At 44.8% G+C, this 67,064-nt stretch overlaps 4 protein-coding genes, 3 long non-coding RNA genes and 1 pseudogene across 7 annotated transcripts in view; 5 read left to right on the top strand and 3 right to left on the bottom strand.

The window, feature by feature from the left end:
- Nucleotides 1–12,421: 12,421 nt before the first annotated feature.
- On the bottom strand, nucleotides 12,422–16,493 carry LOC133004600 (F-actin-monooxygenase mical1-like). Its single transcript, XM_061074074.1, has 2 exons — nucleotides 16,333–16,493; nucleotides 12,422–12,618 (listed from the first exon to the last, which is right to left on the bottom strand). The coding sequence occupies exons 1-2, from the start codon at nucleotides 16,370–16,372 to the stop codon at nucleotides 12,422–12,424; spliced, it is 237 nt and encodes a 78-aa protein (XP_060930057.1). The 5' UTR covers nucleotides 16,373–16,493.
- Nucleotides 16,494–22,772: 6,279 nt separating this feature from the next.
- LOC133004599 (NLR family CARD domain-containing protein 3-like) lies at nucleotides 22,773–27,055 on the top strand. Its single transcript, XM_061074073.1, has 3 exons — nucleotides 22,773–22,893; nucleotides 24,358–26,140; nucleotides 26,901–27,055. Exons 1-3 carry the CDS (start codon nucleotides 22,773–22,775, stop codon nucleotides 26,914–26,916), a joined length of 1,920 nt encoding a protein of 639 aa, XP_060930056.1. The 3' UTR covers nucleotides 26,917–27,055.
- A 605-nt stretch (nucleotides 27,056–27,660) lies between these two features.
- LOC133005137 (uncharacterized) lies at nucleotides 27,661–31,162 on the top strand. The gene is made up of 2 exons (XR_009678358.1): nucleotides 27,661–27,940; nucleotides 30,329–31,162. It is a non-coding gene; the product is annotated as an uncharacterized LOC133005137 (long non-coding RNA).
- A 2,667-nt stretch (nucleotides 31,163–33,829) lies between these two features.
- Nucleotides 33,830–35,495, bottom strand: LOC133005129 (F-actin-monooxygenase mical1-like). The gene is made up of 3 exons (XM_061074713.1): nucleotides 35,368–35,495; nucleotides 35,032–35,105; nucleotides 33,830–34,077 (listed from the first exon to the last, which is right to left on the bottom strand). The coding sequence occupies exons 1-3, from the start codon at nucleotides 35,439–35,441 to the stop codon at nucleotides 33,881–33,883; spliced, it is 345 nt and encodes a 114-aa protein (XP_060930696.1). The 5' UTR covers nucleotides 35,442–35,495; the 3' UTR covers nucleotides 33,830–33,880.
- Nucleotides 35,496–44,341: 8,846 nt separating this feature from the next.
- LOC133005134 (uncharacterized) lies at nucleotides 44,342–45,725 on the top strand. The gene is made up of 3 exons (XR_009678355.1): nucleotides 44,342–44,544; nucleotides 44,619–44,684; nucleotides 45,540–45,725. It is a non-coding gene; the product is annotated as an uncharacterized LOC133005134 (long non-coding RNA).
- A 176-nt stretch (nucleotides 45,726–45,901) lies between these two features.
- LOC133004596 (NLR family CARD domain-containing protein 3-like) lies at nucleotides 45,902–49,447 on the top strand (annotated as a pseudogene).
- An 11,027-nt stretch (nucleotides 49,448–60,474) lies between these two features.
- LOC133005135 (uncharacterized) lies at nucleotides 60,475–61,668 on the bottom strand. The gene is made up of 2 exons (XR_009678356.1): nucleotides 61,489–61,668; nucleotides 60,475–60,667 (listed from the first exon to the last, which is right to left on the bottom strand). It is a non-coding gene; the product is annotated as an uncharacterized LOC133005135 (long non-coding RNA).
- A 3,152-nt stretch (nucleotides 61,669–64,820) lies between these two features.
- LOC133004595 (tripartite motif-containing protein 75-like) overlaps nucleotides 64,821–67,064 on the top strand; it is a 6,025-nt gene continuing 3,781 nt past the window's right edge. Inside the window, exons 1-4 of the mRNA XM_061074064.1 lie at nucleotides 64,821–65,023; nucleotides 66,099–66,114; nucleotides 66,195–66,289; nucleotides 66,390–66,509. Coding sequence (XP_060930047.1) covers nucleotides 66,246–66,289; nucleotides 66,390–66,509 — 164 coding nt within the window. The 5' untranslated portion in view covers nucleotides 64,821–65,023; nucleotides 66,099–66,114; nucleotides 66,195–66,245. The remainder of the gene's footprint in view (nucleotides 65,024–66,098; nucleotides 66,115–66,194; nucleotides 66,290–66,389; nucleotides 66,510–67,064) is intronic.

Raw genomic sequence — 67,064 nt, 5'->3', positions numbered from 1 at the left:
GAGACAGTGTGTGTCTTCAGAGACAGTGTGTGTCCTCAGAGACTGTGAGACAGTGTGTGTCCTCAGAGACAGTGAGACAGTGTGTGTCCTCAGAGACAGTGTGTGTCCTCAGAGACTGTGAGACAGTGTGTGTCCTCAGAGACAGTGAGACAGTGTGTGTCCTCAGAGACAGTGAGACAGTATGTGTCCTCAGAGACAGTGTGTGTCCTCAGAGACAGTGAGACAGTGTGTGTCCTCAGAGACAGTGAGTCAGTGTGTGTCCTCAGAGACAGTGTGTGTCCTCAGAGACAGTGAGACAGTGTATGTCCTCAGAGACAGTGAGACAGTGTGTGTCCTCAGAGACAGTGAGTCAGTGTGTGTCCTCAGAGACAGTGTGTGTCCTCAGAGACAGTGAGACAGTGTGTGTCCTCAGAGACAGTGAGTCAGTGTGTGTCCTCAGAGACAATGAGACAGTGTGTGTCCTCAGAGACAGTGAGACAGTGTGTGTCCTCAGAGACAGTGAGTCAGTGTGTATCCTCAGAGACAGTGTGTGTCCTCAGAGACAGTGAGACAGTGTGTGTCCTCAGAGACAGACAGATAGATAGATAGATAGATAACTTTATTCATCCCCGAAGGGAAATTAAGTTGTCATAGCAGCCGGTATATTTGAATACAATAAAATACAATAGAATAAAATTAAAAAATATTGAGGTAGAAAGAATAAAAAACAGAAGCACAAGATAAAATAAAATAGGAAGATAAGGTGCAGTGGCAAGATGATGGTAAAAGTACTGATGATATGATGGTAATGGTATTGTTAGACAGTATATAAGAATAGTACAGTATATAGTATATAATATAACATAATATATATCTATATGATAGTAATTATACCAATATAAAAGCAGTATATGGTTATAATGGCAGCAACAGTATATATAATAATAATAGTAATGGTGATATAATAATAGTAATTATAACATGTACACATGTATAAATATGTGTATATAGACTTATGTAAACAAGAATATACAGAGAGTATGATATGATATATAGTAGAAGTATGAATATGAATATAAGTATTTGACTATACAATAGGTAATATAATATACTATGAGTCTAAGAATATGTAGACAGAGTGTGCAAAAGACAATATTATTGTATACAATGATATATAATATCATTAGGGTTAATATGAACACATATCACATATGATGTGAAGTAAGTGTATATGGAGCGGTGGTACAGGTCCACAGTGCAGGAGACAGGTTTAGTGCAGTTCTGTGATGGAGGCTCTGACAGAGGGGGAGGAGTTTTACAGTCTTATTGCAGTTGGGAGGAACGATTTCCTGTATCGTTCCTTAGAGCAGCGGGGGGGTTAAATGAGTCTGTGGCTGAAGCTGCTCCTTACAGTGTGTGTCCTCAGAGACAGTGTGTGTCCTCAGAGACAGTGAGACAGTGAGTGTCCTCAGAGACAGTGTGTGTCCTCAGAGACAGTGAGTCATTGTGTGTCCTCAGAGACAGTGTGTGTCCTCAGAGACAGTGAGACAGTGAGTGTCCTCAGAGACAGTGTGTGTCCTCAGAGACAGTAAGTCAGTGTGTGTCCCCAGAGACAGTGTGTGTCCTCAGAGACAGTGAGACAGTGAGTGTCCTCAGAGACAGTGTGTGTCCTCAGAGACAGTGAGTCATTGTGTGTCCTCAGAGACAGTGTGTGTCCTCAGAGACAGTGAGTCAGTGTGTGTCCTCAGAGACAGTGTGTGTCCTCAGAGACAGTGTGTGTCCTCAGAGACAGTGAGACAGTGGGTGTGTGGGGGGAAGGTGTGTGTGTGTGTGGGGGGGAGGGGGGTGTGTGAGTGAGTGTGTGTCTGTTGTGTGTGTGTGGGTGGGTTTGTGTGTGTGTGTGTGTGTGGGGGGGGGGGAGGGTGTGTGTGTGTGAGTGAGTGTGTGTTTGTTGTGTGTGTGTGTGTGGGGGGGGTGCATGTCCAGGTTCCATGTTGACTTCACAACAATATGAGGTCACTGTGACCATGAACATGTTCTGTGACCTTTGACCTCTGACCTCTTGAATCTCATGAGTTCCTCTGTTAGTCTGAATGAACATGTTGTGTGACCTTGACCTTTGACCTCTGACCTGAATCTCATGAGTTCCTCTGTTAGTCTGAATGAAGCTTGAACCAAATCTGAAAGGATTCTCTTGAGGAGTTTTTAACAAAGAGGGGATTTACCAGGGTGAGGGTCACATGATCACGTTTTGTATGAATGTTGTGTTTTCTGATTTAATTCTCACAGATTTGATATTTTCTTTAATTACAGACTCAGTGGTTGTCGACTCTCAGAGACTCACTGTGAAGTCGTGGCCTCAGCTCTGAAGTCAGACCCCTCACATCTGAGAGAACTGGATCTGAGTCTCAACAACCTGTATGATTCAGGAGTGAAGCTGCTGTGTTCTGGACTGGAGAGTCCAAACTGTCGACTGGAGACTCTGAGGTCCTTAAATCCTTCTTCACTTTTCAGACTTTCTTTCTTATTGGGTCATTATTTATTTAACTTGTCTCAGTTCTGCTCTGCTCACTGTCCCTCAGTCATCTGTCCCTCACCCAGCCTGTCAGTCACGTCCACCTCATCAACTCCATTCACCTGCACTCACCTGCTCCTGATCACTGAGGAAGTGTCAGTAAATAACATGTGGACTGAGGCCGAGCACTGGTTCTCCTCAGGTTTTCAAAATAAGACACATTCTTATTGAAACACGTTGGACAGTTGATAAGTATAGAAACAAACAGGAAGTGACATCAGGAGCCGTCCCTACTTTAAACAGTGTTTAATTACACAAACCTGCTCAGTGACCAACACACAGAGAAGAAGCTGATGAATGAAACAATGGTCCAACATGTCTGATCTGATATTTATCTTCAGGTCACAGACTGGACTGAGGTCAGCAGCATGTTGAGAGTCTGTGTTGACATGATGACGATCCACAACAACAGGAGGACACATTCTAATATTCATATTTCTTTATCCAGGTTGATTCGCTGCAAACTGTCAGAGATCAGCTGTTCTTCTCTGGCTTCAGCTCTGAGGTCAAACCCCTCTCATCTGAGAGAACTGGATCTGAGTAACAACAACAACCTGCAGGCCTCAGCAGTGAAGGAGCTGCTTGATCTACAGCAGAGTCCAACCTGTCGACTGGAGACTCTGAGGTCAGTAGATGGGTGGAGTCAGTCCACGCTGCTTTCATCAGTATTTTACTAAACACAGTCAGGATCACAGATCCAGGGTCTGTGCTACCAAGCAGGATTTGTGGTTATCAGGTTCACTTCAGGTTTAGTTTTTTCAGTCCTACGAAGCTCGTCCACTTCTTAACGAGGTGAATCACCATGGTAACTTCTGATGAACGGCTAACCTGCTCCAGGTTAAGTTGGAGATCAACCCGTATCAAAGCTCCGCCCACTGACCACAGTGACTCTCCACTGTTGTGTGGTGCACACTCTCCTTAAAGGGACGGATAAGGGACGTTTAAATCAACGTCTGGTTGGTTCAGTTGATCTCTAACTCACCCAGAACATTTCAATGTCTCCAGACTCATCCTGTCCCCAAAACACCAGAGGACCTCAGTCAGCTTCCTGGAGACAGGTCCATGTGTGTGTCCTCAGAGACAGTGAGACAGTGAGTGTCCTCAGGGACAGTGTGTGTCCTCAGAGACAGTGAGACAGTGTGTGTCCTCAGAGACAGTGAGACAGTGAGTGTCCTAAGAGACAGTGAGACAGTGTGTGTCCTCAGGGACAGTGTGTGTCCTCAGAGACAGTGAGACAGTGTGTGTCCTCAGAGACAGTAAGTCAGTGTGTGTCCCCAGAGACAGTGTGTGTCCTCAGAGACGGTGAGACAGTGAGTGTCCTCAGAGACAGTGTGTGTCCTCAGAGACAGTGAGTCATTGTGTGTCCTCAGAGACAGTGTGTGTCCTCAGAGACAGTGAGTCAGTGTGTGTCCTCAGAGACAGTGTGTGTCCTCAGAGACAGTGAGACAGTGTGTGTCCTCAGAGACAGTGAGACAGTGGGTGTCCTAAGAGACAGTGAGACAGTGTGTGTCCTCAGGGACAGTGTGTGTCCTCAAAGACAGTGAGACAGTGTGTGTCCTCAGAGACAGTGTGTGTCCTCAGAGACAGTGAGACAGTGTGTGTCCTCAGAGACAGTGAGACAGTGTGTGTCCTCAGAGACAGTGAGACAGTGTGTTTCCTCAGAGCCAGTGAGACAGTGTGTGTCCTCAGAGACAGTGTGTGTCCTCAGAGACATTGAGACAGTGTGTGTCATCAGAGACAGTGAGACAGTGTGTGTCCTCAGAGACAGTGAGACAGTGTATGTCCTCAAAGACAGTGAGACAGTGTGTGTCCTCAGAGACAGTGACACAGTGTGTGTCCTCAGAGACAGTGAGACAGTGTGTGTCCTCAGAGACAGTGAGACAGTGTGTGTCCTCAGAGACAGTGACACAATGTGTGTCCTCAGAGACAGTGAGACAGTGAGTGTCCTCAGAGAAAGTGAGACAGTGTGTGTCCTCAGAGTCAGTGAGACAGTGTGTGTCCTCAGAGACAGTGAGACAGTGTGTGTCCTCAGAGACAGTGAGACAGTGTGTGACCTCAGAGACAGTGAGACAGTGTGTGTCCTCAGAGACAGTGAGACAGTGAGTGTCGTCAGAGACAGTGTGTGTCCTCAGAGACAGTGAGTCAGTGTGTGTCCTCAGAGACAGTGTGTGTCCTCAGAGACAGTGAGACAGTGTGTGTCCTCAGAGACAGTGAGACAGTGTGTGTCCTCAGATACAGTGAGACAGTGAGTGTCGTCAGAGACAGTGAGACAGTGTGTGTCCTCAGAGACAGTGAGACAGTGAGTGTCGTCAGAGACAGTGTGTGCCTCAGAGACAGTGTGTGTCCTCAGAGACAGTGAGACAGTGTGTGTCCTCAGAGACAGTGAGTCAGTGTGTGTCCTCAGAGACAGTGAGTCAGTGTGGGTCCTCAGAGACAGTGTGTGTCCTCAGAGACAGTGAGACAGTGTATGTCCTCAGAGACAGTGTGTGTCCTCAGAGACAGTGAGACAGTGTGTGTCCTCAGAGACAGTGAGTGTCCTCAGAGACAGTGAGACAGTGTGTGTCCTCTGGGACAGTGAGACAGTGTGTGTCCTCTGGGACAGTGTGTGTCCTCAGAGACAGTGAGTCAGTGAGTGTCCTCAGAGACAGTGTGTGTCCTAAGAGACAGTGGGACAGTGTGTGTCCTCAGAGACAGTGAGACAGTGTGTGTCCTCAGAGACAGTGTGTGTCCTCAGAGACAGTGAGACAGTGTGTGTCCTCAGAGACAGTGTGTGTCCTCAGAGACAGTGAGACAATGTGTTTCTTCTTGTCTTCCACTCGTCTTGTTAGTAAACAACAGATTCAGATCTGATCAGAACTGATCAGGTGGATCTTTGTCACAGCTCTGAGATCAGTGGGACTGAAGCCTCTCCTCATCACCATGGTAACCAGGAGCTCTTTCTACAGAGCAGAACCTCTGCTGAGGTCCATCCGACTGAAGTCCCTGCTGCTCTTTCTACTGGATGAGCTGCATCACTGACTCACAGCTGATGAAGTGAGTCTCTGGGACACTGATGTCTTCTTCTCTCAACAGGTGGAGGTGGTCTTCGTTGGACTGAGTGTGAAGAGGACAGTGTGTGTGGACGGAGGCTGAGCTGTGTCCTGAGGATCCAGAGGCTGAAGCAGCAGCAGCTTGTGTGTAGTCTCCAATCTACACAACCCCTAATCTGCATGTGTTTGTGAGATGAAGCCGGAGCACCTGGAGAAAACACGTGGAGAACATGCAGACTCCACACAGGAAGACCCATCTGAACCGGATTCAAATCAGCAACCTTCCTGCCCCGATTGTGTTTATTCACATGAAGAATGTGTTTATTGAAATGACACAACACAAGCAGAATATATAAACCCTCTATAAAGAGTCACATACAGTGTGTTTAAGTTTGTCTTTATTATTGTCCACCTTTGTCCCTCAGTATGTCTCCATGTGTGTAGAACCACATTCTGTGTATATGTTTGTTTATGATCTTAAAGTTCCTGGATTCACGTCACAAATTGATTTAGTTCAACACAAAGTTCAACACATTGAAATCACTTTGAGTTTAAAATCAGAGTTTTGTCTTTGACACAAAAGATCAAAACTCTGGACTTAAAAATGGGACGTTTTCATTTCTGCATCAGGTGCAGAGCGGTGGTGGCTTTTCTACTTTTGACCCACAGGTGGCGCTGCAGTATAACAGCAGCACATCCCAGTCAAAGCCTTTTAGCATGCTGGGAAATAATTGATGATGGGAGGTTCGCAGCAGAGACAAGGGACAGAACGTGTCTGACTTTAAATGTTCACGTCTCTCCGTCGTGTTGACTGTCGACATTAAATGAACCTTCCAATATAATTTGACAATCAGCTCTAAATAAAAGCTTTTGATGTAAACCTGTCTCATGTAACTTGTGTTGGTCTCTCACAAGCTCTCAAGGCTCATTGAACCCAACACACAATGAAACATGTTCTTATGATCCACGTGCACATTTTAATTACTCATCCGTCTTTCACACGTTTTCTTTGCTCTTCGTTATTATATAAATATCATAAAGAAAAGTGAAGGTGTGCAAATACAACAGATGTGAACAGCCTCCATGTTTTCAACTCTGACTTCAGAGCTCATCAACACAATAACTTCACAAAATCATTGAGACCAAATGTATTAATTAACGCATTTCCGGTTTCATGCCCAACACTACCGGCAGAAACCACCGAAGATTTAGAAGAATGAATATGGACCAAATAGAAGAGCGTTTGGCAGAAGAGATCTGACAGTATGACCACTTGTATAACCCGTCACTGACTGGAGGATTTGTCCTATGAGGAGCAGCGGTGGCGACGTAAATAAACAGTCGTCGACGACTGCCACACACAAAGAAGGCGTCTCTAAGGTCGTCTTCGACAGAAAACGTTACTCCACCTAGTGTTCTGGAGGTGAATTGCTTTGCAAACCCTGGAGAAACATAAATTAAAACAAGTCCTTTGACACAGCTGCTTGAAAAGCTGCAGCCGCAGTTGCAGAAGCATGCGCCGGCCTTAACGTATTGACATTCGAGGACGTACGTTTAGCTTTTTGTCAAATGACATTTAACAACAATAACAACAATATTAATAATAATAATGCAGTTGTACGTTTAAACCATCAATTTACAAATAAATGCCTTTTTTAATTAATACTATTATTATTCAAATTATTATTTTTTGAAACTTTAAATGACTGGATGTTGTCAGGATTCAATATTTTAGCTGGTGTGTGGGTCTGACTGAACTCTTTGCAATAAAGAAAGGAGGGGGGAAAGCATGAGCAGTTTGAGCCAGATATTATGCCTTCACACAAATGATTAATAATAATCTTTTCCTTCCTAGTGTTTAATCATTTTTGTTTAGTCTCATACCTGTGTCTTGATACAAGATCTGATAAGAGCTTCGTTTTGAAGACTGTGAAATCTGTGACATACTATACACTGTACTTTAACTTGTTCTCATATTTTGATATTAAAGCGTAATTCCCTTAGATTAATTTAACATCACATAGAGTTCAAGCAGATGTCCCAGGTTCGGAGTGACATTGTTTGGCTTCGTTGTTTCGAATGTTTACAGTCAGGACAGTGTTTTGATGAAGCAGGAACATAATATTCTTTGCTCCAATGGACAACACCACTGATTTACAATATGTCAGCTGTGTCAAGGCTGGTCAAGAGATGAACATTTTGCCTAAGCAACTAAAGGAGACTTTGCTCCTTGTCACTTCCTTATTCCAATGCCAAGAGGATGGCCTACGCCTGCGCACTTTCCAGGAGGAAGAACCAAGATCTACTGTTATAAAATAGACAAGCTGCGGCTGTTTGATGCGTTGTAATGCGACTCGAGACTTCCCCAGGGCTGCTAGAGTTCTGGGGTAGTGTGTTGGATGCCCATTGTTTTGCTGATTGATACCTTTCATTGCTTCCTAAATAAATACTTGATTGAACCAAACCAAGTTCGGCTCTTCTCATATTTAGGAGAAACGACCACGAAACAACAATATAAATTAAAAAAAAGATCTGTATACGATGAATGAAGCTCAAAACTGAGCAGAAAGAAGGAAACGACTTCATGTGTCGGATGTTTCTGTGTCCGTTTCTTGAGGTGATGAGAAGGAGAGTCCATCAGTAAATCAGGTTAATTATCCTCCTGGTGTCGGAGATCTATAATCTGTGAGGAGAGGAGGAGAGAGGAGAGGAGGAGAGGTGAGGAGAGGAGGAGAGGAGGAGAGGTGAGGAGAAGTGAGGAGAGGAGGAGAGGAGGAGAGGAGGAGAGGAGGAGAGGAGGAGAGGAGGAGAGGAGAGGAGAGCTGGAGAGGAGGAAAGGAGAGGAGGAGAGGAGGAGAGGTGAGGAGAGGAGGAGAGGAGGAGAGGAGAGGAGGAGAGGAGGAGAGGAGGAGAGGAGGAGAGGAGGAGAGGAGAGGTTTTTTGGTTTTTAAAAATCCATTTATTTTCTATTTCCAGGAACAAAAACACTTCTTACGTCAGCCACCAGCTGTAAACCCCAACCAAACAAGGTTAATAAATACTACATATGGATTATTTTTAATATATACACACACACACACGTACATAACCACTCACACATCCATACAAACTGTTGTATCTCAAATTTCAGGTTAAAATTCAGTTCCCCGTCATCCCCAAGGGTGCATAGAATCCCCCCAACAGCCCATATGCGGCTAAATGTCATCAAATTGTCCATCATCTTGTAGTAGGCGTGTTCTACTTTGAGTCTGGCTTTCAGAAATCCAACCAGCATTGGAGCCGGATGCACGCTACCAGTGTCCAGTGCCTGGTTCCTACGTGTCAGCCAAATGGCTAGCTTTGCAGAACCAGAGACAATGTTTAACAGGTTGTGTACAGCTTTTTCCTTTACAGAATATTTCGGACCATAAATGAACAAACCAAATGAAAATACCTCTCCCAGGCCCTGAAACCACCCTTTCAACACATTAAAAAGTGCTTCCAGCCGTGGACACTGAACAAATAAATGTTCCAGTGTTTCAGCTTGGGAGCACCCCTCCCCCAGCTCCGGATCAAGGTGCGCTCTGTATCTGTTTGTAGCTATCGCCCCGTGCACTACCCTCCACTGGAGGTCTGCTGTCCGTTTTTCAATGGGCAGTTTGTACAAGGCCCGCCAGCTGCCTTTCGGAGAAGCCTCTGGCTCCAACAGCCCAGTCCACCTCGACTCTCTCATCTCTTCCAGAGAGTGCAAATTGCGAACCTTTACACAGGTCTGGTAGACAGACTTTTTCCCCACAGTCTGAAAGCTGTCCAGGTGAGAAGTTGGGAAGGACAACAACCGACCACACCTCTCCTGCCACTCCCCTACCGCTGGGCTGATGAATAAGGAGGGGAAACTGTATTCCGAGTCATCACTCCACTGGTCACACAGAGCATTGTTCCTTGCAAAGACTCTCATGGTTTGCGGCAGGGCGGCACAGACCTCCTCCAACACTTTGTTTATCAGTCTGGTAGACTTGATATTGCTGTTCGCTCTCGGGGTTTCCACCGATGTTGCTGTCATCTTTATCAGATGGCCCAGTTTGGTGCATCCAGCTCGTCTGAGGTTGTCTCTGAGGCTGGCAGACTGCAGTGTTTCCGACCTCATAAAGTCATTGAAGAACAGCGGTTCATCAAACAGTCACAAACCAGGTGTTACATTGTTTTCTTGTCTGACACGAAAAATCTGCCATGCCTCTAACACCGATTTGTAAAACGGGGTCAGCCCGGTGAGATCCATGTCCTCCGATCTTAATAGGAAGAGATGTTTGTCGAAACCTAACCTTCCAGCTCTCCTCAGCAGCAGACGTGCCGCATCAACCCACCTCGGGCCACAGTTGTAAAGTAGTCTTTGTGCTGCCCGAAGTTGAAAAGCGGCAATTTTGGACTGGATATCCACCAGTCCCTGCCCTCCTTCAACCACCGACAGATAGAGGACTGCTGCCCGAACCCAGTGTTTACCAGACCAGAAGAAATCCAGTATGGCTCTTTGTAGCTCCTCAAGTAGTCCTCTTGGTGGCGTCAGTGCCGTGAGCTTGTGCCAGAGAGTCGAGACAACCAAACTGCCGGCAACCAAAGCTCTTCCCCTATAGGACAGCTGGGGTATCAACCATTTCCACTTAGACAACCGAGCACACACCTTCTCCTTCACTCCCTCCCAGTTTTTTGTTAGAAACCCGTCGCTACCCAAAAATACACCCAAAACTCTTAACCCCTCCTTCCCCCACTCAAGACCACCAGGCAGACCTGGTATTGCCTGACCTCTCCACTGTCCCACCAACAAAGCCTCACTCTTTTCCCAGTTCACCCGTGCAGAGGAAGCCTTACCATACAGTGAAAGTGCTTCTTGTAAAGTAGATACATCTTGTTGATTAGAGACCAACACATTTACATCATCTGCATAAGCCGAGACTATGAGGGAATACTCAGGATCTGGGAAACCAGGCAGCGAGAGACCACTGATCTTACCCCTCAACCTGCAAAGCAAGGGCTCGATGGCCAGACTGTATAGCTGCCCAGAGATTGGACAGCCTTGTCTTATCCCCCGCTGTACATGGATTGGTCGACTCAGCCCTGTCCCCATCTTTATCATGCATTGTGCACCATTGTATAATAGGCTGAGCCATGCTAGAAACCCATCCCCTAAACCAAAAGCTCTTAATGTCAAATAAATAAGAGTGACCTACCCTATCAAAAGCTTTCTCTTGATCTAACGAAACAATTCCACAGTCAAACTCATATTTTTTACATACATCAATAACATCTCTTATTAGAAAAATATTGTCCATGATTGTCCGATCTGGTATAAGTGAGCAGAATGTTCTTTAAATATCAGAAGTAAATGTACAAAATGAGTTTTACTGTTACTTCTGCCAAGGAGCTGATGACTCGTGTTTTTGTTTTGAGGATAATTCAGTGATTTAATGAAATATTACAGGACTGTGAGTGAACTGGTGCAGATCCAAATAAAGATCCACATCTAGTGAATTTAAAAATCTGTTGATCTGAATAATTCTTCCACCTCTGATGAGTTTCTCCTGTGTTCATGTTTTATATACTTTTAACCAGATGAACATCCGTCCTGCAGGACACACGTTATTCAACACATCCACTGTGTTCACACCTGGAAACACCGGAGAACTTCAACGTATGATCAGAGACAAGAAAAATAAGAAATCAGCAAAGTGCAGGATCTTTATTTGATATAATGTGAAGTGCTGCGGCACAAAATGGCAGCAGAGCGATAAATCCATAAGGCTTCTTCTGAACTAAAGCAAACTGCTGAGTGTCTCCATCGTTCACGAGGAGAAACACCTGCAGATGATAAACCATAGAGTTTATAAATAGATGAACCAGTTTCGTGTCCTTAACGTTCACCGACAATCCGCCTGTGTTCGTAAAACTCACTTCCACCTACAGAAAAATACAAAATAAAACAGCAATGTGTGCAAATCCATCTGTGGAACCCCCCGACTCTGACCCGAGAAGCCGGGACCTTCGACCTTTGACCCCTGAGTGTGACCTGCGATCAGGGGAGGACGTGGCAAACAGCAGGAAGTGCTACACAATTCAGACACCTTCAAAAATAAGAAACTAAAATAAGGAATAACTGGATTTTACTGCCATAATCCTAATATTTAAACTCTTATTATTATCTTTAAACTCTAATCTCGTATTTCTATTCAATATACCAAATAATAATAGAAGTATGATATGTACTTTATATTACATCTGGGTGTACAACAGTACTTATTCAAAACATCAATCTCTGTTAAACCCACAGTAACCGTGTGTTCTACAGATCAGGCTCTCAGGCGCCACAGGTTTCCCCCCCGATGTGATGTCACACGTCTGAGACACCTGAACCAGGTCCGAGGCCGGGTCAGGTGATCTGCCCCCTGGTGGTGGTTGTTCAACGGTGCAGAAGACAATAAAGATCCTGTGACTCTGCCATGTGTGTGGACTCCTCAGATCTCCAGGGTTATGTCTCCCTCTAGGGGCCGGAGTGTTCCTGTGAAGCCTGATGATTTGAGTCCTGATGATTTGAGTCCTGATGATTTGAGTCCTGATGATTTGAGTCCTGATGATTTGAGTCCTGATGAATCGAGTCCTCGCCGCCGTGGAAGCGCTCGTGGTCGGATCTGCATCGACGCTGCAGCTTCTTTGGCTTCGCAAAAAAAGTTTGAGTCTCAAGGTTTCAAGTCAGCAGATTAGAGAGCTTCTGCTTCCCTTGTACATACAGGTCCATGCTGCATGTGCACGGGTGTGTTTGTGTGTGTGTGTGTGTGTGTGTGTCAGTGTATGGGTGGGGGGAGGAGCCTTATGATGCCCAGTGAACCTGAGATCCTGCCTTGGAGTGCCGTCTGGCCTCCATGATGGAGAAGGCCTCCTGCTCCTCGCTCATCTCCTTCAGCCTCTTCTCCTCCAGGAAGGAGACCAGCGAGTCCCTCATGTCCACCACCTCGATCATCTGCTGCAGGACCCGCTCCTCCTCCACCTCCTGCTCCTGCGTCTTGTCTGCCGGACAAACACAAGGACACACACTTTGAAGCAGCTATGACCAACACATCTATAATAATCGATGATGTAAAAACAATAGGAAAGGTGTCTCCTGAATCTGTAGCTCCCCTGGTCCCCTCAGCTTTATCAGCTCCACATGTGTTTGTGTTTGTTTGTTTGTTATTTATCAGGATTACTGACAATCTGCTGCACAGAGAGTGAAAGTGAACCAGGTGGAAGGAGGTGATACGGGTCAGGAAACAACCGATTAAATGCTGGTGCTGATCCAGGAGGTTTTTTCCTCTTATCGTTACGTTGTGAGATCTCAGAGAATCAATCAACGGACATATTTATCTATGAGTTTGTTCAGTTAGAAGCAGCTTGATTGAATTTAAGGAGCCGCTAATATGAGGATAAACCAGTGAGTTAATCAAATCAAGTGGTGTTTTTTTCAGTTCCTCCAATGAGGTTTGGAACTTGATTTAATCACAATGAGGGAGTTTGGTACTTGAGAGACAGTAACTTGGAAAAACTGACTGGGTTTGGACTCAGAAGCTTCACATTAACTTTACAATTAAGGATTTTATGACCCACAAGGATCTGAATTACACACACGAGCGTCTGAATAATGTTTGAAGACGGACTTGCAAAATGTGAACCTGACAAACTATAAATAGAATCGAGGAAATGAACAATCCTCACGACGTTTAGGCTACAAACATCTGTTGGGGTAGAGTCCTGACTTAGAACAAAGAGTTGTAAAACCTTAGGCAAGGCTCGGGAAACCCCTTTCATTTAAAAATCCAGCATGGGCCCTTATCTCCATGTGGCAGCAGATCACTTCCTGGGTCCTGGGAAGGACCCCACTGCAAGCCGCTCCCTGAGATTTGATTTCTGACCTTTCCATTGGCCGCAGGCCACAATGACCCCTGACCCCTCCTCCAAGGAGGCTGGCCTCCTCCCAGGGACACAAAACCCCTGGAATCACAGAAATCTTTTTCTTCTTTTTTTTTTCCTCCGATGCTGACGTTCCCATCAGGCCCTTTCGGGTCTGTCCAGAGGTTCCAGCAACTTATGGAGGGAACTGCTTTTCTTTTAACTCTCTCTTCACTCAGATGCCCAAGCGACAACAGAACCCCTCCGGGGTTCTACTAGTTAACTCGGTATTTTTAAGAGACTCTCTTTGTCCTCTTCTTTTCCACGCTGCTCAAGTTGTTTTCTGACCTCAAGAGGTCTAACCACACGACTCAGTAACTAATGGAGGCGATAAGACGTTTGTTTTATTCATTTCAATTCATTTCATTCATTTCTTCTTTTACCTTAGTTGACGTTTTTATTTTGAAAAGGACTTTTCCTGTTTTAACTTGGAAAGACCAAAACAGGAAATTGCTCGCTGGACGATCTCAGACTGTTTCCTTATCCACACGGACTTTACTTTTATTCTTTCTCCACACGATCTACAACGGCTACAAGCAGCCGAACGTCCCTGTGAGGCAGCACGATCTCCGCTGCTGCAGAAGAAGACGAAACCTCATCTCGCCACGGAGCACAACGGATCGGCTCCGGCCCAGCTGCGGTGCTCACGAGAGCCCGTCTGAGAAACTTCAAGCGATTCACTGAACCTCCGGGGATTCGCGCCAAGTCGCATGCAACCCACGAAATCACGGTCACAGTAAGAGGCTTATGTTGTCTGGGCAGATGTTAGTTTTAATATGTAGCGTGTTGATTTAATACTTGAGTGTATTTTGTTGATGGAACTTCCGTGTTCCATTGTTTAAGCCGGCCACTACTCCGAGCCGCTACTTCCGGTTTCCGGCTTGATCGCAATGTTTTGTGTTGCAAGTAAATAGGGCTGCGAGAAGCGCCTCCGCCCGCACTGTTAACGTCTGTGTGAGTCTGCAGTGATTTCACCGATCAGAACCTCGGCCCACAACGCTCGCTTGAGGGCTGAGGGGTGAATCACTGTTAACTCATCTCAGGCGTACTTTTAAGAGCTTCTTTGAACTCTCCTTACATGTTTTCTCATGTTTTCTCTCTCTCTCTCTCTCTCTCTCTCTCTCTCTCTCTCTCTCTCTCTCTCCTTCTAAACCGACCTATACACACTTCTGACCTGTATTTATAATACAGGTCATGTCACATAGTTAAATCTATGCTTAGAGAGGCTGAACACATCTGGAAACCATTCGGCCCCAAAGCCAAGCAGAGATAAGAATTCTCTTTGTCTAAAATTTCCTTTGTGTAATTCATGTGACGACCACCAGTGTGCGCTCCGGCCACATGGTGTCATTAACATATTCTCCATTTTGGATAACGTTAAGTTAAACCCACCATTTTGAGTCTATTGGTGCCACGCCTCCGCTCTCTCTCTCTCCTCCCATCCTGGCTCTAAATTCATAACGGCTCCGCCATCTTGTTTTGTAGTCAATCCGCCATTTTGAGAGTTTTTAGGCCTTGATTCCACGAATCATGATCGGCCTCCATCTTAGATGTGATGTCACTACGCGTCATCGCCACGCCCCTTCTTTTTCTCTCTCTCTCGCACACACACACACACACACACACACACACACACACACACACACACACACACACACACACATTGATAGACACAGACAGACACACACACACAGAGACACATAGATGGACCAGAGGTTACATGCGTGTTCTAAATTGTGATAAGCTGCTGTTGTTATCTTTGAAATATGGGAGTTTGTTAAGATGATGAATCATTAAATAACACTAACTTTATTTCACACACACACACATAGACACACACACACACAGAGACACTTTGACACAGACACACACACACATAGAGACAGACATACATAGGTAGACCGCAGGTTGTCCATGTATTTTCTGAATTGTGATAAGTGCTGCTGCTGTGTTTACCTTTGAAATATCGGAGCTTGTTAAAATGATAAATCATTGAATAACATTATAACTTTATTTCCCCTTTTTAATAAATACTTTTGTAATTAAAGTATCTGTAGTCTGTGATTATTTGTGCATATGTATGTGATTGCAGCTGGATTATGATCGCCTGTGCTCGAACTTAGAAGCCTTCACTGTTTATTAAGTAATCGTTAATATTAAAATATTGACATTATTAATTTGACATTTATCATTATGAGACTGATAATTATAGCTTGACATCGTTGGCCCCTGGGAAACCAGGGTGGTGCCCCGCTTTCTCAATTATTAATATAGATAGTATTATTCTTAAATTGATAATTTTATTGTGTTGGACTAATTATTTTCATTATTCTTGGTTGATAACCTTATCATTGTTAATTGATAGCTTGTACTTTCTAATTGATAATTCCTATTTTCTCATTAGTGGTTTTATTGTTATTTGATTACTGATCATCTTCAATTAATAATTTAATTATTTTTGATAGATAATTTTTATTATTTTAATAATCATATTTCATGATTATTATTAATTAGCCAACGTCAAGTCTACTCCTATTGCACAACACATCCCATAATGCAGCACTCTCTGCAGGAGCCAGTGTTACTCAGTACTTGCTTGTTAAGAAAGGAATGTCTGATGTTGGTAATGAAATGGTTCTTGTATATTACGCCCTGGACAAAGATGATGTTATGTTCAGTGATGTTAACGTGAACAATGACAGTATTCAGCTCTGTAGCTGCAGCAGAATCAAAAGCTCTCTTCAACAGTCGTTAACAACACGTGTTTTCATGAGCGCACAGAAAAACCACACACACCATTCAGCTCCATGAACTTCCTGAGCTCCAGCTCCAACATGCTCTGCTTGTCCTCCAGCTCCAGCTGTCGAGACCTGGGACAGAAACACAAACATCGGCCGAGTCACGACAACGTGGCGACAGAAGCAAGTCATCGCAAAAGGATGAGCAGCGACTCCAGTCTGAACACACAACACAGAACAGACAACACAGTGTGTCCTGAGGCGGAAGTCAGTGTGTTTAACAGAAGCCGAAGTGCTTCCATACATGTGACTGAAATGATGCAGGAGGCTTTAAAATGTGACACAGCTTCTATAAACTACAGTCGTTGATGTCTTCTGGCTGAACAACATTCTCCTCAGAATACAAATGAAGCAGCTCTGGTGCTCGGCAGGAATAAAAGAAAAAAACACACAAATCCTCATAAAGATGCAACTCTCACAGGTGGAGAGGATCCAGCTCAGGCTGCTGCTGCTGCTGCTGCTGCATCGCTCCTCTCTGCTCACAAGCTGCAGGTTTATGAGGAGAAAGTGAAGTGGAGCATGAGGAGCGACTCCTCCACAGGAACCTGAACCTCCACGAGCCGGTGCGTGCACGTGTACGCGCCCAGCAGACTGAGCACGCTCCTCAGCACAGAGAGAAGAGCATTGACTTTTTTTTATTTTGGCTCTACACCAAATTGCACACACTCTGGAAATCACAATATTAAAGCAAGTGAATCAATAAAGAGAAGCTGGTGTTTTCCTCCAGGTCCAGAGGCGGATCCATGATGATTCAGTAAGTTTACTGTTAGCTCTATGCATTTGAGCAAAGCCACAAATCATTGGATATATCTTCAAAAGAAGCTTGGAAGAGAATCATTCACAAATTGTCATATTTCTTGATTTATTAATTTGTTTAAATTAATAAATCAAGGCCCAGGCCCTGGATCCGCCCCTGCTTGGGTCCTCCAGGAAACTAAAGGGAAATCAGTTGAGTTGTTTTTGAGTGATCCTGCAAACTAACATTCAAATGCAGGCGTAACTTATTTAATAATGAAGCAACATAAAGTCAGTATATGTACAACATTACACCCTCAAATTTCTGTGCTTTTATATTTGTACATTTGTATAATTCCATGTAGGTATATTTGTTATTTATTCTCAACCTGGAAACCCAAACTTTCTACTGAACAGATAAAATAACATATTAATGATCTATGAAGGACAAATTTAAATGATCTGTATTTTTATTACATATCATTCATACACTTGTTTCTGACAGCAAACGATTGAGGGTTCAGCATCTTGTCCAAGGGCACCAGGAAGACAGAGTTGAAGAACCCGGGGATCGAACCACCGACCTTCAGGTTAGAGGTCACACAAACTGATGTTTCCACTGCAGCTTGTCCTGTATAAACCTGCAGCAGTGAACACTGTGGTCTTCAGAGGGGACAGGTAACAGGCTTATGTATTAATCTGCATCAGGTAATCATGTCACCTGCCACATGCGCGCACACACAGACACACACACACACACACAGACACACAGACACACACAGACACACACACAGGTCACCGTGTCACAGTCGGCCTCCTCTGTTCCTGTGTTTACTGAACACAAACCAAACCTGCTTGAGCCGTGCAAAAAATATCCAGAGATATTTCAGATCCGCAGCTGCAGACTCGTCCTCAAGGCCGATAAACTCCCCCCCCCCCCGACCCAGTGAAGAACATCAGCAGTCAGACTTTCTCATCGTGTTGTCATGGTTACAGGTTCAACGGGTTGTCATGGTCATTTCCCATTTGTGGTGTAATTTTCTTTTGAGAACCAGAATGTGATGAAGTCTCTTCTCCAATCAGGAGAGCAATCACAGTGATTACAGGGATACGGCTTTTACTGGATCTATCGGTCAATGGTCCAAAATTACAAATTACAAAAAACAAATGCAGTTCTATACACATAGGATTAACTATTAACATGTTATTAGTCAGAGATATTATGAGGCTTGTCCTGTATGACACCCTCTTCTTTACCAGCTACGGTCACTCAATTCAAATTCTACTTTTGAAATTTGTTTGGTCACATGAGTTTGTGGCACTGACAGAAATAAACGCTGTTTTTCTATAAAATTCGCCGCTGATTGGACAGATGCATTGTCCACGTGTTTTGTGTTTTGTTGTTTTTCTTTTGTTCACCTATTTGCTGTTGTGTTGTCGCATCAGAGTCACTGTACATCACACAGGTGTTTAACACCAACGCAAGAAACTGCTTGAAGATTTGTAGAATTCGATCAATGACAGAAAACAAAATGGATAAAATTGTTCATCACGGTCTATTAAATTGGGATATGATTATTGGGATTCACACAGAATCAGTTGAGAAACTCTTAAAAGATCAAATAACCTGACGCACAACTTTCCTTCAACTTCTGTAAATGGACTGAACTGCGTCTGTATTGAAACACAAACACACTCTGTCGATTTATTTTTTTTGTGAACAAACAGAAAAACAAAATTTCCTCGATGGAGTTAAGAAAGTAGCAACAACACAACGTAATAATATTCCACTACAAGGTGAATAATTCATAAGTGATGTTACTGACGGTTCCACTCACTCCTTCTTCAGCTCCTCCCCCATCAGAGCTGCCTGGAGGAACATATACATATACAGTATATCTATATACTGCAGAAATACATATATACATACATTCCCAGAATTCTCTACAGCAGCATCACAGTTGATCTGTGCGACTTAATAACTTTCCATCAGGAAGAAAAGAGACGACAAGAAAACACGGGAAGAAACAGGATTGTGTTAGTTTTAGTTTGGTCAGAAGTAAAAGGTCAGAGGTTACGAGTCAGGACTGACATCAGTGATGGCCTTCTTTGCTTTCTCATCAGAGCTGCGTCTCTCCTGTATGGCCTCCTCCACCTCTCCTGTCAGCACAGACAGATCGGCCTCCATCTTCTTCTTGTGGTTCATCAGACCTGAGTTCTACAAGGAACAGGAAGCCGACATGGAATCAGTCACCGATCGATCAATCTGTGAGATAATCAGAGAGTTTATCGACAATCAGCCGGTTCCCAATGAATCTCACCTGTGTGTAGAGCATGTTCACTCTCTCTACGACCTCCAGAGCGGGTTGCTCCTTTAAGGCCGACTGGTTTCTACCATGGCTCTGGACAGCTGCTCCACGTTGGAGGCCAGGTCATCGTCCTCCAGTCTGAACTCCGTCTTCTCCTTCTCCAGTTTCTGTTTGCTTCTCTGCAGATTGTCGATCTGCCGAGTTCCGCCAGCGTGTCCGAGTTCCCTGGACTCATTGGCACACATTGATGAGAATTAAATATATTTCCTCAAGTAGGACTTCTTAGGACTTTAAGTATGTTGTTCTGGACACCTCATAGAAATGATCTATGCTGAAAAATACACAATCACAAATACAATGAGCACGAGACAACTTGTGTAGGAGGAATAAGTCCGGATCTTTTCTGAATTTGTAGACTTCATTTGTATTAGTCTCATGTTTATTAGATATTAAAAAGTGAAAACATAATCACAAGAGTTTAGAACAGAATGTCTGATCACACGTGGTTCCTCTGCTCCATGTTGATATGAGACGTTTGTGGTTTGTCTCTGTGAAGCTGTCACTTCAGTTTAATCCTCACTGTTGGCTCGGTGACGTCTTCCCGCTGGTTGTTGCTCGTGCTGACGTCACACAGCAGGAACCTTCTCACGTGTCTCCTGAGGAGCTGGCTCGCAGTCCGGAGACCAGGGGCTGACGAAGCAGGATCCGGGCAGTGACGTAGGAGGGGAAGCGTCTGGTGGAGTAGTTCTGGGGCAGCAGGTGGAGCAGACATTGTTCAAACATGACTCTCACATAAACCATCATGCAAACCCAATAATATCCATCTCAAACACACACCTACACGTGTACAGGTCCTGAAGGTCTCTTCACACTGACTCCATCTGGTGAATCAAATGACACCTGCTTGATGGAGGAGACAAGAAGTCATTACTGCTGCAGAACAAATCCTGTTGTTAGATATTATCTGCACGCGCATTTAAAAAGGGTTCCAGCATTATAGACAACGTGATAATAACACACTGCTCTGATACAGTGGGATAACATTAACAACTGCCCCCCCCCCACAATGGTCAAATGATGCATCACAATGCAGCTGTATTTCTCTAGATCTATAAACCAACACTGTGACTGGACGTGTTTGACTCCAGAGTTTCTGAGGCTCATTTAAACATCATGATGAATCACATTGTACGGCTCAGTCCCAGGAGACGCTCCCAGTCAGGACTCAGTGTGAAAGATCTGGATTCATGATCCCACACCGTCCATTAGTAACTAAATATATGATCCTACGTTTATTATCGACATCATAACATCACAATAAAACATGAACTATGAACCAATTCATCTTCATGGGTATGAACTGGACTTTGAACTGGTTTCAAGAGAGAACTGGTTCCACAGGGAGGAGGAGGAGCCTGAGAACAGGGGGGGTCAGACTCCATTTTCACCTGGACGAGCAGAAGGAAGGACAGTGAGCAGGTGAGTGTGAACACAACTTTCTGAAAGTTTTCCTGTCTCACTCTCACACCTGCGGTTAACATCCGTCTGCTGGTCACATGACTCTAAGTTTGTCAGTTCACACCTGGTGACAGACGTCATGTGATCGGATCCCAGAGACAGATGTGAACAGCTGGTCTGGATCAAAGAGCCTTCAAAGGACTAATGAACAGAGTGAACTCACAGTTTCACTTTTTATCTTCATCTGTTCATCAAGTGTTTAATAACACAACGTGTTTTCACCATCATACGTTACAGCAGTGGTCACCAACCAGTGGAGGGTCTTCACTGTGGATCCCAGTAAAGCTCGGGACTCACTGGCTGAGGCGTGAGGAGCATCGACCTGCAGAGCCAGGTACACACACACACACACACACACACACACACACACACACACACACACACACACACACACACACACACACACACACAAACACACACACACACATATAACTTCCCACTGGTTTTGTGTGAGTTTTAAAGTGAATATAAAGTTGAAGAGCTTGTGTTTGACCTTCATTTGGGCACAAAGCCATAGAACTGAGTGGAGATACAGAGTGCTGCTTCAAGCTGCTGACTGACTTGCTCTCAGTGTTACTGTCTATAAAGTTCTGTAATTCATTTCCAGCCTTTATGACGTGAACATGATACTAGATGTTGAGTTTCCTTCTCTTAGTGGCCGGGGGTTGAAGGACACATGAACTTTTACAAGCTTGTATTAATTAACTTTAATCTAGTTGATTGGTTTGAGTGTAGATTAGGAAATGCTCAAGTTGCAAAAATACTTTGTTATTCAACGTTTGTTTATGGCTCTGCAGGTTTATTGGTGGATTTAAAAAGGCCATAAACCGATATGACATGAAAAGGAACTTTATTATTGTACTTGTACACTAGTACACCTCCATACCCTTATTGACTGGTACCCTAAAACATATATTCATATGATTCATTTAATAATGTACTCTAATAATGTACTAATGGCTGAATAAATCAGGTGATTGATTGAAATATCCCAAAATAATTGAGGCTTCCTGAGGTCACCTGAGAAGAGAGAGACAACGTAAAGTCTGAGAGAGAGAGAGAGATAGAGAGAGATAGAGAGAGAGAGAAAGAGAGAGAGAGAGAGAGAGAGAGAGAGAGAGAGAGAGAGACTCTTGTTCTTCCTGAGGTTTCTGATGTGATCACTGTATTTCCTTGTATATAAGAAGTCCTGTGTACTCAAATAAATACCAGTACTACAAACTATGAAGCCCTGCATCTATTTCACAATAAAAACATTTAAAAATAAATGAATTGATTCAGTCAACAGAAACGCTGGAGTGCTTTTATTTGGAAATGGGTCGGCTACAGGAAGTGTTTAAATATTTGTGTTTGTGACGTTTTCAACAGATAAAGATTGAAACTGGTCTAAAGATCATTTCACTGAGTTCTGCTTTAAACTGAGCGCAGAACAAAAAGGAAATAGACCAGACCTTGAATATCTAGAAGAGTAGCGCGGCCTGAACCACAACTGAGCCGCAGCCAGCCCGGTGCAACATGGACGAGGACAATTCAAAGCAAGTTGGACCCTCACACAAAAAGTAAGAGACCTGCTACAAACATGTGAAGCTCCAAACTGAATCCTCACAGAATGAACCAGTGAATGATGTGTTCTGAAAGAAAACATGTTTGTGTTTGCAGAGGTCAGAACCACAGACTGAGAGCAGAGTCTCCAGGGTCCAGCTGTCTGTCTCTGAAGAGTGACCAGTCCATGGATCCTCCTTTCAACTTCAGTAAAGAACCTGGACCCTCACACACAAAGTAAGAGACCTGCTACTGTCGGCGTGGTCGTTTATCCTAAATATGAGATGATGAGCCGAACTCGGTTTTGTTCAATCAAGTATTTATTTAGAAAACAATGAAAGATATGAGCAGCAAAACAACGGGCATCCATCTCACTGACCGGAACGCTAGTAGCCCCGGACAGTCTCGAGTCGCATCAGAACACAAAACCCATCAGAACGCATCCAACAGCCGGCGTCTGTAAGATTTTATAACAGTCCCTGGTTCCTCCTCGTGCGCAGACGTAGTCCATCCTCTTGGCTTTGGAATAAGGAAGTGACAAGGAGCCACTCCCAAGGTCTTGACACAGCTGATGCTACGAGAGCCAAACTGTTGTTGGAGAAAAGATATTATGTTCCTGCTATATCGGCTGTACATTGTGTTTGTACAGACATTCAAAACAACTAAACCAAAACAAAGAAACAACATTGTGACGCACATACATTCTAATTTCAAGATTAAACACTAGGAAGGAAAAGGTTATTATTAAATCATTTGTGTGCAGGCCATTATCTGGCCCCGAACTTTATTGCATAGAGTTCATTCAGACCCACTCTAGCTACATTTTCAAACCCTAACACTACAAACATGTGAAGCTCCAAACTGAATCCTCAGAGAATGAACCAGTGAATGACGTGTTCTGAATAAAAACATGTTTGTGTTTGCAGAGGTCAGGACCACAGACTGAGAGCAGAGTCTCCAGGGTCCAGCTGTCTGTCTCTGAAGAGTGACATGTCCAGGAGACCTCCTCTTAACTTCAGTAAAGAACCTGGACCCTCACACACAGAGTAAGAGACTGTTTCTACTGTGACCTGCTCTGAAGAGGATCTAGTTTCCTCTAGTGTGGCCCCTGCATTAGGACACAGCTTCATTGAAGTTGGTGACTAATCTCTCAGAATCACTCAAAGAGCTCAGACCTCCACCAAGAACCAACACGCTCCTTATGAAACCACTTTGAAATACACTAGAGACTCATTTTGATTTGGATCTGCACCAAATTCCACACACTGGTAAACATCAGTCCTCTGAACCCCGATCTGGTTCACAAGTCACAACCTTCCACCAAGTTTAGTGGTAATCTGTTGTTTTTTTATAATCCCACTAACGAACCAACCAACACACAAACATACTGGGTGAAAACAAAACCTCCTTGACAGAAGTGATGACAACCTGTGACTGTGACATGTGAGTTATCAGGAGATGTCTTCACAGGGAGAGGAAGAGGAGTCATGTCTCTGAGGAGGAGCAGTCGTCCTGCTGTGCTTCGTGTCAGGACGTCCTGAAGGATCCAGTCTCCACCAGCTGTGGACACTGGTTCTGCAGACAGTGCATCACCTCATACTGGGACCAGTCTGGTTCTTCAGGAGACTCCTCCTGTCCCCAGTGTGGACAAAGATCCAGAACAGGAGCTGGAGCTCAGACAGCCGGTCAGAGCAGCACTGTACATGTGTCTGCTGATGTCTTCACTTCTGACAACAGCACATGTGGTTTTATTTTGTTCCTTCATACAGCATCAACATTTAACATCGTTAGAAAAGCACAAAGTTAAAAAGCTTTTATTTTCTGTAATTTTTCTGTATCTGATGAAAACAATCAGCAGATTCTCAGATTCTCTGTCTCTGACATTGTTTCTTGTCTTTCAGAAGATCGTGGTCTGCAGGAGGTTTCAAGAAAACATAAGCTCAGTGTGAAGGGAAGATGTGAACATGTGACTGAAGGAAGTAATGAAACAGGAAGTACAACCCTCCTCAACAGGATCTACACTGAGCTCTACATCACAGAGGGACAGAGTGAAGAGGTTAATACTCAACATGAGGTGAGGCAGCTGGAGACGGCTTCCAAGAAGAAGATCCTCCACGACACTCCCATCAGGTGCCACGACATCTTTAAAGCCTCCACTGACCAGCAGAGCAGCATCAGAGTCGTCCTGACCAACGGCATCGCTGGCGTTGGAAAAACCTTCTCGGTGCAGAAGTTCACTCTGGACTGGGCAGAGGGTTTAGAAAACCAGGATGTGGGTCTGCTGGCTGTGCTTTCCTTCAGGGAGCTGAACCTGGTGAAGGACCAGCAGCACAGTCTCCTCACGCTGCTCCGTGTTTTCCATCCAGCGTTACAGAAGCTCACGGCAGAGACGCTCGCTGTCTGTAAACCTTTGTTCATCTTTGACGGCCTGGATGAAAGCAGACCTTCTCTGGACTTCAACCACGGGGAGCTTGTGTCTGAGGTCACACAGAGGTCATCAGTCAACGTGCTGCTGACCAACCTCATCCGGGGGAATCTGCTTCCCTCGGCTCTCGTCTGGATAACCTCCAGACCTGCGGCGGCCAATCAGATCCCTCCTGCATGTGTTGACAGGGTCACAGAAGTACGAGGCTTCACTGACGCCCAGAAGGAGGAGTACTTCAGGAGGAGATTCGGTGATGAAGCGCTGTGCAGCAGAATCATCTCACACATCAAGACGTCCAGGAGCCTCCACATCATGTGTCAAATCCCAGTCTTCTGCTGGATCAGTGCTACAGTTCTGGAGCACATGTTGACCACAGACCAGAGAGGAGAGCTGCCCAAGACCCTGACTGACCTGTACTCACACTTCCTGCTGGTTCAGACAAAGAGGAAGAACAACAAGTACGGTGAGGGACATGAGACGACTCCACAGCAGCTGACGGAGGCTGACAGGGACGTTCTCCTGAAGCTGGGGAGGCTGGCACTTAAACATCTGGAGGAAGGAAACATCATGTTCTACCAAGAAGACCTGGAGCGGTGTGGTCTTAATGTCACAGAGGCCTCGGTGTACTCAGGAGTTTGTACTGAGATCTTCAGAAGAGAGTGTGTGATCTTCCAGAAATCAGTCTACTGCTTTGTTCATCTGAGCGTTCAGGAGTTTCTGGCTGCAGTCTACATGTTCCACTGTTACACCGAGAGGAACACAGGAGAACTCAACATCTTCTTGGGAACAGATGGGGACACAGACAGTATCTTCTCCCTGGATGACCTCCTGAAGAGAACCATGGAGAAATCCCTCCGGAGTAAAAATGGTCATCTGGACCTGTTTGTTCGCTTCCTTCACGGCCTCAGTCTGGAGTCCAACCAGAGAGTCTTAGGAGGTCTGCTGGGTCGGAGAGGGAGCAATCCAAAGATCATCCAGAGAGTCATCAACAACCTGAAGGAGATGGAGAGTTATAACATTTCTCCTGACAGAAGCATCAACATCTTCCACTGTCTGACTGAGATGAACGACCACTCAGTTCATCAGCAGATGAAACAGTTCCTGACGTCAGGGAACAGATCGAAGGAGAAACTCTCTGGGATCCACTGCTCAGCTCTGGCCTACATGCTGCAGATGTCAGAGGAGGTTCTGGATGAGTTGGACCTGGAGAAGTTCAACACATCAGTCGAGGGTCGACTGAGACTGATCCCAGCTGTGAGGAACTGCAGGAAGGCTCTGTAAGTGTGTGTGTGTGTGTGTGTGTTTGTGTGTGTGTTTGTGTTGGGGGGGGTTTGTTCATATGTGTGTGTGTGTGTGTGTGTGTGTGTGTGTGTGTGTGTGTGGGGGGGGTTTGTTCATATGTGTGTGTGTGTGTGTATGTGTGTGTGTGGGGGGGGTGGGGGGGGGTGAGTGAGTGTGTGACTGTTGTCTGTGTGGGTGGGGGTGTGTGTGTATGTATGTGTGTGTGTGTATGTGTGTGTGGGGGGGGTGAGTGTGTGTCTGTTGTGTGTGTGGGTGGGGGGGGAGGGTGTGTTGGGGGGTTGTGGGGGGGAGGGTGTTTGTGGGTTGGGGGGGGAGGGGGGGTGAGTGAGTGTGTGTCTGTTGTGTGTGTGTGGGGGGGTGTGTGTGGGTGGGGGGGTGGGGGTGTGTGTGGGGGGAGGGTGTGTGCGGGGGGAGGGGTGTGTGTGTGGGGGGGTGAGTGGGTGTGTGTGGGGTGGGGGGGGTGGGTGTGTGTGTGGGGGGGTGCATGTCCAGGTTCCATGTTGACTTCACAACAATATGAGGTCACTGTGACCATGAACATGTTCTGTGACCTTTGACCTCTGACCACCTGAATCTCATGAGTTCCTCTGTTAGTCTGAATGAACATGTTGTGTGACCTTGACCTTTGACCTCTGACCACCTGAATCTCATGAGTTCCTCTGTTAGTCTGAATGAACATGTTGTGTGACCTTGACCTTTGACCTCTGACCTGAATCTCATGAGTTCCTCTGTTAGTCTGAATGAAGCTTGAACCAAATCTGAAAGGATTCTCTTGAGGAGTTTTTAACAAAGAGGGGATTTACCAGGGTGAGGGTCACATGATCACGTTTTGTATGAATGTTGTGTTTTCTGATTTAATTCTCACAGATTTGATATTTTCTTTAATTACAGACTCAGTGGTTATCTCCTCTCAGAGACTCACTGGGAAGTCGTGGCCTCAGCTCTGAAGTCAGACCCCTCACATCTGATAGAACTGGATCTGAGCTACAACAAGCTGCAGGATTCAGCAGTGAAGCTGCTGTGTTCTGGACTGGAGAGTCCAAACTGTCGACTGGAGACTCTGAGGTCCTTAAATCCTTCTTCACTTTTCAGACTTTCTTTCTTATTGGGTCATTATTTATTTAACTTGTCTCAGTTCTGCTCTGCTCACTGTCCCTCAGTCATCTGTCCCTCACCCAGCCTGTCAGTCACGTCCACCTCATCAACTCCATTCACCTGCACTCACCTGCTCCTGATCACTAAGAAAGTGTCAGTAAATAACATGTGGACTGAGGCCGAGCACTCGTCCTCCTCAGGTTTTCAAAATAAGACACATTCTTATTGAAACAGGTTGGACAGTTGATAAGTATAGAAACAAACAGGAAGTGACATCAGGAGCCGTCCCTACTTTAAACAGTGTTTAATTACACAAACCTGCTCAGTGACCAACACACAGAGAAGAAGCTGATGAATGAGACAATGGTCCAACATGTCTGATCTGATGTTTATCTTCAGGTCACAGACTGGACTGAGGTCAGCAGCATGTTGAGAGTCTGTGTTGACATGATGACGATCCACAACAACAGGAGGACACATTCTAATATTCATATTTCTTTATCCAGGTTGTCGAGATGCAATCTGTCAGAGATCAGCTGTTCTTCTCTGGCTTCAGCTCTGAGGTCAAACCCCTCTCATCTGAGAGAACTGGATCTGAGGAACAACGACCTGCAGGACTCAGCAGTGAAGGAGCTGCTTGATCTACAGCAGAGTCCAACCTGTCGACTGGAGACTCTGAGGTCAGTAGATGGGTGGAGTCAGTCCGCGCTGCTTTCATCAGTATTTTACTAAACACAGTCAGTATCACAGATCCAGGGTCTGTGCTACCAAGCAGGATTTGTGGTTATCAGGTTAACTTCAGGTTTAGTTTTTTCAGTCCTACGAAGCTCGTCCACTTCTTAACGAGGTAAATCACCATGGTAACTTCTGATGAACGGCTCACCTGCTCCAGGTTAAGTTGGAGATCAACCCGTATAAAAGCTCCGCCCACTGACCACAGTGACTCTACACTGTTGTGTGGTGCACACTCTCCTTAAAGGGACGGATAAGGGAAGTTTAAATCAACGTCTGGTTGGTTCAGTTGATCTCTAACTCACCCAGAACATCTCAATGTCTCCAGACTCATCCTGTCCCCAAAACACCAGATGACCTCAGTCAGCTTCCTGGAGACAGGTCCATGTGTGTGTCCTCAGAGACAGTGAGACAGTGTGTGTCCTCAGAGACAGTGAGACAGTGTGTGTCCTCAGAGACAGTGTGTGTCCTCAGAGACAGTGAGACAGTGTGTGTCCTCAGAGACAGTGAGACAGTGTGTGTCCTCAGAGACAGTGAGACAGTGTGTGTCCTCAGAGACAGTGAGTCAGTGTGTGTCCTCAGAGACAGTGGGACAGTGTGTGTCCTCAGAGACAGTGAGACAGTGTGTGTCCTCAGAGACAGTGAGACAGTGTGTGTCCTCAGAGACAGTGGGACAGTGTGTGTCCTCAGAAACAGTGAGTCAGTGTGTGTCCTCAGAGACAGTGAGACAGTGTGTGTCCTCAGAGACAGTGAGACAGTGTGTGTCCTCAGAGACAGTGAGACAGTGTGTGTCCTCAGAGACAGTGAGTCAGTGTGTGTCCTCAGAGACAGTGTGTGTCCTCAGAGACAGTGAGACAGTGTGTGTCCTCAGAGACAGTGAGACAGTGTGTGTCCTCAGAGACAGTGAGACAGTGTGTGTCCTCAGAGACAGTGAGTCAGTGTGTGTCCTCAGAGACAGTGTGTGTCCTCAGAGACAGTGAGACAGTGAGTGTCCTCAGAGACAGTGAGACAGTGTGTGTCCTCAGAGACAGTGTGTGTCCTCAGAGACAGTGTGTGTCCTCAGAGACAGTGTGTGTCCTCAGAGACAGTGAGTCAATGTGTGTCCTCAGAGACAGTGTGTGTCCTCAGAGACAGTGAGACAGTGAGTGTCCTCAGAGACAGTGAGACAGTGTGTGTCCTCAGAGACAGTGAGTCAGTGTGTGTCCTCAGAGACAGTGTGTGTCCTCAGAGACAGTGTGTGTCCTCAGAGACAGTGAGACAGTGTGTGTCCTCAGAGACAGTGAGTCAGTGTATGTCCTCAGAGACAGTGAGACAGTGTGTGTCCTCAGAGACAGTGAGACAGTGAGTGTCCTCAGAGACAGTGAGACAGTGTATGTCCTCAGATTCAGTGAGACAGTGTGTGTCCTCAGAGACAGTGAGACAGTGTGTGTCCTCAGAGACAGTGACACAATGTGTGTCCTCAGAGACAGTGAGACAGTGTGTGTCCTCAGAGACAGTGAGACAGTGTGTGTCCTCAGATTCAGTGAGACAGTGTGTGTCCTCAGAGACAGTGAGACAGTGTGTGTCCTCAGAGACAGTGAGACAGTGAGTGTCCTCAGAGAAAGTGAGACAGTGTGTGTCCTCAGAGACAGTGAGACAGTGTGTGTCCTCAGAGTCAGTGAGACAGTGTGTGTCCTCAGAGACAGTGTGTGTCCTCAGAGACAGTGAGACAGTGTGTGTCCTCAGAGACAGTGAGACAGTGTGTGTCCTCAGAGACAGTGAGTCAGTGTGTGTCCTCAGAGACAGTGAGACAGTGTGTGTCCTCAGAGACAGTGAGTCAGTGAGTGTCCTCAGGGACAGTGTTTGTCCTCAGAGACAGTGAGACAGTGAGTGTCCTCAGAGACAGTGTGTGTCCTCAGAGACAGTGAGTCAGTGTGTGTCCTCAGAGACAGTGTGTGTCCTCAGAGACAGTGAGACAGTGTGTGTCCTCAGAGACAGTGAGACAGTGTGTGTCCTCAGAGACAGTGAGACAGTGAGTGCCCTCAGAGACAGTGTGTGTCCTCAGAGACAGTGAGACAGTGTGTTTCTTCTTGTCTTCCACTCGTCTTGTTAGTAAACAACAGATTCAGATCTGATCAGAACTGATCAGGTGGATCTTTGTCACAGCTCTGAGATCAGTGGGACTGAAGCCTCTCCTCATCACCATGGTAACCAGGAGCTCTTTATACAGAGCAGAACCTCTGCTGAGGTCCATCCGACTGAAGTCCCTGCTGCTCTTTCTACTGGATGAGCTGCATCACTGACTCACAGCTGATGAAGTGAGTCTCTGTGACACTGATGTCTTCTTCTCTCAACAGGTGGGGGTCTGTGTGGAGCTGAGTGTGAAGAGGACAGTGTGTGTGGACGGAGGCTGAGCTGTGTCCTGAGGATCCAGAGGCTGAAGCAGCAGCAGCTTGTGTGTAGTCTCCAATCTACACAACCCCTAATCTGCATGTGTTTGTGAGATGAAGCCGGAGCACCTGGAGAAAACACGTGGAGAACATGCAGACTCCACACAGGAAGACCCATCTGAACCGGATTCAAACCAGCAACCTTCCTGCCCCGATTGTGTTTATTCACATGAAGAATGTGTTTATTGAAATGACACAACACAAGCAGAATATATAAACCCTCTATAAAGAGTCACATACAGTGTGTTTAAGTTTGTCTTTATTATTTTCTACCTTTGTCCCTCAGTCTGTCTCCATGTGTGTAGAACCACATTCTGTGTATATGTCTGTTTATGATCTTAAAGTTCCTGGATTCACGTCACAAATTGATTTAGTTCAACACAAAGTTCAACACATTGAAATCACTTTGAGTTTAAAATCAGAGTTTTGTCTTTGACACAAAAGATCAAAACTCTGGACTTAAAAATGGGACGTTTTCATTTCTGCATCAGGTGCAGAGCGGTGGTGGCTTTTCTACTTTTGACCCACAGGTGGCGCTGCAGTGTAACAGCAGCACATCCCAGTCACAGCCTTTTAGCATGCTGGGAAATAATTGATGATGGGAGGTTCGCAGCAGAGACAAGGGACAGAACGTGTCTGACTTTAAATGTTCACGTCTCTCCGTCGTGTTGACTGTCGACATTAAATGAACCTTCCAATATAATTTGACAATCAGCTCTAAATAAAAGCTTTTGATGTAAACCTGTCTCATGTAACTTGTGTTGGTCTCTCACAAGCTCTCAAGGCTCATTGAACCCAACACACAATGAAACATGTTCTTATGATCCACGTGCACATTTTAATTACTCATCCGTCTTTCACACGTTTTCTTTGCTCTTCGTTATTATATAAATATCATAAAGCAAAGTGAAGGTGTGCAAATACAACAGATGTGAACAGCCTCCATGTTTTCAACTCTGACTTCAGAGCTCATCAACACAATAACTTCACAAAATCATTGAGACCAAATGTATTAATTAACGCATTTCCGGTTTCATGCCCAACACTACCGGCAGAAACCACCGAAGATTTAGAAGAATGAATATGGACCAAATAGAAGAGCGTTTGGCAGAAGAGATCTGACAGTATGACCACTTGTATAACCCGTCACAACAGGAAGTTTGAGGTCCGGAAATTACGTCGTAGGGAAATGATGTCGTTCGTGGACCAATCACAGCCAAGAGCTGTCCGTGGGCTCTCCGACATGAAGACGGACAGTTAGAAAAATCAGACGTGTACGAAAAGCTCTCCGAGGCGCTCGGAGAGGGCGTTCCACGACGGATAGGGCGGTCTTATCTATCCGTTTTAAAAAATACGTACAAGCATAAATTGGCCTTCACTCTTTTCCCAGTTCACCCGTGCAGAAGAAGCCTTACCATACAGTGAAAGTGCTTCTTGTAAAGTAGATACATCTTGTTGATTAGAGACCAACACATTTACATCATCTGCATAAGCCGAGACTATGAGGGAATACTCAGGATCTGGGAAACCAGGCAGCGAGAGACCACTGATCTTACCCCTCAACCTGCAAAGCAAGGGCTCGATGCCCAGACTGTATAGCTGCCCAGAGATTGGACAGCCTTGTCTTATCTCCCGCTGTACATGGATTGGTCGACTCAGCCCTGTCCCCATCTTTATCATGCATTGTGCACCATTGTATAATAGGCTAAGCCATGCTAGAAACCCATCCCCTAAACCAAAAGCTCTTAATGCGGCAAATAAATAAAGGTGATCTACCCTATCAAAAGCTTTCTCTTGATCTAACAAAACAATTCCACAGTCAAACTCATATTTTTTACATACATCAATAACATCTCTTATTAGAAAAATATTGTCCATGATTGTCCGATCTGGTATAAGTGAGCAGAATGTTCTTTAAATATCAGAAGTAAATGTACAAAATGAGTTTTACTGTTACTTCTGCCAAGGAGCTGATGACTCGTGTTTTTGTTTTGAGGATAATTCAGTGATTTAATGAAATATTACAGGACTGTGAGTGAACTGGTGCAGATCCAAATAAAGATCCACATCTAGTGAATTTAAAAATCTGTTGATCTGAATAATTCTTCAACCTCTGATGAGTTTCTCCTGTGTTCATGTTTTATATACTTTTAACCAGATGAACATCCGTCCTGCAGGACACACGTTATTCAACACATCCACTGTGTTCACACCTGGAAACACCGGAGAACTTCAACGTATGATCAGAGACAAGAAAAATAAGAAATCAGCAAAGTGCAGGATCTTTATTTGATATAATGTGAAGTGCTGCGGCACAAAATGGCAGCAGAGCGATAAATCCATAAGGCTTCTTCTGAACTAAACCAAACTGCTGAGTGTCTCCATCGTTCACGAGGAGAAACACCTGCAGATGATAAACCAGAGAATTTATAAATAGATGAACCAGTTTCGTGTCCTTAACGTTCACCGACAATCCGCCTGTGTTCGTAAAACTCACTTCCACCTACAGAAAAATACAAAATAAAACAGCAGAGTGTGCAAATCCATCTGTGGAACCCCCCGACTCTGACCCGAGAAGCCGGGACCTTCGACCTTTGACCCCTGAGTGTGACCTGCGATCAGGGGAGGACGTGGCGAACAGCAGGAAGTGCTACACAATTCAGAAACCTTCAAAAATAAGAAACTAAAATAAGGAATAACTGGATTTTACTGCAATAATTCTAATATTTAAACTCTTTTTATTATCTTTAAACTCTAATCGTATTTCTATTCAATATACCAAATAATAATAGAAGTATGATATGTACTTTATATTACATCTGGGTGTACAACATAATTATTCAAAACATCAATCTCTGTTAAACCCACAGTAACTGTGTGTGTTCTACAGATCAGGCTCTCAGGCGCCGCAGGTTTCCCCCCCGATGTGATGTCACACGTCTGAGACACCTGAACCAGGTCCGAGGCCGGGTCAGGTGATCTGCCGCCTGGTGGTGGTTGTTCAACGGTGCAGAAGACACTAAAGATCCTGTGACTCTGCCATGTGTGTGGACTCCTCAGATCTCCAGGGTTATGTCTCCCTCTAGGGGCCGGAGTGTTCCTGTGAAGCCTGATGATTTGAGTCCTGATGATTTGAGTCCTGATGATTTGAGTCCTGATGATTTGAGTCCTGATGATTTGAGTCCTGATGATTTGAGTCCTCGCCGCCGTGGAAGCGCCGGTGGTCGGATTCTGCAACGACTCTGCAGCTTCTTTGGCTTCGCAAAAAAAGTTGAGTCTCAAGGTTTCAAGTCAGCAGATTAGAGAGCGTCTGCTTCCCTTGTACATACAGGTCCATGCTGCACGAGTGTGTGTGTGTGTGTGTGTGTGTGTGTGTGCGTGTGTGTGTGTGTGTGTGTGCGTGTGTGTGTGTGTGCGTCAGTGTGTGTGTGTGTCAGTGTGTGGGGAGGGGGAGGAGTCTTATGATGCCCAGTGAACCTGAGATCCTGCCTTGGAGTGCCGTCTGGCCTCCATGATGGAGAAGGCCTCCTGCTCCTCGCTCATCTCCTTCAGCCTCTTCTCCTCCAGGAAGGAGACCAGCGAGTCCCTCATGTCCACCACCTCGATCATCTGCTGCAGGACCCGCTCCTCCTCCACCTCCTGCTCCTGCGTCTTGTCTGCCGGACAAACACAAGGACACACACTTTGAAGCAGCTATGACCAACATATCTATAATAATAGATGATGTAAAAACAATAGAAAGGTGTCTCCTGAATCTGTAGCTCCCCTGGTCCCCTCAGCTTTATCAGCTCCACATGTGTTTGTGTTTGTTTGTTTGTCTGTTATTTATCAGGATTACTGACAATCTGCTGCACAGAGAGTGAAGTGAAGCAGGTGGAAGGAGGTGATACGGGTCAGGAAACAACCGATTGAATGCTGGTTCTGATCCAGGAGGTTTTTTCCTCTATCGTCACATCGTGAGATCTCAGAGAATCAATCAACGAAACATATTTATCTATAAGTTTGTTCAGTTAGATGAAGCTTGATTGAATTTAAGGAGCCGACTAATATGAGGATAAACCAGTGAGTTAATCAAATAAAGTGGTGTTTTTTCAGTTCCTCCACTGAGGTTTGGAACTTGATTTTATCAAAATGAGGGAGTTTGGTACTTGAGAGACAGTAACTTGGAAAAACTGACTGGGTTTGGACTCAGAAGCTTCACATTAACTTTACAATTAAGGATTTTATGACCCACAAGGATCTGAATAACACACACGAGCGTCTGAATAATGTTTGAAGACGGACTTGCAAAATGTGAACCTGACAAACTATAAATAGAATCGAGGAAATGAACAATCCTCACGACGTTTAGGCTTCAAACATCCCATAATGCAGCACTCTCTGCAGGAGCCAGTGTTACTCAGTACTCGCTCGTTAAGAAAGGAATGTCTGATGTTGGTAATGAAATGGTTCTTGTATATTACGCCCAGGACAAAGATGATGTTATGTTCAGTGATGTTAACGTGAACAATGACAGTATTCAGCTCTGTAGCTGCAGCAGAATCAAAAGCTCTCTTCAACAGTCGTTAACAACTCGTGTTTTCATGAGCGCACAGAAAAACCACACACACCATTCAGCTCCATGAACTTCCTGAGCTCCAGCTCCAACATGCTCTGCTTGTCCTCCAGCTCCAGCTGTCGAGACCTGGGAGAGAAACACAAAGATCGGCCGAGTCACGACAACGTGGCGACAGAAGCAAGTCATCGCAAAAGGATGAGCAGCGACTCCAGTCTGAACACACAACACAGAACAGACAACACAGTGTGTCCTGAGGCGGAAGTCTGATGTTATGGACGCTCTTGCAGCCGTGCCACTTCTACCACGAACACAAAAGCCGTGTTGTGTTCCCTGTGTTGACGAGACAGGAGTTCACTGTGCAGCAACTGTTTACAAGTGAGTCACTCACGCCACCATGAGGTCAGACTCCTCAGAAACCAGCGCGTTCTTCTCGTGGACGAGTTGGATCCAATGCTCGATCATGTCGGGGGAGCCGCTGCTGCCTGGAGGAGGAGGAAACACACAGTTCTGTCTTCAGTGTGTTTAACAGAAGCCAAAGTGCTTTCATACATGTGACTGAAATGATGCAGGAGGCTTTAAAATGTGACACAGCTTCTATAAACTACAGTAGTTGATGTCTTCTGGCTGAAGGAAACACAACTTCTGGTTAAAATCTGTTTAAACTGTTCGGATCATAAAAGAAAACGTTTTAAAAGTCCCTTAAAAAGAAATAAACAAGGCCCTTTATCATATGAGGAATTAGAAATCCTGAATGTTTGGTTACGTGTGGTTCTTACTGGCCTCTCCTCTCAGAGTTACAGCACGTCTGTATAAATATGCAACATGTATGATATGTTGTACATGTATGTGTGTGAATGTAAACATATGTGCACGGTCACAACTTGATAGCAAATGTAAAAATGTGAGAATAAAGTATTCTCAAATAAAAATGTTTACTGCAGCTCGTTCATCATCACCGAAGGAAAAACTTTAAATTCTCCTGTTGATTCAAAGAACCTCAGCTCGTTAAATTTTAAGATTTCTGGAACAAAATCCTCATCATCTTGAATCTGAGTGAGATTTACTTACGAGCCCAACTCGTCCATGATGTCAAACACGTCCTGGATGTTCTCGGTGTTCTTCTTCCACACGTAGTCGCCCTCCTGACGGCCCATGTCTGCTGGCAGCGGGGGGGTTTCTTTCAGACGCGAGGAGAGAGAGAGAGAGAGAGAAAAAGGCACAAAAATGATGTCTGGATAATAATCCTGCAGTTTAATATCCAGACATCATCAGGGACAAAAAATCCTCAGGGATTTCGGACGAGTCGTGAGACAGCAGGCGTCTCCAGGAGGACGCAGCAGGTCTTTGTTGGAGCTCTAATCTGATCTGGACCTGACTCACAGGAGGGGGGGGGGGGCGGCGTCAGGCTCTGAAAACACTGGACAACTCTGCTGGGCATGAACACGGGGGGGAGCAAGAATACAATCTGTGCATTGGAATTTCTCTGCACTGCCAGGACCAAAATATTAAAGATTAAAAGTTCATCAGTAATAATAACACAGAGTTCTGATGTGTTATAGTTATATAATGAGCTGGTCCAGTTTGAGAACACTTATCTAATGACTGATCCCACAGAGCAGCAGGTACCCAGGAGGATTAGCACACTTTAAAACAAACAGGTTATCCACTCCAGTTTCCTGCCTTCTTTTCTCTTATATAATGGATTAGTGACTCTTCACATGGAGGCCTGACCTTGTCACGGATCTCTCTGCTGGAGGAGGAGGAGGAGGAGGAGGAGGAGGAGGAGGAAGAGGAGGAGGAGGAGCAGAGACTCGTACCTGCAACAGGTCGAGCAGGAGAAAAACCTGAACTGCCAGAGAGCGGAGGCACTTGTTGAGCATTAAAGCAAAAGTCATGAAATCTGTGGATAACAACTGGAGGGAAAAGCTGTTGTTGTTTCTGCTCCTGCATGAATCCACATGTAAACAATGTAAAACATGATATCTACATATTAAAGCCTGATTCTAACTCAGTCTCTCTCCACTCACTGATGAGCTCCGATGTCTCTGATGCTCTCACATCATCACAGAGGATCAACTACATTCTCATGGAGATTAAAGCACAAACAACACGATGCAGCGTCACAACCTGAGGCACTGATCCAGATTTCAATGCAGAGACTTTAACAGTAACTCCTCCTGTTCTTCACCCCCCTCATATCTACAGGTAAATGCACAGAGGATAATGTATAATAATAAAAACAACACCTCTCGTGCCACAAGTCGGCTGCAGCATCAGATTTCACTCTGCGGCAAAAACCCGTGGCTGGTCAGAGATTCAGCTCAGACTGGAAACCACTCAGCCAACGTCTCTGAACACAAGCAGGAATCACAACATTCTCCTCAGAATACAAATGAAGCAGCTCTGGTGCTCGGCAGGAATAAAAGAAAAAAACACACAAATCCTCAAAAAGATGCAACTCTGCAAACGGTTTCTAATTCCTCCAGATACAGGTGGTTCCTCTGAGGGAGCAGATGCTGCTGGGACATGATGGGATGGATGTGCTGGGACTCACCTGGACTCTGTGCACTGCTGCAGGAGCTCGGCTTCTCTGACTCTCCTGTGCAAAGCTCGTCCTGGTCTGCACGGATTAATGCGTCTGGGACTCGACTAACACCTGTGGTCAGGTCGGAGATTACATCCATGGAGAGGTGGGGGGGGGGTGGACACTCTCACAGGTGGAGAGGATCCAGCTCAGGCTGCTGCTGCTGCTGCATCGCTCCTCTCTGCTCACAAGCTGCAGGTTTATGAGGAGAAAGTGAAGTGGAGCAGGAGGAGCGACTCCTCCACAGGAACCTGAACCTCCACGAGCCGGTGCGTGCACGTGTACGCGCCCAGCAGACTGAGCACGCTCCTCAGCACAGAGAGAAGAGCATTGACTTTTTTTATTTTGGCTCTGCACCAAATTGCACACACTCTGGAAATCACAATATTAAAGCAAGTGAATCAATAAAGAGAAGCTGGTGTTTTCCTCCAGGTCCAGAGGCGGATCCATGATGATTCAGTAAGTTTACTGTTAGCTCTTTGCATTTGAGCAAAGCCACAAATCATTGGATATATCTTCAAAAAAAGCTTGGCAGAGAATCATTCACAAATTGTCATATTTCTTGATTTATTCATTTGTTTAAATTAATAAATCAAGGCCCAGGCCCTGGATCCGCCCCTGCTTGGGTCCTCCAGGAAACTAAAGGGAAATCAGTTGAGTTGTTTTTGAGTAATCCTGCAAACTAACATTCAAATGCAGGCGTAACTTATTTAATAATGAAGCAACATAAAGTAAGTATATGTACAACATTACACCCTCAAATTTCTGTGCTTTTATATTTGTACATTTGTATATTTCCATGTAGGTATATTTGTTATTTATTCTCAACCTGGAAACCCAAACTTTCTACTGAACAGATAAAATAACATATTAATGATCTATGAAGGACAAATTTAAATGATCTGTATTTTTATTACATATCATTCATACACTTGTTTCTGACAGCAAACGATTGAGGGTTCAGCATCTTGTCCAAGGGCACCAGGAAGACAGAGTTGAAGAACCCGGGGATCGAACCACCGACCTTCAGGTTAGAGGTCACACAAACTGATGTTTCCACCACTGCAGCTTGTCCTGTATAAACCTGCAGCAGTGAACACTGTGGTCTTCAGAGGGGACAGGTAACAGGCTTATGTATTAATCTGCATCAGGTAATCATGTCACCTGCAACATGAGCACACACACACACACACACACAGACACACACACAGACACACACAGGTCATCGTGACACAGTCGGCCTCCTCTGTTCCTGTGTTTACTGAACACAAACCAAACCTGCTTGTTCCGTGCAAAAAATATCCAGAGATATTTCAGATCCGCAGCTGCAGACTCGTCCTCAAGGCCGATAAACTCCCCCCCCCCCGACCCTGTGAAGAACATCAGCAGTCAGACTTTCTCATCGTGTTGTCATGGTTACAGGTTCAACGGGTTGTCATGGTAATTTCCCATTTGTGGTGTAATTTTCTTTTGAGAACCAGAATGTGATGAAGTCTTTTCTCCAATCAGGAGAGCAATCACAGTGATTACAGGGATACGGCTTTTACTGGATCTATCGGTCAATGGTCCAAAATTACAAATTACAAAAAACAAATGCAGTTCTATACACATAGGATTAACTATTAACATGTTATTAGTCAGAGATATTATGAGGCTTGTCCTGTATGACACCCTCTTCTTTACCAGCTACGGTCACTCAATTCAAATTCTACTATTGAAATTTGTTTGGTCACATGAGTTTGTGGCACTGACAGAAATAAACGCTGTTTTTCTATAAAATTCGCCGCTGATTGGACAGATGCATTGTCCACGTGTTTTGTGTTTTGTTGTTTTTCTTTTGTTCACCTATTTGCTGTTGTGTTGTCGCATCAGAGTCACTGTACATCACACAGGTGTTTAACACCAACGCAAGAAACGGCTTGAAGATTTGTAGAATTCGATCAATGACAGAAAACAAAATGGATAAAATTGTTCATCACGGTCTATTAAATTGGGATATGATTATTGGGATTCACACAGAATCAGTTGAGAAACTCTTAAAAGATCAAATAACCTGACGCACAACTTTCCTTCAACTTCTGTAAATGGACTGAACTGCGTCTGTATTGAAACACAAACACACTCTGTCAATTTATTTTTTGTGAACAAACAGAAAAACAAAACCTCCTCGATGGAGTTAAGAAAGTAGCAACAACACAACGTAATAATATTCCACTACAAGGTGAATAATTCATAAGTGATGTTACTGACGCTTCCACTCACTCCTTCTTCAGCTCCTCCCCCATCAGAGCTGCCTGGAGGAACATATACATATACAGTATATCTATATACTGCAGAAAAACATATATACATACATTCCCAGAATTCTCTACAGCAGCATCACAGTTGATCTGTGCGACTTAATAACTTTCCATCAGGAAGAAAAGAGACGACAAGAAAACACAGGAAGAAACAGGATTGTGTTAGTTTTAGTTTGGTCAGAAGTAAAAGGTCAGAGGTTACGAGTCAGGACTGACATCAGTGATGGCCTTCTTTGCTTTCTCATCAGAGCTGCGTCTGTCCTGTATGGCCTCCTCCACCTCTCCTGTCAGCACAGACAGATCGGCCTCCATCTTCTTCTTGTGGTTCATCAGACCTGAGTTCTACAAGGAACAGGAAGCCGACATGGAATCAGTCACCGATCGATCTGTGAGTTAATCAGAGAGTTTATCGACGATCAGCCGGTTCCCAATGAATCTCACCTGTGTGTAGAGCACGTTCACTCTCTCTACGACAGGGGTGTCAAACTCAAATAGGCAGTGGGCCGAAATCAAAAAATTGCTTCAAGTCGAGGGCCACATGGGTTCAACGTTTATTGAAAACTTATTGAAAGAACCTTAGTGCACATATTGAACCTGGAACTAACAAGGCCTATAGAGTATTGCCGATAAAAAATTAATTATGAAATAAATGAAAACAAATAATAAATAATACATAAATAAATATAAAAGTAATAAAATCAGTTTCATTAATTGCTTTCTGGCTTTATCTGCAGTATTTCCAGAGTAATTTCCACTGAAAACATTTTCTACAGGCAAACAACAGACAAAAATAATTGACTTCAAAGAAAAATCAAATGTCCTGTAGTAGCAAGAGAAAAACAAGTTTCCCTGCAGCATCTGCGTCTCCCACAGGGGCAGCTTGGTTTTAAAGCCCTCACTGTAGCGTACATGTCAGTGACGACACGGCCCCGCCCCCCCCCCGCCCCTGAAGCTGCAGGTTGAGCGCATTCGGGTGGCTCGTGATGTCACACAGACACGTTGTATTTCGGAGCTTTCAGAAAAGACTTGAACTGGCGGTGATTTAAACCTTTGGCTCTGATTAAGTTAACCGCTAATGTTATGATGCTCATCACATGTTCCTTTTAAGGCTTTGCCACACAACGACTCCTGGTGTATGATGCAGTGATAAGCTGTCAACTCACTTTTTTCCTCACTTTTTTCCTCCTTCATCTTTTCTCGGATCCACCTTTTACATCCGGGAACCTATACTCTGCCTCCTACCTGTCTTGAAAGCTCCTGTTTCCAAATGCCACCTTTCGTTTAGACATTTTTGGGAGAAGGATAGTTGAAAGTTGTCACAAGTGATATGTGATACAGACTGTGAGGTGCGCGGTCGCGGGACCGTGATTGACGTGCCGACACACGGGCAGTGCATTGTGGGATCTGTCATTCACCATTGACCCGCCCACTCGTCAGCCAATGAGAGCCTGCTATTGGTCTAGAACTGTCACGTGCCCCATCCCGATGTGTTCACTGACCCTCAGGAATTGTCAGTACTTATATTTTGTATTGAGAACTTGCAAAACACTGCCGGTGATCCAGTTTAACTGGCGACAAGATTAACTGGCGATTTGTTTACCTTTTTCCAGATGTTGATGGTGGGTTGCAGTGCTGGTCGCAGATTCGTCATTTTCACAAAGCGCATGTGTGTGAAGTGCGGTGATCTACTGAAGGTCTCGCTGAAATAAAAATCCTACAAAAACCCTTCCCGAGTACATGTGTCCGTGTCAGTATCACGTTGAGACAGCAATATATATTAAATGTTAAAAAAAAAGAAAAGAAAACAGTACAAAACTCTTGACCGGGATTCGAAACAGTGACCAGAAGCACTATCAGCTTCTGATCAGATGACGATCGCACTACGTCACCGAGCCGCTGAAATCTTCGTCGAGTGATAGATAAATGTCTCGTTCTTTGCTTTGTCAGCTGTATGTCACCAGATGTGCTTTCGGGTAACGCCCAGATCAACTGGTGATAGTCCCAACACAGACAAAACGCATGTTTACTTAATACCAGGCTTTACAATCTATTGCTCCTCTTCATGGGAGACACAGGGAGTTCTGAAGAACACACACGTGTGACCAGCTCCACGCAAAGTGCTTGTGTTTGACGCTGGTGATCATTACAACGCGCACACACCAAAGCAGTGTCAGATGTAAACATCGCCTCACAACAACAAGGCGGAAGCTCCAGCGGTGTTTTTATGAGTAAAGTTGGTGAACGTGCTTCTAATGGACGGGTGAAGCTTCACGTGTCCTCCTGTCGCTGCTGGGTAAAGTCAGCAGACGTGATTTTAAAACACAGATTATAATAGTGATAAATAATAATAATAAAACTATTTATATTTTGTTGTATTTTCACAAACAATGTGGTCTGGTGATACAAGCAATTGTGGACGCTTCATGAAACATCATCATTACAAATAAAGTGCATTTTGTGTCACTATCATCATATCTGTGGTCCACACCAACCATGATATCAACGAGCACATGAAACGCCCACTCATAGTAAGCAGGCGAACTATGAGTGATGTCATATATACGTGTGGTCGGCACACGGGCGCAGCGGTGTCCAAATGTGTCAAGTATGAATGATAACTCCGAGTTTTTGGGGAAATTGTGACTGTCAAAAGTTAACCTGGGCGTGTTCCCTGACACAATAACTCAAGGTAAGATGTGCACAGGCTTCACAGTCAGCGGATCATAAAGGTGACTCAGTTTCCATCCTCGATCAGTGGCGCAGTGGGCAGTGCCATGGGCACTACGTTCCTTTTTATGTGAATCACAGCAGATCGATTCCCGTGTTGGGAATTCTTTCACATTTATATTTAGTCTGAAGATGATGAAATATTTTTAAGGCTGATGTTTCCTGACGCTTCCTCATTTGGTTGTATCATCACACCACATTGTTTGTGAAAATACAACAAAATATAAATTGTTTTATTATTATTATTATTTATCAATATTTTAATTTGCCAGAGTTGTCATAGTTACACAGGGAACTGTATTTACTCCTTCGACTGACACAGCACCAGCATAGCACGCAGCCATCTGACAGCAGAGAAAAACACATTTGCATTACAGAAACTATGAAAAACAAACACACCCGTCCTCTGATGAGCGTTTGAGTTGTTTTCATTCTCCGATGACTGAACCTGATCACCGAGAACATCTTTTAAAACCACGTCTACTGACTTTTACCAGCAGCAACAGGAGGACATGTGAAGCTTTACACGTCCATCAGAAGCACGTTCACCAACTTTACTCATAAAAACACCGCTGGAGCTTCCTCCTTGTTGTTGTGAGGCGATGTTTACATCTGACACTTGTTCTGTGTGTGCGCGTTGTAATGATCACCAGCGTCATACACAAGCACTTTGCGTGGAGCTGGTCACACGTGTGTGTTCTTCAGAACTCCCTGTGTCTCCTATTTTTTCTTAAAAACATTTAATATATATTGCTGTCTCAACGTGATGCTGACACGGACACATGTACTCGGGAAGGGTTTTTGTAGGATTTTTATTTCAGCGAGACCTTCAGTAGATCACCGCACTTCACACACATGCGCTTTGTGAAAATGACGAATCTGCGACCAGCACTGCAACCCACCATCAACATCTGGAAAAAGGTAAACAAATCGCCAGTTAATCTTGTCGCCAGTTAAACTGGATCACCGGCGGGCCAGCTCTAATAGTAAATAGATTTTATCATGCGGGCCACATATAATTCATTCACGGGCCACATGTGGCCCGCGGGCCTTGTGTTTGACACATGTGCTCTAGATCTATAAACCAACACTGTGACTGGACGTGTTTCACACCAGAGTTTCTGAGGCTCATTTAAACATCATGATGAATCACATTGTACGGCTCAGTCCCAGGAGACGCTCCCAGTCAGGACTCAGTGTGAAAGATCTGGATCCATGATCCCACACCGTCCATTAGGAACTAAACACATGATTCTAAGTTTATTATCGACATCATAACATCACAATAAAACATGAACTATGAACCAATTCATCTTCATGGGTATGAACTGGACTTTGAACTGGTTTCAAGAGAGAACTGGTTCCACAGGGAGGAGGAGGAGCCTGAGAACAGGGAGGAAGAGGAGCCTGAGAACAGGGAGCGGTCAGACTCCATTTTCACCTGGACGAGCAGAAGGAAGGAAAGTGAGCAGGTGAGTGTGAACACAACTTTCTGAAAGTTTTACTGTCTCACTCTCACACCTGCTGTTAACATCCGTCTGCTGATCACATGACTCTAAGTTTGTCAGTTCACACCTGGTGACAGACGTCATGTGATCGGATCCCAGAGACAGATGTGAACAGCAGGTCTGGATCAAAGAGCCTTCAAAGGACTAATTAACAGAGTTAACTCACAGTTTCACTTTTTATCTTCATCTGTTCATCAAGTGTTTAATAACACAACGTGTTTTCACAATCATACGTTACAGCAGTGGTCACCAACCAGTGGAGAGTCTTCACTGTGGATCCCAGTAAAGCTCTGAGCCAGATACACACACGCACACACACAGACACACACTCACACACAGAGTCATGTGATTTCCAGTAACTGCCGAGCGGAGGAGGAGTCTCCAGTGAAAGTGAAAGTGTTCAGACTCGTTCTAACTACGAGGAGCAGACGTGAAGTCTGAGGCTGGTGAGTGTTCAGCAACATTTATATTATTCATTGTGTTTAATAACAGAACGTGTTTTCACCATCATACGTTACAGCAGTGGTCACCAACCAGTGGAGTCTTCACTGTGGATCCCAGTAAAGCTCTGGACTCACTGGCTGAGGTGTGAGTACACACACACACACACACACACACACACACACACACACACACACACACACACACACACAATCATAGAACTGAGTGGAGATACAGAGTGCTGCTTCAAGCTGCTGACTGATGTGCTCTCAGTGTTACTGTCTATAAAGTTCTGTAATTCATTTCCAGCCTTTATGACGTGAACATGATACTAGATGTTGAGTTTCCTTCTCTTAGTGGCCGGGGGTTGAAGGACACATGAACTTTTACAAGCTTGTATTAATTAACTTTAATGAAGTTGATTGGTTTGAGTGTAGATCAGGAAATGCTCAAGTTGCAAAAATACTTCGTTATTCAACGTTTGTTTATGGCTCTGCAGGTTTATTGGTGGATTTAAAAAGATATGACATGAAAAGGAAGTTTATTATTGTACTTGTACACTAGTACACCTCCATACCCTTATTGACTGGTACCCTAAAACATATATTCATATGATTCATTTAATAATGTACTCTAATAATGTACTAATGGCTGAATAAATCAGGTGATTGATTGAAATATCCCAAAATAATTGAGGCTTCCTGAGGTCACATGAGAAGAGAGAGACAATGTAAAGTCAGAGAGAGAGAGAGAGAGAGAGAGAGAGAGAGAGAGAGAGAGAGACTCTTTTCCTTCCTGAGGTTCCTTGTATATAAGAAGTCCTGTGTACTCAAATAAATACCAGTACTACAAACTATGAAGCCCTGCATCTATTTCACAATAAAAACATTTAAAAATAAATGAATTGATTCAGTCGACAGAAACGCTGGAGTGCTTTTATTTGGAAATAGGTCGGCTACAGGAAGTGTTTAAATATTTGTGTTTGTGACGTTTTCAACAGATAAAGATTGAAACTGGTGTGAAAGATCATTTCACTGTGTTCTGCTTTAAACTGAGCGCAGAACCAGAAGGAAATAGACCAGACCTTGAATATCTAGAAGAGCAGCGCGGCCTGAACCACAACTGAGCCGCAGCCGGCCCGGTGCAACATGGACGAGGACACTTCAGAGCAAGTTGGACCCTCACACACAAAGTAAGAGACCTGCTACAAACATGTGAAGCTCCAAACTGAATCCTCACAGAATGAACCAGTGAATGATGTGTTCTGAAAGAAAACATGTTTGTGTTTGCAGAGGTCAGAACCACAGACTGAGAGCAGAGTCTCCAGGGTCCAGCTGTCTGTCTCTGAAGAGTGACCGGTCCATGGATCCTCCTTTCAACTTCAGTAAAGAACCTGGACCCTCACACACAAAGTAAGAGACCTGCTACTGTCGGCGTGGTCGTTTATCCTAAATATGAGATGATGAGCCGAACTCGGTTTTGTTCAATCAAGTAGTTATTTAGAAAACAATGAAAGGTATGAGCAGCAAAACAACGGGCATCCATCTCACTGCCCGGAATGCTAGCAGCCCTGGACAGTCTCAAGACATCAGAACACAAAACCCATCAGAACGCATCCAACAGACGGCGTCTGTAAGATTTTATAACAGTCCCTGGTTCCTCCTCGTGCGCAGGCGTAGTCCATCCTCTTGGCTTTGGAATAAGGAAGTGACAAGGAGCCACTCCCAAGGCCTTGACACAGCTGCTGCTACGAGGGCCAAACTATTGTTGTTGGAGAAAAGATATTATGTTCCTGCTATATCGGCTGTACGTTGTGTTTGTACAGACATTCGAAACAACTAAACCAAAACAAAGAAACAACAATGTGACGCACATACATTCTAATTTCAAGATTAAACACTAGGAAGGAAAAGGTTATTATTAAATCATTTGTGTGCAGGCCATTATCTGGCCCAAACTGCCCCCCCCCCCGAACTTTATTGCATAGAGTTCAGTCAGACCCACACTAGCTACATTTTCAAACCCTAACACTACAAACATGTGAACCTCCAAACTGAATCCTCAGAGATTGAACCAGTGAATGATGTGTTCTGAATAAAAACATGTTTGTGTTTGCAGAGGTCAGGACCACAGACTGAGAGCAGAGTCTCCAGGGTCCAGCTGTGTGTCTCTGAAGAGTGACATGTCCAGGAGACAGCCTCTTAACTTCAGTAATGAACCTGGACCCTCACACACAGAGTAAGAGACTGTTTCTACTGTGACCTGCTCTGAAGAGGATCTTGTTTCCTCTAGTGTGGCCCCTGCATTAGGACACAGCTTCATTGAAGTTGGTGACTAATCTCTCAGAATCACTCAAAGAGCTCAGACCTTCACCAAGAACCAACACGCTTTTTATGAAACCACTTTGAAATCCAATAGAGACTCATTTTGATTTGGATCTGCACCAAATTCCACACACTGGTAAACATCAGTCCTCTGAACATGTTTGTGAAAGAGGAACCCCCCCCCCCCCCGATCTGGTTCACAGACCACAACCTTCCACCAAGTTTACTGGTAATCTGTCGTTTTTTATAATCCCACTAACGAACCAACCAACACACAAACATACTGGGTGAAAACAAAACCTCCTTGACAGAAGTGATGACAACCTGTGACTGTGACATGTGAGTTATCAGGAGATGTCTTCACAGGGAGAGGAAGAGGAGTCATGTTTCTGAGGAGGAGCAGTCGTCCTGCTGTGCTTCGTGTCAGGACGTCCTGAAGGATCCAGTGTCCACCCGGTTTGTACACCGGTTCTTCAGACTGTTGACCTCATCCTGGGACCAGTCTGGCTCTTCAGGAGACTCCTCCTGTCCCCAGTGTGGACAAAGATCCAGAACAGGAGCTGGAGGGCAGACAGCAGGTCAGAGCAGCACTGTACATTTGTCTGCTGATGTCTTCACTTCTGACATCAGCACATGTGGTTTTATTTTGTTCCTTCATACAGCATCAACATTTAACATCGTTATAAAGCACAAAGTTAAAAAGCTTTTATTTCTGTAGTTTTTCTGTATCTGATGAAAACAATCAGCAGATTCTCAGATTCTCTGTCTCTGACATTGTTTCTTGTCTTTCAGCAGATCATGGTCTGCAGGAGGTTTTAGATGAACATAAGCTCAGTCTGAGGAGGAGATGTGAACATGTGACTGAAGGAAGTGATGAAACAGGAAGTAGAACCCTCCTCAACAGGATCTACACTGAACTCTACATCACAGAGGGACAGAGTGAAGAGGTTAATACTCAACATGAGGTGAGGCAGCTTGAGACGGCTTCCAAGAAGAAGATCCTCCACGACACTCCCATCAGGTGCCACGACATCTTTAAAGCCTCCACTGACCAGCAGAGCAGCATCAGAGTCGTCCTGACCAACGGCGTCGCTGGCGTTGGAAAAACCTTCTCGGTGCAGAAGTTCACTCTGGACTGGGCAGAGGGTTCAGAAAACCAGGATGTGGGTTTGCTGACTGTGCTCTCGTTCAGGGAGCTGAACCTGGTGAAGGACCAGCAGCACAGTCTCCTCACGCTGCTCCGTGTTTTCCATCCAGCGTTACAGAAGCTCACGGCAGAGACGCTCGCTGTCTGTAAACCTTTGTTCATCTTTGACGGCCTGGATGAAAGCAGACCTTCTCTGGACTTCAACCACAGGGAGCTTGTGTCTGAGGTCACACAGAGGTCATCAGTCAACGTGCTGCTGACAAACCTCATCCGGGGGAATCTGCTTCCCTCGGCTCTCGTCTGGATAACCTCCAGACCTGCGGCGGCCAATCAGATCCCTCCTGCATGTGTTGACAGGGTCACAGAAGTACGAGGCTTCACTGACGCCCAGAAGGAGGAGTACTTCAGGAGGAGATTCAGTGATGAAGAGCTGTGCAGCAGAATCATCTCACACATCAATACGTCCAGGAGCCTCCACATCATGTGTCAAATCCCAGTCTTCTGCTGGATCAGTGCTACAGTTCTGGAGCACATGTTGACCACAGACCAGAGAGGAGAGCTGCCCAAGACCCTGACTGACCTGTACTCACACTTCCTGCTGGTTCAGACAAAGAGGAAGAACAACAAGTACGGTGAAGGACATGAGACGAGTCCACAGCAGCTGACGGAGGCTGACAGGGACGTTCTCCTGAAGCTGGGGAGGCTGGCACTTAAACATCTGGAGGAAGGAAACATCATGTTCTACCAAGAAGACCTGGAGCGGTGTGGTCTTAATGTCACAGAGGCCTTGGTGTACTCAGGAGTTTGTACTGAGATCTTCAGAAGAGAGAGTGTGATCTTCCAGAAATCAGTCTACTGCTTTGTTCATCTGAGCGTTCAGGAGTTTCTGGCTGCAGTCTACATGTTCCACTGTTACACCGAGAGGAACACAGAAGAATTCAAGAACTTCTTGGGAACATATGGGAACAGACACAGTATCTTCTCCTGGATGACCTCCTGAAGACAACCATTAACAAATCCCTCACCAGCACAAATGGTCATCTGGACCTGTTTGTTCGCTTCCTTCACGGCCTCAGTCTGGAGTCCAACCAGAGAGTCTTAGGAGGCCTGCTGGGTCGGACAGAGAACAATCCAGAGATCATCCAGAGAGTCATCAACAACCTGAAGGAGATGGAGAGTTATAAAATGTCTCCTGACAGAAGCATCAACATCTTCCACTGTTTGACTGAGATGAACGACCACTCAGTTCATCAGCAGATGCAACAGTTCCTGACGTCAGAGAACAGATCAGAGGAGAAACTCTCTCAGATCCACTGCTCCGCTCTGGCCTACATGCTGCAGATGTCAGAGGAGGTTCTGGATAAGTTGGACCTGGAGAAGTTCAAAGCATCAGTCGAGGGTCGACGGAGACTGATCCCAGCTGTGAGGAACTGCAGGAAGGCTGTGTGAGTGTGTGTGTGTGGGGGGGGGGGGTGTATGTGTGTGTGTGTGTGTGTGTGTGTGTGTGTGTGTGTGTGTGGGGGGGGTTGTGTGTGTGTGTGTGTGTGCGTGTGTATGTGTGTGTGTGTGTGTGGGGGGGTTGTGTGTGTGTGTGTGTGTGCGTGTGTGTGTGTGTGTGTGTGTGTGTGTGTGTGTGTGTGGAGGGGGGGGTTTGTGTGTGTGTGTGTGCGTGTGTGTGTATGTGTGTGTGTGTGGGGGGGTGTATGGCGGTGAGGGGGTGTGGGGGTGTGTCTGTGTGTGAGTGTATGTGTGTGTGGAGGGGTGAGGGTGTGTGTGTTTGTGTGGGGGGGTTTGTGTGGGGGGTGTGTGTGGGGGAGTGTGTGTGTGTGTGTGTGTGTGTGAGGGGGGGTAAGTGAGTGTGTGTCTGTTGTGTGTGTGTGTGTGGTGGGGGTGTGAGTGTGTGTGGGTGTGTGTGTGTGTGTGGGGGGGGAGGGTGTGTGTGTGTGGGGGGAGGGGTGTGTGTGAGTGGGGGGGAGGGTGTGTGTGGGGGGGAGATGTATGTGTGGGGGGGAGGGGGGGTGTGAGTGAGTGTGTGTCTGTTGTGTGTGTGTGGGTAGGTTTGTGTGTGTGTGTCTGTGTGTGTGTGTGTGTGTGTGTGTGTGTGTGTGTGTGTGGGGGGGGGAGGGGGGGGTTTGTGTGTGGGGGGGAAGGGGGGTGTGAGTGAGTGTGTGTCTGTTGTGTGTGTGTGGATGGGTATGTGTGTGTGAGTGTTTGTTGTGTGTGTGTGTGTGGGGGGGTGCATGTCCAGGTTCCATGTTGACTTCACAACAATATGAGGTCACTGTGACCATGAACATGTTGTGTGACCTTTGACCTCTGACCACCTGAATCTCATGAGTTCCTCTGTTAGTCTGAATGAACATGTTGTGTGACCTTGACCTTTGACCTCTGACCTGAATCTAATGAGTTCCTCTGTTAGTCTGAATGAAGCTTGAACAAAGTTTTTAGTTTTTAACAAAGAGGGGATTTACCAGGGTGAGGGTCACATGATCACGTTTTGTATGAATGTTGTGTTTTCTGATTTAATTCTCACAGATTTGATATTTTCTTTAATTACAGACTCCGTGGTTGTGAACTCTCAGAGACTCACTGTGAAGTCGTGGCCTCAGCTCTGAAGTCAGACCCCTCACATCTGAGAGAACTGGATCTGAGCTACAACATCAACCTGCAGGATTCAGGAGTGAAGCTGCTGTGTTCTGGACTGGAGAGTCCAAACTGTCGACTGGAGACTCTGAGGTCCTTAAATCCTTCTTCACTTTTCAGACTTTCTTTCTTATTGGGTCATTATTTATTTAACTTGTCTCAGTTCTGCTCTGCTCACTGTCCCTCAGTCATCTGTCCCTCACCCAGCCTGTCAGTCACGTCCACCTCATCAACTCCATTCACCTGCACTCACCTGCTCCTGATCACTGAGAAAGTGTCAGTAAATAACATGTGGACTGAGGCCGAGCACTCGTCCTCCTCTGGTTTTCAAAATAAGACACATTCTTATTGAAACACGTTGGACAGTTGATTAGTATAGAAACAAACAGGAAGTGACATCAGGAGCCGTCCCTACTTTAAACAGTGTTTAATTACACAAACCTGCTCAGTGACCAACACACAGAGAAGAAGCTGATGAATGAAACAATGGTCCAACATGTCTGATCTGATGTTTATCTTCAGGTCACAGACTGGACTGAGGTCAGCAGCATGTTGAGAGTCTGTGTTGACATGATGACGATCCACAACAACAGGAGGACACATTCTAATATTCATATTTCTTTATCCAGGTTGAGTCGCTGCTTTCTGTCAGAGATCAGCTGTTCTTCTCTGGCTTCAGCTCTGAGGTCAAACCCCTCTCATCTGAGAAAACTGGATCTGAGCTACAACAACCTGGAGGTCTCAGCAGTGAAGGAGCTGCTTGATCTACAGCAGAGTCCAACCTGTCGACTGGAGACTCTGAGGTCAGTAGATGGGTGGAGTCAGTCCACGCTGCTTTCATCAGTATTTTACTAAACACAGTCAGTATCACAGATCCAGGGTCTGTGCTACCAAGCAGGATTTGTGGTTATCAGGTTAACTTCAGGTTTAGTTTTTTCAGTCCTACGAAGCTCGTCCACTTCTTAACGAGGTAAATCACCATGGTAACTTCTGATGAACGGCTAACCTGCTCCAGGTTAAGTTGGAGATCAACCCGTATCAAAGCTCCGCCCACTGACCACAGTGACTCTCCACTGTCGTGTGGTGCACACTCTCCTTAAAGGGACGGATAAGGGAAGTTTAAATCAACGTCTGGTTGGTTCAGTTGATCTCTAACTCACCCAGAACATCTCAATGTCTCCAGACTCGTCCTGTCCCCAAAACACCAGATGACCTCAGTCAGCTTCCTGGAGACAGGTCCATGTGTGTGTCCTCAGAGACAGTGAGACAGTGTGTGTCCTCAGAGACAGTGAGACAGTATGTGTCCTCAGAGACAGTGAGACAGTGTGTGTCCTCAGAGACAGTGAGACAGTGTGTGTCCTCAGAGTCAGTGAGACAGAGTGTGTCCTCAGAGACAGTGAGACAGTGTGTGTCCTCAGAGTCAGTGTGTGTCCTCAGAGACAGTGAGTCAGTGTGTGTCCTCAGAGACAGTGTGTGTCCTAAGAGACAGTGAGACAGTGTGTGTCCTCAGAGACAGTGAGTCAGTGTGTGTCCTCAGAGGCAGTGAGACAGTGTGTGTCCTAAGAGACAGTGAGACAGTGTGTGTCCTAAGAGACAGTGAGACAGTGTGTGTCCTCAGAGACAGTGAGTCAGTGTGTGTCCTCAGAGGCAGTGAGACAGTGTGTGTTCTCAGAGACAGTGAGACAGTGTGTGTCCTCAGAGACAGTGAGACAGTGTGTGTCCTAAGAGACAGTGAGACAGTGTGTGTCCTAAGAGACAGTGAGACAGTGTGTGTCCTCAGAGACAGTGAGACAGTTTGTGTCCTCAGAGACAGTGAGACAGTGTGTGTCCTCAGAGACAGTGAGACAGTGTGTGTCCTCAGAGACAGTGAGACAGTGTGTGTCCTCAGAGTCAGTGAGACAGTGTGTGTCCTCAGAGACAGTGTGTGTCCTCAGAGACAGTGAGACAGTGTGTGTCCTCAGAGACAGTGAGTCAGTGTGTGTCCTCAGAGACAGTGTGTGTCCTCAGAGACAGTGTGTGTCCTAAGAGACAGTGAGACAGTGTGTGTCCTCAGAGACAGTGAGTCAGTGTGTGTCCTCAGAGACAGTGTGTTTCCTCAGAGACAGTGAGACAGTGTGTGTCCTCAGAGACAGTGAGACAGTGAGTGTCCTCAGAGACAGTGTGTGTCCTCAGAGACAGTTAGTCAGTGTGTGTCCTCAGAGACAGTGAGACAGTGTGTGTCCTCAGAGACAGTGTGTGTCCTCAGAGACAGTGAGACAGTGTATGTCCTCAGAGACAGTGTGTGTCCTCAGAGACAGTGAGACAGTGTGTGTCCTCAGAGACAGTGAGTGTCCTCAGAGACAGTGAGACAGTGTGTGTCCTCAGAGACAGTGAGACAGTGTGTGTCCTCAGAGACAGTGAGACAGTGTGTGTCCTCAGAGACAGTGAGACAGTGAGTGTCCTCAGAGAAAGTGAGACAGTGTGTGTCCTCAGAGACAGTGAGTCAGTGTGTGTCCTCAGAGACAGTGTGTGTCCTCAGAGACAGTGAGACAGTGTATGTCCTCAGAGACAGTGTGTGTCCTCAGAGACAGTGAGACAGTGTGTGTCCTCAGAGACAGTGAGTGTCCTCAGAGACAGTGAGACAGTGTGTGTCCTCAGAGACAGTGAGACAGTGTGTGTCCTCAGAGACAGTGAGACAATGTGTTTCTTCTTGTCTTCCACTCGTCTTGTTAGTAAACAACAGATTCAGATCTGATCAGAACTGATCAGGTGGATCTTTGTCACAGCTCTGAGATCAGTGGGACTGAAGCCTCTCCTCATCACCATGGTAACCAGGAGCTCTTTATACAGAGCAGAACCTCTGCTGAGGTCCATCCGACTGAAGTCCCTGCTGCTCTTTCTACTGGATGAGCTGCATCACTGACTCACAGCTGATGAAGTGAGTCTCTGGGACACTGATGTCTTCTTCTCTCAACAGGTGGAAGAGGTCTTAGTGGAGCTGAGTGTGAAGAGGACAGTGTGTGTGGACGGAGGCTGAGCTGTGTCCTGAGGATCCAGAGGCTGAAGCAGCAGCAGCTTGTGTGTAGTCTCCAATCTACACAACCCCTCATCTGCATGTGTTTGTGAGATGAAGCCGGAGCACCTGGAGAAAACACGTGGAGAACATGCAGACTCCACACAGGAAGACCCATCTGAACCGGATTCAAACCAGCAACCTTCCTGCCCCGATTGTGTTTATTCACATGAAGAATGTGTTTATTGAAATGACACAACACAAGCAGAATATATAAACCCTCTATAAAGAGTCACATACAGTGTGTTTAAGTTTGTCTTTATTATTGTCCACCTTTGTCCCTCAGTCTGTCTCCATGTGTGTAGAACCACATTCTGTGTAGATGTTTGTTTATGATCTTAAAGTTCCTGGATTCACGTCACAAATTGATTTAGTTCAACACAAAGTTAAACACATTGAAATCACTTTGAGTTTAAAATCAGAGTTTTGTCTTTGACACAAAAGATCAAAACTCTGGACTTAAAAATGGGACGTTTTCATTTCTGCATCAGGTGCAGAGCGGTGGTGGCTTTTCTACTTTTGACCCACAGGTGGCGCTGCAGTGTAACAGCAGCACATCCCAGTCAAAGCCTTTTAGCATGCTGGGAAATAATTGATGATGGGAGGTTCGCAGCAGAGACAAGGGACAGAACGTGTCTGACTTTAAATGTTCACGTCTCTCCGTCGTGTTGACTGTCGACATTAAATGAACCTTCCAATATAATTTGACAATCAGCTCTAAATAAAAGCTTTTGATGTAAACCTGTCTCATGTAACTTGTGTTGGTCTCTCACAAGCTCTCAAGGCTCATTGAACCCAACACACAATGAAACATGTTCTTATGATCAACGTGCACATTTAAATTACTCATCCGTCTTTCACACGTTTTCTTTGCTCTTCGTTATTATATAAATATCATAAAGAAAAGTGAAGGTGTGCAGATACAACAGATGTGAACAGCCTCCATGTTTTCAACTCTGACTTCAGAGCTCATCAACACAATAACTTCACAAAATCATTGAGACCAAATGTATTAATTAGCGCATTTCCGGTTTCATGCCCAACAATACCGGCAGAAACCACCGAAGATTTAGAAGAATGAATATGGACCAAATAGAAGAGCGTTTGGCAGAAGAGATCTGACAGTATGACCACTTGTATAACCCGTCACTGACTGGAGGATTTGTCCTATGAGGAGCAGCGGTGGCGACGTGAATAAACAGTCGTCGACGACTGCCACACACAAAGAAGGCGTCTCTAAGGTCGTCTTTGACAGAAAACGTTACTCCACCTAGTGGTCTGGAGGTGAATTGCTTTGCAAACCCTGGAGAAGCATAAATTAAAACAAGTCCTTTGTCACAGCTGCTTGAAAAGCTGCAGCCGCAGTTGCAGAAGCATGCGCCGGCCTTAACGTATTGACATTCAAGGACGTACGTTTAGCTTTTTGTCAAATGACATTTAACAACAATAACAACAATATTAATAATAATAATGCAGTTGTACGTTTAAACCATCAATTTACAAATAAATGCCTTTTTTAATTACTATTATTATTATTCAAATTATTATTTTTTGAAACTTTAAATGACTGGATGTTGTCAGGATTCAATATTTTAGCTGGTGTGTGGGTCTGACTGAACTCTTTGCAATAAAGAAAGGAGGGGGGGAAAGCATGATTGTCCGATCTGGTATAAGTGAGCAGAATGTTCTTTAAATATCAGAAGTAAATGTACAAAATGAGTTTTACTGTTACTTCTGCCAAGGAGCTGATGACTCGTGTTTTTGTTTTGAGGATAATTCAGTGATTTAATGAAATATTACAGGACTGTGAGTGAACTGGTGCAGATCCAAATAAAGATCCACATCTAGTGAATTTAAAAATCTGTTGATCTGAATAATTCTTCCACCTCTGATGAGTTTCTCCTGTGTTCATGTTTTATATACTTTTAACCAGATGAACATCCGTCCTGCAGGACACACGTTATTCAACACATCCACTGTGTTCACACCTGGAAACACCGGAGAACTTCAACGTATGATCAGAGACAAGAAAAATAAGAAATCAGCAAAGTGCAGGATCTTTATTTGATATAATGTGAAGTGCTGCGGCACAAAATGGCAGCAGAGCGATAAATCCATAAGGCTTCTTCTGAACTAAACCAAACTGCTGAGTGTCTCCATCGTTCACGAGGAGAAACACCTGCAGATGATAAACCATAGAATTTATAAATAGATGAACCAGTTTCGTGTCCTTAACGTTCACCGACAATCCGCCTGTGTTCGTAAAACTCACTTCCACCTACAGAAAAATAAAAAATAAAACAGCAGAGTGTGCAAATCCATCTGTGGAACCCCACGACTCTGACCCGAGAAGCCGGGACCTTCGACCTTTGACCCCTGAGTGTGACCTGCGATCAGGGGAGGACTTGGCGAACAGCAGGAAGTGCTACACAATTCAGAAACCTTCAAAAATAAGAAACTAAAATAAGGATTTTACTGCAATAATTCTAATATTTAAACTCTTATTATTATCTTTAAACTTTAATCGTATTTCTATTCAATATACCAAATAATAATAGAAGTATGATATGTACTTTATATTACATCTGGGTGTACAACAGTACTTATTCAAAACATCAATCTCTGTTAAACCCACAGTAACCGTGTGTTCTACAGATCAGGCTCTCAGGCGCCGCAGGTTTCCCCCCCGATGTGATGTCACACGTCTGAGACACCTGAACCAGGTCCGAGGCCGGGTCAGGTGATCTGCCGCCTGGTGGTGGTTGTTCAACGGTGCAGAAGACAATAAAGATCCTGTGACTCTGCCGTGTGTGTGGACTCCTCAGATCTCCAGGGTTATGTCTCCCTCTAGGGGCCGGAGTGTTCCTGTGAAGCCTGATGATTTGATTCCTGATGATTTGAGTCCTGATGATTCGAGTCCTGATGATTTGTAAAGAAAGTTTGAGTCTCAGGTTTCGAGTCAGCAGATTAGAGTCTACATACAGGTCCATGCTGCATGTGTACGAGTGTGTGTGTCAGTGTGTGTGTGTCTGTGAGTAGGATGGGAGGAGTCTTATGATGCCCAGTGAACCTGAGATCCTGCCTTGGAGTGCCGTCTGGCCTCCATGATGGAGAAGGCCTCCTGCTCCTCGCTCATCTCCTTCAGCCTCTTCTCCTCCAGGAAGGAGACCAGCGAGTCCCTCATGTCCACCACCTCGATCATCTGCTGCAGGACCCGCTCCTCCTCCACCTCCTGCTCCTGCGTCTTGTCTGCCGGACAAACACAAGGACACACACTTTGAAGCAGCTATGACCAACACATCTATAATAATAGATGATGTAAAAACAATACGAAGGGTGTCTCCTGAATCTGAAGCTCCCCTCAGCCTCACTCAGCTGTATCACTTCCACATGTGTTTGTGTTTTTGTTATTTATCAGGATTACTGACAATCTGCTGCACAGAGAGTGAGAGTGAACCAGGTGGAAGGAGGTGATACGGGTCAGGAAACAACCGATTGAATGCTGGTGATGATCCAGGAGGTTTGTTCCTCTATCGTTATGTCGTGAGATCTCAGAGAATCAATCAACGGACATATTTATCTATGAGTTTGTTCAGTTAGAAGCAGCTTTATTGAATTTAAGGGGCCGACTAATATGAGGCTAAACCAGTGAGTTAATCAAATTAAGTTGTGTTTTTTTCAGTTCCTCCACTGAGGTTTGGAGCTTGATTTAATCACAATGAGGGAGTTTGGGACGTGAGAGACAGTAACTTGGAAACACTGACTGGGTTTGGACTCAGAAGCTTCACATTAACTTTACAATTAAGGATTTTACGACCCACAAGGATCTGAATTACACTGGAGGAGGAGGAAACACAGGAACAGTTCTGTCTTCAGTGTATTTAACAGAAGCCAAAGTGCTTTCATACATGTGACTGAAATGATGCATGAGGCTTTAAAATGTGACACAGCTTCTATAAACTGCAGTCGTTGATGTCTTCTGGCTGAAGGAAACACAACATCTGGTTAAAATCTGCGGCAAAACCAGAACGCTGGTCAGAGATTCAGCTCAGACTGGAAACCACTCAGCCAACGTCTCTCAACACAAGCAGGAATCACAACATTCTCCTCAGAATACAAATGAAGCAGCTCTGGTGCTCGGCAGGAATAAAAGAAAAAAACAACACAAATCCTCAAAAAGATGCAACTCTGCAAACGGTTTCTAGTTCCTCCAGATACAGGTGGTTCCTCTGAGGGAGCAGATGCTGCTTAACTGATGGGATGGGATGTGATGGGTGTGATGGGACTCACCTGGACTCTGTGCACTGCTGCAGGAGCTCGGCTTCTCTGACTCTCCTGCGCAAAGCTCGTCCTGAACACCTGTGGTCAGGTCGGAGCTTACATCCATGGAGAGGAGAGGCGAAGGGTGGGGGTGGGGGGGGGGGGGTGGACACTCTCACAGGTGGAGAGGATCCAGCTCAGGCTGCTGCTGCTGCTGCATCGCTCCTCTCTGCTCACAAGCTGCAGGTTTATGAGGAGAAAGTGAAGTGGAGCAGGAGGAGCGACTCCTCCACAGGAACCTGAACCTCCACGAGCCGGTGCGTGCACGTGTACGCGCCCAGCAGACTGAGCACGCTCCTCAGCACAGAGAGAAGAGCATTGACTTTTTTTATTTTGGCTCTGCACCAAATTGCACACACTCTGGAAATCACAATATTAAAGCAAGTGAATCAATAAAGAGAAGCTGGTGTTTTCCTCCAGGTCCAGAGGCGGATCCATGATGATTCAGTAAGTTTACTGTTAGCTCTATGCATTTGAGCAAAGCCACAAATCATTGGATATATCTTCAAAAGAAGCTTGGAAGAGAATCATTCACAAATTGTCATATTTCTTGATTTATTAATTTGTTTAAATTAATAAATCAAGGCCCAGGCCCTGGATCCGCCCCTGCTTGGGTCCTCCAGGAAACTAAAGGGAAATCAGTTGAGTTGTTTTTGAGTAATCCTGCAAACTAACATTCAAATGCAGGCGTAACTTATTTAATAATGAAGCAACATAAAGTAAGTATATGTACAACATTACACCCTCAAATTTCTGTGCTTTTATATTTGTACATTTGTATATTTCCATGTAGGTATATTTGTTATTTATTCTCAACCTGGAAACCCAAACTTTCTACTGAACAGATAAAATAACATATTAATGATCTATGAAGGACACATTTAAATGATCTGTATTTTTATTACATATCATTCATACACTTGTTTCTGACAGCAAACGATTGAGGGTTCAGCATCTTGTCCAAGGGCACCAGGAAGACAGAGTTGAAGAACCCGGGGATCGAACCACCGACCTTCAGGTTAGAGGTCACACAAACTGATGTTTCCACTGCAGCTTGTCCTGTATAAACCTGCAGCAGTGAACACTGTGGTCTTCAGAGGGGACAGGTAACAGGCTTATGTATTAATCTGCATCAGGTAATCATGTCACCTGCCACATGCGCGCACACACACACACACACACACACACACACACAGACACACACACACACACACACACAGGTCACCGTGACACAGTCGGCCTCCTCTGTTCCTGTGTTTACTGAACACAAACCAAACCTGCTTGTGCCGTGCAAAAAATATCCAGAGATATTTCAGATCCGCAGCTGCAGACTCGTCCTCAAGGCCGATAAACTCCCCCCCCCCCCGACCCTGTGAAGAACATCAGCAGTCAGACTTTCTCATCGTGTTGTCATGGTTACAGGTTCAACGGGTTGTCATGGTCATTTCCCATTTGTGGGGTAATTTTCTTTTGAGAACCAGAACGTGATGAAGTCTTTTCTCCAATCAGGAGAGCAATCACAGTGATTACAGGGATACGGCTTTTACTGGATCTATCGGTCAATGGTCCAAAATTACAAATTACAAAAAACAAATGCAGTTCTATACACATAGGATTAACTATTAACATGTTATTAGTCAGAGATATTATGAGGCTTGTCCTGTATGACACCCTCTTCTTTACCAGCTATGGTCACTCAATTCAAATTCTACTATTGAAATTTGTTTGGTCACATGAGTTTGTGGCACTGACAGAAATAAACGCTGTTTTTCTATAAAATTCGCCGCTGATTGGACAGATGCATTGTCCACGTGTTTTGTGTTTTGTTGTTTTTCTTTTGTTCACCTATTTGCTGTTGTGTTGTCGCATCAGAGTCACTGTACATCACACAGGTGTTTAACACCAACGCAAGAAACTGCTTGAAGATTTGTAGAATTCGATCAATGACAGAAAACAAAATGGATAAAATTGTTCATCACGGTCTATTAAATTGGGATATGATTATTGGGATTCACACAGAATCAGTTGAGAAACTCTTAAAAGATCAAATAACCTGACGCACAACTTTCCTTCAACTTCTGTAAATGGACTGAACTGCGTCTGTATTGAAACACAAACACACTCTGTCGATTTATTTTTTGTGAACAAACAGAAAAACAAAACCTCCTCGATGGAGTTAAGAAAGTAGCAACAACACAACGTAATAATATTCCACTACAAGGTGAATAATTCATAAGTGATGTTACTGACGCTTCCACTCACTCCTTCTTCAGCTCCTCCACCATCAGAGCTGCCTGGAGGAACATATACATATACAGTATATCTATATACTGCAGAAATACATATATACATACATTCCCAGAATTCTCTACAGCAGCATCACAGTTGATCTGTGCGACTTAATAACTTTCCATCAGGAAGAAAAGAGACGACAAGAAAACACAGGAAGAAACAGGATTGTGTTAGTTTTAGTTTGGTCAGAAGTAAAAGGTCAGAGGTTACGAGTCAGGACTGACATCAGTGATGGCCTTCTTTGCTTTCTCATCAGAGCTGCGTCTCTCCTGTATGGCCTCCTCCACCTCTCCTGTCAGCACAGACAGGTCGGCCTCCATCTTCTTCTTGTGGTTCATCAGACCTGAGTTCTACAAGGAACAGGAAGCCGACATGGAATCAGTCACCGATCGATCTGTGAGTTAATCAGAGAGTTTATCTACGATCAGCTGGTTCCCAATGAATCTCACCTGTGTGTAGAGCATGTTCACTCTCTCTACGACAGGGGTGTCAAACTCAAATAGGCAGTGGGCCGAAATCAAAAAATTGCTTCAAGTCGAGGGCCACATGGGTTCAACGTTTATTGAAAACTTATTGAAAGAACCTTAGTGCACATATTGAACCTGGAACTAACAAGGCCTATAGAGTATTGCCGATAAAACATTAATTATGAAATAAATGAAAACAAATAATAAATAATACATAAATAAATATAAAAGTAATAAAATCAGTTTCATTAATTGCTTTCTGGCTTTATCTGCAGTATTTCCAGAGTAATTTCCACTGAAAACATTTTCTACAGGCAAACAACAGACAAAAATAATTGACTTCAAAGAAAAATCAAATGTCCTGTAGTAGCAAGAGAAAAACAAGTTTCCCTGCAGCATCTGCGTCTCCCACAGGGGCAGCTTGGTTTTAAAGCCCTCACTGTAGCGTACATGTCAGTGACGACACGGCCCCGCCCCCCCCCGCCCCTGAAGCTGCAGGTTGAGCGCATTCGGGTGGCTCGTGATGTCACACAGACACGTTGTATTTCGGAGCTTTCAGAAAAGACTTGAACTGGCGGTGATTTAAACCTTTGGCTCTGATTAAGTTAACCGCTAATGTTATGATGCTCATCACATGTTCGTTTTCAAGGCTTTGCCACACAAAGACTCCTGGTGTATGATGCAGTGATAAGCTGTCAACTCACTTTTTTCCTCACTTTTTTCCTCCTTCATCTTTTCTCGGATCCACCCTTTACATCCGGGAACCTATACTCTGCCTCCTACCTGTCTTGAAAGCTCCTGTTTCCAAATGCCACCTTTCGTTTAGACATTTTTGGGGAGCGGGATAGTTGAAAGTTGTCACAAGTGATATGTGATACAGACTGTGAGGTGCGCGGTCGCGGGACCGAGATTGACGTGCCGACACACGGGCAGTGCATTGTGGGATCTGTCATTCACCATTGACCCGCCCACTCGTCAGCCAATGAGAGCCTGCTATTGGTCTAGAACTGTCACGTGCCCCATCCCGATGTGTTCACTGACCCTCAGGAATTGTCAGTACTTATTTTGTATTGAGAACTTGCAAAACACTGCCGGTGTTCCAGTTTAACTGGCGACAAGATTAACTGGCGATTTGTTTACCTTTTTCCAGATGTTGATGGTGGGTTGCAGTGCTGGTCGCAGATTCGTCATTTTCACAAAGCGCATGTGTGTGAAGTGCGGTGATCTACTGAAGGTCTCGCTGAAATAAAAATCCTACAAAAACCCTTCCCGAGTACATGTGTCCGTGTCAGTATCACGTTGAGACAGCAATATATATTAAATGTTAAAAAAAAAGAAAAGAAAATAGTACAAAACTCTTGACCGGGATTCGAAACAGTGACCAGAAGCACTATCAGCTTCTGATCAGATGACGATCGCACTACGTCACCGAGCCGCTGAAATCTTCGTCGAGTGATAGATAAATGTCTCGTTCTTTGCTTTGTCAGCTGTATGTCACCAGATGTGCTTTCGGGTAACGCCCAGATCAACTGGTGATAGTCCCAACACAGACAAAACGCATGTTTACTTAATACCAGGCTTTACAATCTATTGCTCCTCTTCATGGGAGACACAGGGAGTTCTGAAGAACACACACGTGTGACCAGCTCCACGCAAAGTGCTTGTGTTTGACGCTGGTGATCATTACAACGCGCACACACCAAAGCAGTGTCAGATGTAAACATCGCCTCACAACAACAAGAAGGAAGCTCCAGCGGTGTTTTTATGAGTAAAGTTGGTGAACGTGCTTCTAATGGACGGGTGAAGCTTCACGTGTCCTCCTGTCGCTGCTGGGTAAAGTCAGCAGACGTGATTTTAAAACACAGATTATAATAGTGATAAATAATAATAATAAAACTATTTATATTTTGTTGTATTTTCACAAACAATGTGGTCTGGTGATACAAGCAATTGTGGACGCTTCATGAAACATCATCATTACAAATAAAGTGCATTTTGTGTCACTATCATCATATCTGTGGTCCACACCAACCATGATATCAACGAGCACATGAAACGCCCACTCATAGTAAGCAGGCGAACTATTTGTGGCTTTTTCTTTGTCTGTGCGCAGGATGTAGCAGTTTTTCATGATGTCGTATATACGTGTGGTCGGCACACGGGCGCAGCGGTGTCCAAATGTATCAAGTATGAATGATAACTCCGAGTTTTTGGGGAAATTGTGACTGTCAAAAGTTAACCTGGGCGTGTTCCCTGACACAATAACTCAAGGTAAGATGTGCACAGGCTTCACAGTCAGCGGATCATAAAGGTGACTCAGTTTCCATCCTCGATCAGTGGCGCAGTGGGCAGTGCCATGGGCACTACGTTCCTTTTTATGTGAATCACAGCAGATCGATTCCCGTGTTGGGAATTCTTTCACATTTATATTTAGTCTGAAGATGATGAAATATTTTTAATGCTGATGTTTCCTGACGCTTCCTCATTTGGTTGTATCATCACACCACATTGTTTGTGAAAATACAACAAAATATAAATTGTTTTATTATTATTATTATTTATCAATATTTTAATTTGCCAGAGTTGTCATAGTTACACAGGGAACTGTATTTACTCCTTCGACTGACACAGCACCAGCATAGCACGCAGCCATCTGACAGCAGAGAAAAACACATTTGCATTACAGAAACTATGAAAAACAAACACACCCGTCCTCTGATGAGCGTTTGAGTTGTTTTCATTCTCCGATGACTGAACCTGATCACCGAGAACATCTTTTAAAACCACGTCTACTGACTTTTACCAGCAGCAACAGGAGGACATGTGAAGCTTTACACGTCCATCAGAAGCACGTTCACCAACTTTACTCATAATAACACCGCTGGAGCTTCCTCCTTGTTGTTGTGAGGCGATGTTTACATCTGACACTTGTTCTGTGTGTGCGCGTTGTAATGATCACCAGCGTCAAACACAAGCACTTTGCGTGGAGCTGGTCACACGTGTGTGTTCTTCAGAACTCCCTGTGTCTCCTATTTTTTCTTAAAAACATTTAATATATATTGCTGTCTCAACGTGATGCTGACACGGACACATGTACTCGGGAAGGGTTTTTGTAGGATTTTTATTTCAGCGAGACCTTCAGTAGATCACCGCACTTCACACACATGCGCTTTGTGAAAATGACGAATCTGCGACCAGCACTGCAACCCACCATCAACATCTGGAAAAAGGTAAACAAATCGCCAGTTAATCTTGTCGCCAGTTAAACTGGATCACCGGCGGGCCAGCTCTAATAGTAAATAGATTTTATCATGCGGGCCACATATAATTCATTCACGGGCCACATGTGGCCCGCGGGCCTTGTGTTTGACACATGTGCTCTAGATCTATAAACCAACACTGTGACTGGACGTGTTTCACACCAGAGTTTCTGAGGCTCATTTAAACATCATGATGAATCACATTGTACGGCTCAGTCCCAGGAGACGCTCCCAGTCAGGACTCAGTGTGAAAGATCTGGATTCAGGATCCCACACCGTCCATTAGGAACTAAATACATGATCCTAAGTTTGTTATCTACATCATAACATCACAATAAAACATGAACTGTGAAACAATTCATCTTCATGGGTATGAACTGGACTTTGAACTGGTTTCAAGAGTAAACTGGTTCCACAGGCAGGAGGAGGAGCCTGAGAACAGGGAGCGGTCAGACTCCATTTTCACCTGGACGAGCAGAAGGAAGGAAAGTGAGCAGGTGAGTGTGAACACAACTTTCTGAAAGTTTTCCTGTCTCACTCTCACACCTGCTGTTAACATCCGTCTGCTGATCACATGACTCTAAGTTTGTCAGTTCACACCTGGTGACAGACGTCATGTGATCGGATCCCAGAGACAGATGTGAACAGCAGGTCTGGATCAAAGAGCCTTCAAAGGACTAATGAACAGAGTTAACTCACAGTTTCACTTTTTATCTTCATCTGTTCATCAAGTGTTTAATAACACAACGTGTTTTCACAATCATACGTTACAGCAGTGGTCACCAACCAGTGGAGAGTCTTCACTGTGGATCCCAGTAAAGCTCTGAGCCAGATACACACACGCACACACACAGACACACACTCACACACAGAGTCATGTGATTTCCAGTAACTGCCGAGCGGAGGAGGAGTCTCCAGTGAAAGTGAAAGTGTTCAGACTCGTTCTAACTACGAGGAGCAGACGTGAAGTCTGAGGCTGGTGAGTGTTCAGCAACATTTATATTATTCATTGTGTTTAATAACAGAACGTGTTTTCACAATAATACGTTACAGCAGTGGTCACCAACCAGTGGAGAGTCTTCACTGTGGATCCTAGTAAAGCTCTGGACTCACTGGCTGAGGTGTGAGTACACACACACACACACACACACACACACACACACACACACACACACACACTCCACACACTCATAGAACTGAGTGGAGATACAGAGTGCTGCTTCAAGCTGCTGACTGATGTGCTCTCAGTGTTACTGTCTATAAAGTTCTGTAATTCATTTCCAGCCTTTATGACGTGAACATGATACTAGATGTTGAGTTTCCTTCTCTTAGTGGCCGGGGGTTGAAGGACACATGAACTTTTACAAGCTTGTATTAATTAACTTTCATGTAGTTGATTGGTTTGAGTGTAGATTAGGAAATGCTCAAGTTGCAAAAATACTTTGTTATTCAACGTTTGTTTATGGCTCTGCAGGTTTATTGATGGATTTAAAAAAGCCATAAACCGATATGACATGAAAAGGAACTTTATTATTGTACTTGTACACTAGTACACCTCCACACTCTTATTGACTGGTACCCTAAAACATATATTCATATGATTCATTTAATAATGTACTCTAATAATGTACTAATGGCTGAATAAATCAAGTGATTGATTGAAATATCCCAAAATAATTGAGGCTTCCTGAGGTCACCTGCGAAGAGAGAGACAACGTAAAGTCTGAGAGAGAGAGAGAGATAGATAGAGAGAGAGAGAGAGAGAGAGAGAGAGAGAGAGAGAGAGAGAGAGAGAGAGAGAGAGAGAGAGAGAGAGAGAGAGAGAGAGACTGAGGTTTCTGATGTGATCACTGTATTTCCTTGTATATAAGAAGTCCTGTGTACTCAAATAAATACCATTACTACAAACTATGAAGCCCTGCATCTATTTCACAATAAAAACATTTAAAAATAAATGAATTGATTCAGTCAACAGAAACGCCGGAGTGCTTTTTTTGGAAATGGGTCGGCTACAGGAAGTGTTTAAATATTTGTGTTTGTGACGTTTTCAACAGATAAAGATTGAAACTGGTCTAAAGATCATTTCACTGTGTTCTGCTTTAAACTGAGCGCAGAACAAAAAGGAAATAGACCAGACCTTGAATATCTAGAAGAGCAGCGCGGCCTGAACCACAACTGAGCCGCAGCCGGCCCGGTGCAACATGGGCGCGGACAATTCAAAGCAAGTTGGACCCTCACACACAAAGTAAGAGACCTGCTACAAACATGTGAAGCTCCAAACTGAATCCTCACAGAATGAACCAGTGAATGATGTGTTCTGAATAAAAACATGTTTGTGTTTGCAGAGGTCAGGACCAGAGACTGAGAGCAGAGTCACCAGGTTCCAGCTGTCTGTCTCTGAAGAGTGACTGGTCCATGGATCCTCCTCTACACTTCAGTAAAGAACCTGGACCCTCACCCACAGAGTAAGAGACCTGCTACTGTCGGCGTGGTCGTTTATCCTAAATATGAGATGATGAGCCGAACTCGGTTTTGTTCAATCAAGTATTTATTTAGAAAACAATGAAAGGTATGAGCAGCAAAACAACGGGCATCCATCTCTCTGCCCGGAATGCTAGCAGCCCGGACAGTCTCGAGTCGCATCAGAACATAAAACCCATCAGAACGCATCCAACAGCCGGCGTCTGTAAGATTTTATAACAGTCCCTGGTTCCTCCTCGTGCGCAGGCGTAGTCCATCCTCTTGGCTTTGGAATAAGGAAGTGACAAGGAGCCACTCCCAAGGTCTTGACACAGCTGATGCTACGAGGGCCAAACTGTTGTTGGAGAAAAGATATTATGTTCCTGCTATATCGGCTGTACGTTCTGTTTGTACAGACATTCCAAACAACTAAACCAAAACAATGAAACAACAATGTGACGCACATACATTCTAATTTCAAGATTAAACACTAGGAAGGAAAGGGTTATTATTACATAATTTGTGTGCAGGCCATTATCTGGCCCAAACTGCCCCCCCCC

The sequence above is a fragment of the Limanda limanda genome, chromosome 7 (assembly GCF_963576545.1).
Source record: "Limanda limanda chromosome 7, fLimLim1.1, whole genome shotgun sequence".
Lineage (NCBI taxonomy): Eukaryota > Metazoa > Chordata > Actinopteri > Pleuronectiformes > Pleuronectidae > Limanda > Limanda limanda.
The sequence above is the reverse complement of the archived record's forward strand: the minus strand, read 5'-3'. Positions and strand labels throughout refer to the sequence as shown.

Coding starts and splice junctions, on each gene's coding strand:
- LOC133005129 (XM_061074713.1), bottom strand. CDS start 35,441: ATGATCGAGCATTGGATCCAACTCGTCCACGAGAAGAACGCGCTGGTT. Junction 35,106..35,367: donor GAGTCTGACCTCATGGTGGC/GTGAGTGACTCA, acceptor TTTCTCTCCCAG/GTCTCGACAGCTGGAGCTGG. Junction 34,078..35,031: donor GAAGTTCATGGAGCTGAATG/GTGTGTGTGGTT, acceptor TTTGTCCGGCAG/ACAAGACGCAGGAGCAGGAG.
- LOC133004600 (XM_061074074.1), bottom strand. CDS start 16,372: ATGTTGGAGCTGGAGCTCAGGAAGTTCATGGAGCTGAATG. Junction 12,619..16,332: donor GAAGTTCATGGAGCTGAATG/GTGTGTGTGGTT, acceptor TTTGTCCGGCAG/ACAAGACGCAGGAGCAGGAG.
- LOC133004599 (XM_061074073.1), top strand. CDS start 22,773: ATGAAAGATATGAGCAGCAAAACAACGGGCATCCATCTCACTGACCGG. Junction 22,894..24,357: donor GAACGCATCCAACAGCCGGC/GTCTGTAAGATT, acceptor GTGGTCTGCAGG/AGGTTTCAAGAAAACATAAG.